Source organism: Nematolebias whitei, chromosome 22 (assembly GCF_014905685.2).
Source record: "Nematolebias whitei isolate Nwh7 chromosome 22, NemWhi1, whole genome shotgun sequence".
Classification (NCBI taxonomy): Eukaryota; Metazoa; Chordata; class Actinopteri; order Cyprinodontiformes; family Rivulidae; genus Nematolebias; species Nematolebias whitei.
The window spans coordinates 14,652,058-14,724,146 of record NC_056519.1 but is presented as its reverse complement, the minus strand read 5'-3'; the positions used below and the strand labels follow the sequence as shown (position 1 = coordinate 14,724,146).

At 39.2% G+C, this 72,089-nt stretch overlaps 2 protein-coding genes across 2 annotated transcripts; both read right to left on the bottom strand.

Annotated features, from left to right (window-relative positions):
* Positions 1-43,219: 43,219 nt before the first annotated feature.
* On the bottom strand, positions 43,220-49,144 carry fam3c (FAM3 metabolism regulating signaling molecule C). The gene is made up of 9 exons (XM_037696177.1): positions 49,132-49,144; positions 48,975-49,079; positions 48,474-48,500; positions 48,208-48,331; positions 46,888-46,946; positions 46,688-46,738; positions 46,533-46,617; positions 46,299-46,425; positions 43,220-43,743 (listed from the first exon to the last, which is right to left on the bottom strand). Exons 1-9 carry the CDS (start codon positions 49,142-49,144, stop codon positions 43,654-43,656), a joined length of 681 nt encoding a protein of 226 aa, XP_037552105.1. The 3' UTR covers positions 43,220-43,653.
* Positions 49,145-53,712: 4,568 nt separating this feature from the next.
* Positions 53,713-71,643, bottom strand: si:dkey-159a18.1 (sortilin). Its single transcript, XM_037696176.1, has 21 exons — positions 71,360-71,643; positions 69,475-69,537; positions 69,230-69,306; positions 69,048-69,144; positions 66,595-66,762; positions 66,434-66,507; positions 66,200-66,246; positions 63,153-63,289; positions 62,952-63,035; positions 61,417-61,477; positions 59,811-59,963; positions 58,988-59,085; positions 58,799-58,898; positions 58,536-58,710; positions 58,249-58,442; positions 57,980-58,169; positions 56,833-56,949; positions 56,601-56,745; positions 54,075-54,181; positions 53,889-54,006; positions 53,713-53,778 (listed from the first exon to the last, which is right to left on the bottom strand). The coding sequence occupies exons 1-21, from the start codon at positions 71,606-71,608 to the stop codon at positions 53,713-53,715; spliced, it is 2,520 nt and encodes an 839-aa protein (XP_037552104.1). The 5' UTR covers positions 71,609-71,643.
* Between the last annotated feature and the right edge of the window lie 446 nt (positions 71,644-72,089).

Here is a 72,089-nt window from a genome sequence, read left to right as displayed (position 1 = left end):
TACATTCTGAGTTTCATTAAAATCCACTGAGGAATTCATGAGACCTGTGATGGACTCATCTGTCCAGAGTGTCCCCCACCTCTCGCACTATGACTGATGGATATGAGCACCGATGACACACACAACCTAGAAAAGAAGTAGCGAGTTAAGATAATGGATGGATGGATTCATGAGAAGTTTTGCCAACAGATGAACAGAATGGACCCCAGTAGTTAATGATAAAGTTTTAAAAACAAATGCACAAACACACCAAATCTTAGCTCAATCAATTGAACAAGTTATAGCCACATATGTGGTTTAAGGGTCAGTTGACTGTGGCTCTTTTTAGGTTATGATGCATGTTTTTTTTTTATAATAAAATAGTTTACCTATAGACTAGTTGCGCTGCAATAAACATAACTGCACCTGCTTTGAGTTGGTTGTAATGTCCACCCTCATTTGGGCTGTGATCCAGCCTGCAGCAAGTGACTTTGATGAAACAAGTGCAAGTCATCATATTTCTTCACATCAAATTAGTTGCTGCTCTGGAAGGCCTCAGGTGTGTGTTCATCCTTGTACACCCTTCAACAACAAACCAAGTTAGTTGGAAGGTGACACTAATTGCTTCTTTTCTTGCAGCAGCAAACGGTTGATCAAATGTTGGCGTGATGCACGGTCTGGAAGGCGAGACTTATTTGAACCTTGGGAAGCTTTGCTGATTGGTTTCTGATGAAGTCAAACATTTGTATTAGGTGCTCAAAACAAACAGCGCAGTAAGTTTATTGGATTCCATATTGGTAGCATATACCTGTAATGTTAGCATTTCAAAGTCTACACCACCGGACACAAGCAGGAGTGAAATGCGATATAGGAAAAACAGCGGGCCTGAAGTTTTGCAATAATCTACAAGACATGAAACTGTAAGGCTTATTCCATTAAATGATTTGAAGGTCAGTGCAGCTTTGAAAACTTGTACCTGTGTTTAGTATTCTTCTTTATTTCATGTGTTACTTGTATTTAATTACAGTTTGCACTGTGTTGACTGTAATTTCACTCTATGGTCTCTTGAAACAGGTCTTTCTTGTGATCTTGTGTTTCAATGTGCTTACATGTACAAAGGGTGGGGAATAAACAAATAAAACACGGCAAAGCTCGCTGCATTCAACATGTTGTTTAAAACGCCAACACTTTTATTTCGCTCCACCGCAATGCATCAATCTAGAGTCATTTTGTTTACATGCCTAAGCACTGCAATGTGTCTGCGAACGTCTAGTTGCCGCTGAAAATGGAGAAATGATTCATAGTAAATGCAGCTTCCAGTAACTTAATTTGTTTGTGTGCTGCACAGAAGATTTTACATTTACGATATGACAAAAATAAGATAAAATGCAGCTTCCACAGCATCCAGGCTCTGCATGAGTCCAGATTAGGTCTGTCGTCACCTTACAAGAACAGAGTCCCGTGTTCCTGTCCTGTCAGAGCTGAACTCTTTCTGAGGGTTTTTCCATTTTATTTACCATGAGGTATCAAATAAGAGGAACAAGCTACTGAAGTGTAAAATGCCATCGTTATGTGTAACAGAGCTGCTCTTTGAAGTTTAGTTCTCTATTAGACTTGGACTGGATTTTGTCAGCAGCCCAAATAACATAACTGACCAAGACACTGGCACTCCTGTATCTCAACACTAAAAGCTTTTTGGTTGTTGCAAATTAGTTTAACATGTGAAAAGTGCTGAAATCATTTCACTTCAGATTTTTATTTTTTTTTGAACAGACATGCTGAGTAATGCATATAATTTGCAATTTTTTTATTTTTCTACGTCTAAAAAGATACCTTTACTGCGATGCACCGATCTAAAATTAGCTTATTTTTCATTTCTACAAGGAGAAGCATGCCCCAAAAAAATATAAAAACCCCTGGCACAGCTAATGTACAAGTTACTATAAAGCATTTCATTAAAATGTCATAGAAATTATAATGTGGTCAGAGTTTAACAGAGGATAATGCTGGAACAACATTCATTAACCTGTCATTCGGCAGCACAGTAGTCCCTCGTCGCGGTGGATCCGTAAACTGAAGCCCCGTGATAAGTGAAAAACCGCAAAGTAGGATGTAGAGTTGCACTCGGGTCCAAATAATCAGAACAGACCCGGCCCCAGCCTGCAGCCATCATCTCCAAACCCCAACCTATAAGACAAATTAACAGTAATTACAGGTCCGAACCAACCCCCCCCCCCCCCCCCCCCAACATTTTTAATTAAGCTTTGACTGCTTATACCACCAGCTATTATTAACGGTTGGCGGACGTGTGAGGCTGAGGGGGCAGAAGATTAGATCAGAGCTGAGGAGCCGTCAAAGCACATTAAATGCTCCCCCTGCTTCTGCCTGCATCCTGCTGACATGTCGGATATTTTGGGAACTCACCTGTTTGGATCGTCGGCCGTGCATATCCCTGACACAATAAAAATCCCAACATCGACCCAGCCCTCATATTAAGCACATTATTATGGCCCGGCCCGGTCTGAATCTGGGTCGGGCGGGGCCAGGCTCTAGGTTCGGGTTAGAAATGACAGCTCTAACAGGATGTCATGATTTCAGCTCTCTGCCTCAGCGGCACTCAGCCACCTGCAAGCGCTCTCGGCCACGCCCACTTTGCACGCTCTGCACGGAGAACAGCTGATCAGCTGCAGCAGGAAGTTTCTCCTGCAGTGTGGGCTGCACAAAGGTGCAGCAGATGCTAAATGCTTTAAAATAATTTATTTAAAATAAAAATTCCACGCTTATCGTGCAGCTCATCCATCAGTCGGTCATTATGTGTAATGTCCAGTTTTATTTTGAAAAACCGCGATAGAGCGAGTCCACGATAAAGGAACTGCTAAGTAGCGAGGGACTACTGTAATGAGGGTCCAGCTTTGATACTGCCCCAGAGGATCAACAGTCCAGACTTTTAAAATAATAAAGTTTTTGTGGAACGAATAAAAAGGGATAAATAAACATTTATTGGATCAATAGGAGTTTCTATAAAATGTTTCAAATCTTATTTTGGAGTATAAATGATAAAAATGACAGGCTCGTTTGTTTGATACCTGATCATTTAGGTATCATGTAACAGAGGGAGCATGATAATACCTATACATACACATCCCTCTACACACTACACACACAGCTATAAACATTTCATTAGTAGAAACCCTCAAAGGCTAGCCAAAGAAATCCAAGCGTATGATACAGTATGAGAAAGAAGTGAACAGCAGCATGTGTTTGTAAAAGATAAAGCTCAGCGCTGTAGTCCTGCTGCCGCCAGGAAACCTCAACCCTCAAAGAGAAAACTAACTAGAAGAATGTAACATTAATTTTTATAGCTTTATGGATGCCTGACAACTGCATAGTACTCTGAATGGGAATATATGTTAAACAATACAACACATTTTCTGAGCAGTATTTTCTTTAGAAAATAAATGGAATATAATGCATCACTCGTGCATTTAGACCACACGATATGACGGTATTTATGAAGGAGTAGAGCGTTGTGCGGACCCACGCAAAGGGGCTGATGTGCCCCACAGGGGTCTGTCTGTCAGCCAGCAGCTATTGCCATGGTTACAGGTACTTTGAAGCATGTCACCTTCATATGACTGCATTTTCCTTTTGTTCCTGGTAATTAAAATGGATTACCAGAGCCCTTTTTTATGCTTTTACATGCTCCTTTGTTTCTGCAGCGCTGACAAAAAACTTGGACTGGGAAAAAATGAGAGAACAAAGACAGAGATGCATAAATATTCTTTTTAACTGGGTCTTATGCCCCATTTACCCCTCATATATATGAGTGTTTTGAATTTTAATAATTCCCTATATAAATGCTGCAGTAGACTTAATATATTTGGCATCATCACAGCAACACAACAGATTTTATTGCCTTTGTGGAAAGATGATGGTGCTGACTAAATGTTGATTTACCCATAATGAAATAAATTACTGAGTGCATTAGATGGCACTGAATAAGCAGCTTAATGCATTCAGCAGGTTAGCTAATCATCTCACTAAACTGACCATAATGTGGAATAATATACATTTGATTAAGAAAAGACAATAACAGCTTTAGCCACATTCATAAAGCCATTGTTTCCCTGGAATGAACATATTGAAATCATAACTAAAACCACTAAATTTATAAACTCTGAATGGTCTCAAATTTGAGGAACTTCTACAACTGCTGAATAATATGTTAGAGGACCCCAACCCTTATCCAAAAAGCTTTAATGTCTATTCAAGTAATTTATTTTTGCTTTGATCTAACCAAAAGGTTGTTGCTAATTTAAAATCATCCATAAACTTCTTTCAAGGAAGTGGCTTTCAAACAACCTCTGAAAGAACCGGTTCGGTTTAAAAATTAAATCATTTTATCTCGTCTTGGGTTGTTGCCACACCTCTGGAGATTTTCTAAGACTTCTACGATCCTGCAAGGTAAAATCAAAAATTACGCAAAAAGTTAAAAAGGCATAATATGATCCTTTTGTCTTACTATGCAAACCATGGTTCAGCATCGTGCTCGGACTCCAGTGTCTTCGTTAAAAGCAGCGGTGATCAAACTTGGACCTTGAGGGCCACTCCTGCACCTTTTAGTTGTTTCTCTGCTCACACACACACACACACACACACACCATCACACACACACACACACACACACACACACACACACACACACACACACACCTGATTCAAAAGTTGGATTGCGTCACCAGAAAGTCCTTGAGGTCTTCAGAAACCAGGTGATTGCCTGTTCATTTAAATAAGGCATGTTGATACAGAGAGACATCTAAAACATGAAAATCGTGTATTTAAATCCACATATTTAAAGTACTCTCATTTGGGCTGCAACTCTTACAATTATTTATACCAATTCATCCTACTTGCACTGTTATATTCTACCATGCTGCTGTTTACTATATTATTTTGGACCTTGTAAATATATTTATTTTTTCACTTTTTGATACTTTATTTTGTACCCTTATTGCATGCTTTAATATTTCTTGGTTGTTGTTTTTTTAGCGAGTCGAATCGGTTCTCGTCATCCTGAACATTTCATTGCATTGTTGACCTTGTGTTCACCTGCATATGGCAAACGAACAACATAACGTAACTCCACCACACCCATTTCTAAAGTGTGCTTTCTCATTCCTCAGTCTACTTCTCTAAACTGAAATTATGCATTAGCATAATTAGCAACTAAAATGTAAAAACTGACCTTGAAATTAAATGCCATGGACGGCACCAACGAGTTGACGCATCAATGCCCAACACTGACGATAATGCGATTATCTACGTGTGATGTGTCATCTCAGATTAGACAAACCTACATTCCATCCCATTGTAAGATTTCAAGATAGGCCACTGTAAAGAAACATAATACTAAAACTAAATGATCTCAGTTTCAATGCTTTTAACATCCTTCAGAATTGCAGGGAGGCTTAATAGCCTAAGTGCTTGGACTGCTGTATAGGTGCTATCATAGATGTAGGCTGGGGTCAACCTTGATCTATAATTTCAGAAGCTCTGCAAAAGAGTGCAGTGACAGTGATGGATAACCCATGGAGCGGCTATAGAGGAGTCAGAAAAGGGAATAAAAGGGATGGTTTCAGGCACACGGGGAGAGAAAAGCAGACATCCAAGGGGATGAAAGCCACAAAGGGAAAGAAGAAATTAGCTTGAAGCAGACTGTGTGAAATCAAAGCTCCCGAGTCTCATCTGTAGCCATTTTCTTCCAACAGAAGTGCTGTAGATGGGGATTATGTAGCAAATGGAAAGTGAGAAACGGTGAGAATGGGACAACATGAGAAAGGAGAGAGGGTGCTGACCTAATTTGACTGGGAATTTTAATACAGCGTCTGAATCAGCAAAGGGGGGGATGAAAAGATGAATGAGATGAGGCCAGCGGTTCTAGCTAATTTGAAACTGGCAGTAATTTAACAACTGAGGACTTTGCTTTCTCAAAGCAGCTCTTTGAAGAAGTCATCTAATGCTTTTGAATGTAAAGAAACCAGTCGATCTATTAGAATGATTTATCAACATTAGAGCCTTAAAAAGAAAAAAACCTCACATAACAGCACGTCTTGTCTAAAAGTGAAATTCTCAGTTTTTACTTTTCATCTTTATTCCCGTCATTGTCAGCACAGACGTTCACAATCCATTAACTGTCATATTTTACAGGACAGGAGATTAATAAATGAGAAGGTAGAAAACGGAGGGCAGAGAACCAAATATTGACTGCAGGAATGTAACGGGACATATGGCCACTGGGAACAAGAGGACGGATTGTACGCCTTCGTTGTATTTGATGGATATGACACAGAGATGAATGGTCAGCTCATTTTAATCTTAGTATTCTGTACAAGTAAACACACACAAAGACAAGGACACAGGCTGCACATACAAAAGGGCAAAAACAAAGAAGTTGAAGTTTTTGGCATTTGTTTTTAATTTTTGTCACTATGATGAGGTTCAAATTAATCCCAGAGGCCCATGTGGGTATATATATATATAATCTACTGAGCCAACACATATGTAGCAGTAGCATGTAGACAGAGTTTTTGCATTCTTGTACTTTATTGTCTGTGTGGTTGGTGCATCCCAACACAAATGTCATATGACATATTTTTCAATTCTTTGTGGTGTATCAAAGCAGCAAAGTGAACAGGAATTATGCACATCTGTTTTATGGTGACACTAAGGCCCTGTTTACGGGAATGATTTCTGGAAACATCTGTTTTCTAATGGTTATTGGAAAAAATAATCAAGAAAGTAAAACACATTTACATGAAGCTGCAGTTTCCATGCTGGGTCCAGAAAGAAATAAGAAATAATGAAATGACCTGTCACTTCAAAATGTTGGCATTTTGACTCAAACTGTTATATGTGCATAGTGATGGTGCACTTTCTCAGAGGGAAGGGGTCGTAAGACTTGTGTGTTGCATTTGGTGAACGTGCACAAAAAAGAGGGGGCAAAAACAAACCAACAACAATTATGTTTGTCTGGCAACAATGATTCCAGGATCAGCTGCATGTATCGTGCATGCAGTGTCAGCATGATCAGTTTCTTCAAAACTGTTGAATATATGAACATTCTTTTGGACCGAGGATGTTGCTGGTTTGCTCCCACACTGAAAATAGTGAGTAATGAAAAAAAACACACTGCTCTTTGACATTTAGGTCCTATTTACATAAGAATGTCTTCTGGAAACAGTGTATTTTCAATGTTTGTTGGGACGAATAAACAAACAATAAAAAGAGCAGGCTTGCATGGAAATTATGTAGTTTCCATGCCAGGCAGGGTTACCATATAAGAAATGATGAACTGTCACTTTAAAATTATTGTATTTAGACAAACTGCCATGTGCTGAGTGAGGGTGTTGTGTTGTGTTCGGTGAGCATGTGCAAAGAAAAGGAATGGATAAAAAAAAACATGTTTATCTGGCAACCTCAGCTGCATGTATTGTGCATGCAGTGTCCGCATGATCACAGTTACTGTCAAGAATAGGGTTTTAGGATTCAAAACTCAGCCAGACAACAAGAATGGCAAAAACAAAGAAAACCGTTTTATTGGTTTTGTAGCTGCAGGAGGGCGTCGGAATCAAACTGCGAGAACACACGTCTTCACAGGCAGGTGAAGTGAGAGCCACCTTCTCTGACAGGAGAGGTGGGACCACCTGAAGGAGTTGGGCAAGACGTCACCATTACTGGGTGAAAAGCAGCTGTAGAGCAGAGGAGAGCATGGTCAAAAGGCGTAATCCAAAAGCAAGGTCCAGAAGCAGAGGCGGGATTCATACAGTGGTAGTCAGACGTCCAAAAAACAAGTCCAATGGGCAATTTGTAAATCCAAAATCCGTAAGGCAGAAAACGAAGATGTACCGCTGTCAGATGGGCTGAGCAGAATCAGAAAGGGAGCGGGGCAGCGAGGTAAATCCTAAAGACGAGGCGTGAGGTCGAAATCCAAAGAACAAGGCGTGAATCATAAGATGGCGGGATATCAGGAACCAAGAATGGTATGATAATCTGGCAGAGTTGAGTGGTGAGGGGAGTTCTTAAATAAGGCCAGAAACAGGTGCAGTGAAAAAGGGATGATGAGCTGAAAGTGCAGAGGGGACATGGCAGAGTGACAGAGCAGCAGAAACATGACATGGAGGCAGATGACAAAGAACCTAAGATCATGACAGTTACAACCAAACTGGTGAATACAGAAAGTCCCTTTGAACCTAGGATTTTATTGGTTTCACTCCTACATGCACAAAATAGGTGGGTAGCATAAAAAACAACAACTGCCATTTAGCAAGAATTTTGACTGCAACCGCCTGTAGTTGCGCATGTGTGATTTCACACACACACACACACACACACACGCACACACACACACACACACACACACACACACACACACGAGTATTTCACAACCATATGGAGTTCCCACAAAAATCTCCACTCAGATCTAAATTCAGAAACCTTTTGGTTTTAGAGAGAACAAGGGATGTTTTTGTGTACACGAATGTCCAAAACGTCATGAGAAAAGCTTTAGTTTCACTAACAAAATGCACTGCGTTAACAGGGCCTAAGTAATTGAGGGAAACTGTGAATTCTCAAGTATTTGATGAGGAGTAGACTTTCAAATTTGTGACTTTGCAGACCAATACTCATTCTCTAACACAACACTCATATTTGTGTTTTTCCTTCTAAAAAACTTTACCTTTTGTGAAATGTCATTTTATTTTATTTAGTTTTTTTTATTAAGGTATGTATTTGGTTTTTTACATTCCAGTCAGTTTCATGTCTTCCTGAGCCGATGGGATGTTTTATTAGAAGGTGTCTTGCTCCACACCTGTTTTGTGTTTATTGCCTTGTTGTTTTGTTCCTACCCGCCACAACTGGTTGTTATCAGTCATGATTCACTCTTTCTTGTTGCCAGATGATCTTTGTGCACAACAAGTGGCAAGTTTTTCATACGTTTATTTCCCATGTCTTCCTGTTGAGTTAATGAACCCCTGCCTTTTCCAACTTATTTAGTTCATCCCATGGAAACAATTTTGTTGTGAAGTTGTTTTCAGAACAGTCTGCAACTGGATCCCCCACTTTCACAGACTTTCTCTGCTGCTTCCTTGGTTCTGGTTTCACCTGGCCTTGCACAAGAGTAGTTTTTAAATGATTGTGAGCTTTTATCACATTATCTGTTGAGCAAATGTTGTTCCAAGGATGCCATGAAAAGTTGAGCAGTATTCAAGTTTTTGCACCCTTCAGTTATTTTGTATTTGCATCCATGGCGTATGTGCCTTTGTATCAGCCCCATTGCAGAAAATGAGGACGTTATTTGGCAAAAAATAGGAAATTTTCCTATTCCCAGGAGAGATTACAACAGAGGTCATAGTTTGCATAAGTTTCAATCAAAGTGACTTTTCTTATTGGTGATGTCATGTATAATAAGCCAAAAAAAAAAAAAAAAAACTTTATCTGATCCCAATACAGTGACTTAAAACCATCTTGAGCCACTTTCTGGTCAAGTCTGTGCAGAATGCAGGTGGTTAGACCCATTTTAGCAAAACATTTTGTTTTCTCCTGAGCTTGCAGACAAGATGAAGCAGAGGTGGACAGTACATGGTGTGCTCTCTCCTGGATGAGTCACCAAATGATGTTAACTCGCTCCCATTAAACACACGTATTAAATAACAAAGGAAGAAATGTCAGGATATTCTATTGTGAAGCCACAAGCAGTGGAATCTTGAATAAACTTATTTGTAGTACCAATATAGATGTTTTTCTGAAGCGCACCTTAATATTTTATGGCCATTTTACAAGTTTATTATTGAGATGTCATAAATTAAATGCTAGTTGTAAATGTTTTAAACCTTCACGCAGCCAGAAAATCTAGTGATGTTCCAAACAAGATTTTTATGCTCCCCACTCTGAGCCGAGCCATTTAAAAATGAGGACAAACCGATTCCGCGTCTCAATCTACATTTTATAACAAATCTCTGAAGATTTCCGATCACAAGAACATTAAAAGTTATAAATCACTGTTATACTGTGATTCACACTTTAGTAGACTTTTGCTGTGGTAAAAATAACGGGTTCATGTTATTCAAGTATTTATTTTTTTTTAATATCAGTGAGAAAAAGTCAGGTGCAAACTATTTTATTCATCTGGGGAATCCGTGTGTGGATTATGTTTTACAACCCAAACAGCACTGAGATCCTCCAGTCGGATGCTTTTAGTGCAGCCGAGGGCAAAATTAAAACACAGAGGGGATCGGGCTTTTGCTGTGGCAGCCCCCAGACTCTGGAACTCCCTGCCCATTGATTTTTGTCCTGCAGAGTCCGTACAGCCTTTTAAATTCAGCCTAAAAACGGTTTTGCACTGGCTTTTAACTCATTTGGTTTGAGTTTCCTTCAGAACCTTTTCGGTGTGTTATTTTCTTGTTAGGTTGTTTTAGCCCATTTTATTATAAACTTGTGTTTTTAACGTTTTACCTTTCATTTGTTTTATTGCTAGACTTCCTGTTTGTGAAGCACTTTGGTCAACATTGTTGCTTTTAAATGTGCTGTAATTGACACTGGCATGTTATGTCAGGAGTACAGAATGTACTGTGGCTCTAAAAGCTCCAAATCAGTGGTCCCCAACCATTTTTGCACCACGGACCAGTTTTATGTCGGATAATCTGACAATATTTTCACGGACCGGAGCAGGGGTGGTGTTGGGGGCAGGGGTCTGGAGGTCTTCCCCCATAGAATTTTGAATAAAGTAGATGCTGTTTCCTGCATTTTTGGTGTATTTTACAAAGGTTTATTCCAGTAGATTACCATGAAACAAAAGATGTAAACTTATTATTGAAATGACTGCAAAGCGTTCGTAATGCAAAACAGCAGCAGCTCTGCAGGTAAGGGGCGTTCACTTCAGGAAAAATTGAGGCCACTGATTGGTCAGTTGCTGATGCGCCTACTGGATTGATTGACAGGTGGGTCAAGAATCTGACTACTGCAAAAAATAAATAAAGATTTTACTGGCCCATTTTAAGACTGTCATCATTTATTCCTTTTTTTTTCTCTTTGCGACCCAGTACCAATTCACCCACTGACCGATACCAGTCCGTGGCCCGGTGGTTGAGGACCCCTGATCCAAACAACAACAAAAACGACTGGTCATTCAGAGGAATATATTCAATCCACTGTTTTGTCACTCCATTTAGCCTTGCTTGTTCCTTCTCTTTGCAGTTTCCTCTAAAACGTGGTGCTTAGTGGTTAAACTGGTGGTATTGATTGTCGCTCTGTCCGTGCTGCCATGAGAAATACCCAATGGCAAATGTTACATGTAGTTACTGAGCTGTGCTCATCTTGTGTTTTAAAACACTTTCATACCACAGACATGTTGGCACAGCACACCACAACAGCTGCCATATTACAGCAGTCACATTGTGGCTCTGCTGACGTAAACCCATCAACAGCGGGTCAACAAAGGTCGCAAGCTGAGTGTGGTCGATGGAGTCTGATCCCAGTCAAAGAAAACTGCTACGATCCAATACTTGCAATCCAATCAAGACATCGCTTAGAAAACTCAACAAACTTTTAAAACTGTAATTAGTGGAAAAACTATTAAATAATGTAATCCTACAGCGCACATATTGCAGAACTTTATATGGAACAAAAGTATTTATAAAATTTGATTTCTCACAATGCAGGGCTGAAAGTGGCTCGACGCACATATTCGTAAACGTATTTTCTTAAGCTCTCACGGTAAACACGAGTGAAGTTTTTTCCATATGCTTTTAGCTTTCTAATGCAATTGTCTCAAAGACCGTCCACCCTGCATCAAGCAGGCTAATGTGGAAACTTTAATGGTGGTGGGGGGGGGGGGGGGGGGGGGGGGGAGGGATTATAATAGTGCACATGCTCATCAGCTTGATTGTCTGAAAGAGAAAACGCAAGTCAGGTGAAAATGCAATAAAAACTTTTTTCATGAAAGAGGATCTCTCCATGAGCTAAAGATCCTTCTGCCCTACTTTGCTTCTGTCGAGCATAAAAGGGTCTGAGAGGAGAAGGGAATGATGTCATTCATATAATCGATGGAGACATGAGCCCACTTGATGTGATTTCTGCTAAATTTATTAGCGCCATACACCACAGGAGCCTTAGGGGTGAAACAGAGCAGGGGGTGGAGGGTGTATTTCATGACTGAGTCCCCTCGCCACACCCATGTACACCCTCATTTTTCTAACAAAAGACTGTTGGTCGTCAAAAGTTTTATATAATTATCTAATATTAAAGATTGGATAATCCAAATAATCTGTAAAAGACAAAAAAGTAGCTCTAGCTATCTTTTGTCACAGACCTACAAGGGTTAAGGGTCTTTGTGCCTCTGTGGCGATGACCTCAAATCTTATAAATAAGAGATAAACCCCTCAGTGCAGCCTGGGAGCTGTGGGAGGATTGAATCCACGTGAGCTCATTGTTTGTGTGATCCTTTATTCCCATGTGCTGTAAAATAAAACTGTGTGCGAGAATGGAAAAAAAAAGCAAGGGATGTTTGAGTATAAAGCTTTCCTTTAATGAGTCTCACATTTACTAGACTTAATGGACATTATACTTCATGTGTCTGGACAAATCATTAAAAACCAGAGATACTGTACCAGCGAAAGTCAGTCATTTCATAAAATTTGCATAATTTCTTTACACATTAACGTGTACTTAAGGTTAACAGATCTTGTACAGGTATTGAAGCTCCAAAATGCAGTTACACAAACAATAACGCTAAGAAATTGTTGCTAAAATGGACCTTTTTTGTTTATTTTGTGTTCTGGGTGTCAAAATCATATATTTTTTTCTTAACTATTCATTAACTTTTTACACCTTGTAACGATTGCAGCTATACCCAGATCCAAGGACCGAAGAGAACAGATACCAAGACTCAAATACGTTTACAGTGTTTACCATATTTTTTGGCCTATAAGTCGTGGTTGTTTGCAAATTTTACATGCCCTGCAACTTATAAGCCAAAGCGATGTATTTATGGATTTTTTTTCCCATATTTATAAACCAATTTTTGGCTGAGATATGACTGTTTTCATTCATGCTGACTGAAATATTGAACACTACCATTTTCAGCCACTAGATGGCAGCAGAGTAGTAGTATGACATGCCGTTGTATCATGTAATAGGTAAACGTGGCTATAATGACAAATTCAAAAAAGTTCAAAGAAAAAACAACTGGACTTTATTTATTATACTTTACTTTATACTTTATCGTTTTTGTCTTGAACTTTTTTGAATTTACCATGTCCTGGATGACTGAGCATCTTCACCAGCTATTAATGACATAGTCAGCTTGCCATATACCCACCTTCGTTCTGCTCGCTACTTGGAGCTCAGCTTCATTTTGCTGCACCGCTCTGGCGAAATACAGGTAATATGACCATTAAAGTGCATTTATTAAGTAAAATTTCAACTGAGACACACCTTTGCTATAATGTCGAGCAAACAAGTAATTGTTTTCTATGCTTTTCTTGTTAAATTTTGAAGAGAGGAAGAGCGTTCCTCCTTTTTTCTTCTCTGTCTGCGCGCTCCCGGAGGACCGAGGCAGTGAATACTTTTGAAAAACAACTGATTTGACCATTAAAGTCCTTTTTATTAAGCAAACGTTAGACTGAGACACACCTTTACCATAAAGTCGAGCAAACAAATAATTGTTTTTCGGTGTTTATCTTGTTAAATTTCGAAGAAATGAACAGTGACTTGTCCCTCTGCGCGTGAACGCTTATGCGAATCGGGTTTAAAATGTAGCTGATTTGACCATCGGAAAGCATTTATCATGTAAAAGTTAGACAGACACACTTTTACTGTAATTTCGAGCAAACAAATAATTGTTTTTAAGTGTTAAATTCTTGTTAAAGTCGTCCCGTGCACGCTCTTGTGGCCGCCATTTGGCAGCCCATCGATTTCTGGCACATGTAACAAACGCAACGCGTCAGCTGTGACAAATAATAGATGCGACGTATACAGCGAAGCAACATATTTATGGATTTTTCCACTTTTTTAAACATATATGGACTGATGCGACTTATAGGGCGGTGCAACAAGTACGGCGGAAATTATGGTATTTACAAAGGTGGAAAAATCGTTGATTGTATCTGGGAGGGAGCTGGAACCGGTAGAGTTGGAGTCAGTTATGGGGAGAGCTGACCCAATGGTTCCAGGGTGAAAAAGGTGCGTGTCAGAACAACAGGTCCAGGCAGGAGGCAGCAAGTGGTAGGAAGGCGTGGAGGCAGCTGAGGAGGCACAGAAGAGCTCAAGGTCCACAGAGGAGAATCCAGGCAACAGGAGGACATCAGGGAGTATACTCTGAAAGCACAGAGAAATATACAGTTTGTTACTATTTAGTTTAACTCACAAGTGAATGGCTAGAACAGAACTACCATTGGCAGGTAATGCTTCAGTGCTGGCTGAATGTCTTCTGTAGCCTTTTATGCTCCTCATGCTCATCAAGTCGATGATCCACAGTTGTTGCTGATTAGAGTCTGGCTGTGGGTGCAGGAGTTGGCAGAGCAGGACTCCCACACACCTAAACCTCAGCAGTTGTTGAAAGAGTTATTTTTAACCTTGGGCTGGTCAAAAAGACTAAAAACATTGACTAAAAAGACTCAAAGAAATTCAAATCAAATTCAACGTTTTGCAGTTGTGTCTGAGTGGGGACTTTTGTGTCATACAAGCTCAAATAGCTAGTGTTTTTTTTTTGTTTTGTTTTTTTCAATCAAGACAAAAGTCAAAACTTGTGACCAGTGGTGCCTCCTGCAATATTTTAATGAGGTGGCCACTAACCGTGGGGTGGCACCAGAACTAAAAGCCAGAACAGAATGTTAGGAGATTTATGTTATTGTCATTTCTATGTTAGTTGACATATACAGAAATACAAGGTCACCAATTTGTTCATGGGTGACCATTGTCCCATGACAATGTGACAAATTTTGCTTTCTGACCAAAGATTTTAAGAACATTAAGACTAAAAGATAAATGACACAACAAAAGGAAAGAGAAAGTAAAATAATCCATTTTACATGACCATTGCCTCCTTACAGACTCAACGCTGCTAAAATTCAAGGAGTATCCATAAAGTGTGTGTTTTTATAAGGAGAGTGTTTACATGTGTGGAAAAACTTACTTGTGTCACTTATGTAACACTGTGGAAGAGGATAAAGGTGAAACCATGGAGAGTTTGACACAAGCCTCCCTGGAGGCCAGCCAGATGGTAAAAAAAAAAAACAGAGATTACAGGGATACAAGGTCCGGTGGCATCCCAATGTCACCCAGAGTGCTTTAACCACAGGTATTGTTGGGTTCTGGTTCAGGGAATATGGGATTTGCACTGATAAAGCAAAGAGAAAAAGGCCATGACCTCTCAAGAAAGTCCAGCTGAGGATGAATGTCACTATGCTGTGTTCAAACACATGCCTTTGTGTGATGTTAGTCTCCATGCCAGAGGTCACTGGGTTTGTTGTTTCACTTCGGTCCATGTGACCCCTCACAGTGTCATGCAGAATGTGTCACACTTCATCAGGACTAATTACGTGCGGGGGAGCAGTTTAGCGGCAGGGACGACCTTCACAGTGAGTAACAAGTTCCAGCATCCTTGATCACAAACATGTGCGTATGTGCATGCACATGTGTACACACCTGATTTATGCATGCTGTACTGTACACAAGTGTCCACTATGTTACAGTTCATAAATCAGTTTATGCAAAACATCTTGATGATGTAAGTTGTTTGATGGGCTTTAAAGGCTTTTTGGGATAAATGTCCCTTTAGGCAAGGAACAAATAAAAAATGGGAAAAATACCAGCTATATAAATCATGTCCTATTATTTTGTATATCCAATTTTATGCTAAGGGTATATATTACAGCTGCTACATTTTAAAGGTCTAGCTTCCTTTATAGCTTCTCTAGAAAAGATTGCAGTAGATACACATCAGTAAAAATGTACTCAAATTATTAAAGAAATCTTTTTATGTGCAGAACTCAAATCCAAACAATAAGTTAAACGAACATTTGGTTCAAGACTGTTTTTTCTGCCAAGGTCTTTTCAACAATATGAAGGACTAGAAAAACTGGCTTTAACAACTAAAACTTGAATTCTGGTAGTGAATGTCAAAGTTTTTTTTAGTGCCTTTTCAAATCTTGCAATTCCCATTTCTGTTTTGTCACTACAACTGCTTAATATGAGGAAAACGATATAAAAAATTGTTTGAAATACATTATTTGACAATGCTTTAGACAGAAGTTACATGTTTGCAATTGCAAATGTACAAATTTTCACACCACTAACAAAATGATTTAAAAAATAGGATGCTTTAGAAATCTGTCCATGCACCATTTTTCCAAAGTGCATAACTACCTCTTCTGTGTTGCAGCAGCTAATTTATTCACCAAATGACCTGCTCTACCAGCTCATTAAGGGATAAAAATCACTTTAATGGTAATTCACAATTGTCTGCAGCAACACAGAGACAAATACAGTTTGCAGTATATCTTAATTCTTGATGCTGACCATGGAGGTCAATAACAGCGTAGTGTAGCCACAGAGTAAGACAATGAACACTGGTTTTCTTTCCTGGCTGCAGGGAGAGATCAGCGTAGTTGATTGTGCTACAGGGAATGGTGACATCATTCAGTCCCTCTGCACACATTTCTAACACTCACACGCAAACACAAAACTATTCTTGGTCGCCATTTCTGCATGTCCATAGCTCTAAGAGAAGTCTCTCACAAAGCAGAAGGTCAAAAAGTCTCATGACCGGGGGGCGAGTGGAGAACTCTGTTGACCTACAGCATAGAAATGGCTTTTTGACGAGTCTTCACAACATCTTCTGCACACAGACACAGGCCCACTTTCACATTCCAGTATACACGCCGCACCACAACCCGCATCTGTCACATATGCATAATAGTCGGCCTGTTATCAGGCATCTGTGCCAACCCCCGCAGAGGTGTCTGCTGGGGCCTCGCTGCTTCAATGGGCCTCTTATATGTGCAGGGAGAGACAGCCAGCGCCGAACAAGACTGGTACAGAATGGAAACAGCGTGGGCACGTGGGAAAAGCATGGGCAATCCGTGGCTCATCTCGTGCTGCAACACAATAAGTTTTAAACGGAGCATCTGGCTGGCAGAACAAAAAAACTGATGGAAGATTGAAGCTGTGACATGATGACCCCTTTATACTGGAAAATTAAGTTGGATGGAAGACTAAATAAAATTACTACTCGGAAAATGTATAGAGAATTTAAAATTATGCCCAAGGTCAATGTAAGAATGATTTTCTCCTCTACACAGTAGACGGTGTTTTAAAACATTCAATTTATTTAAGGGGCCCGTCTACACAAAGTCATTTTCAACCCAGTTTTTTTTATGGTTTCAGTCTTGCGTCTACACAGAAACAACATTTTAGGATCCACGAAACAGGATTTTATTTTTAAAGAGTTTCAGAGTGGGGAAAAAAAAATCTTGAAACACCAAATTAAATTTTTTGAGTAGACAGCTAAAACACAACCTATAATGATGATGATGTCATAGCCCCACCTCTAATCTAACCAACAACATGAGGGTGTCTTCTTCTTCCTCTTGTGTTTACATGTAGCACCCAGCATGCAAACTTTATGTGCATGCTCCATGTGGCTTACAGACGTGGCATAGTTACAGCTGTGCCAATGCTGCTGTACTGTTTTCATGTGGACAAGGCCTAAGACACTATAGTTTTGATCATGTAGTGCAAATAATTAGAATACAGCTACAGTATACGTACTGTAAATTATGTCACAAGAAAGTAAAGAGAACAAATCAGTTTGGCCAAGGCTGTAAGCCACACCGGTGTCATAGAATGGCCGAATGCTATGGGATGCAAATCACTGAGACTCACAAGGATCCAGAAAGCCCCTGCGCGTGATCTGCTGTGTTTGCATTTCCTGAAGGTTTGCTGTGGAGCAAAACAGCTGAGGGGCATCGGGTGATTTAGAAAAACACAGTTCACGCTATCACCAAGGATCTTCTTCTAAATCAACAAAGACCATCATAGACAGCAGACGATGTGTGCAGGCATCTTATCTGTCAAACTGCTCTCAGCGTACCATCACAAGTTTGTCTGATAATCGCTGCAGTCCTGGAGTATGTGTTTGGGAGTAAAGGATAAGAGTGTATATATGGGTGTATACAAAATGGATTGTGTATTTGCGCTTGTGCCTGATAAACCGTCTTCTCAAACTGTTGCGTTTGCCTACGCTGATTACATCTCTGCCTCCTCCAGCGCAATTAGTCCTGCCCAGCCTCACTGCGGTACAGGCTCGCACATGGCATGCACACTCGCAAACACATAAATTAAGCTTCCAAGCTGCCCGTGCACAGGCGTGCGATATGCAAACATTTTAAGTTTGTCAGAGCTGAAGCACTCCAAACTTCCCCTTTCAGCTGGAATGTCAACTAACGGGCCATTTTAGCCGTGCAAATCTAAAAGCCCAGATGCATATCACGGACATGATGAGCTCATGCTTTCCTGTGCTCCTGTGTGCTAATGAAAGGCTCTGTGTGAATGGGTTGTCAGGGGATTTATAATTACAGGAGTGCGGAGGAGGGCAGAGGAGCTGTAATGAGCCGTGCAGCCTGGTAGGTCCTCAGACTGGGAAGCTGAGGGGCTCAACACCTCCTGCAGAGCCTCATTCATCATATATGTGTTTACGAGGGAACTTGTGCAGCCCTTGAAGCCGTTCGCTGTGAAACACACACAAAGGTACACGCGAAAGGGCAAACCTGAAGGTTATCATGTCTGTTTACATTCTTGAACTGCTTAGTGTAGTTGTGTTGGTTGGTCCAAAAAAATAGCAAGCTATAGAAAACAAACTGGAGTTTGTGGGAGGGTTGTTTGGCAACACAAGTTTGAACCAAAAACTTAGCATTAGAAAAAAACTGTAACCGTAACTATAAATTAGTTTCTTCTATAATACGGCCATGAAAAGAAGGAGTGTAGATGGTGTTGCTGCACCGCCAATAGATGCCAGAGGACATGTACATCTAAATATATAATTAACCCGTTACCACCTAAGGAAAATTTATCACCAGAAGATGTGTTGTTGGTGACATGCTTGTAATTAAAAGGTTTAAAGAGCAATTCACTGCATGTCTTTGGTGTTATGATATTCTTATGATATTTTAGTGTAATACAAACATGCTCACAGCTATCGCGTTCAGATTAGTTTTAACACCAGAGAAGGTAAACTGACAGAGAGTCCAACACACAGGTGAAAAGGGTAAGTGTAATTTATTGTTAGAGTAGTGGTAGAAGATTATCTGAAAGGAAGAGTGACATAAGTATAAGGATCTGATCGGAAACGAGAGGCCTTCAATGATAACGTTTGTATCTTTTACTTACAAATCTTGAGGGTGGTGATACAGGTATATGGTTTTTAGGAGAGTGGCAAGATGTAAACCAGGATAACTTATCTAATGTCAAGGGGTATGGTTGATCACAGGTGTTATGTGCCTGAAGCACATTATTATTACTATTTTGGTTAACTAATTAACCTTTAATTGTTTTGAGCTGTGGCGTTTTTCCGCCTGCTTATGATAAGGCTGGCCTTCAGGAGCTCTCTCTGTCTCTTTTTGGGCTCAATTTGTTTTTGCTTGCTCCCTGGCCGCCTTAGTTTTTTGGGGGGACTCTGTTTCCTCTCGCTCATTCTGTCACAAGGATGAGCTTGGGCGATTGTCTTGATTTTGCTATTTCTTTTGCTATAGGTTTTTTTTTTAATAGGTTTTTTTCTAGCTTTAGTCTGGTACCAGCAGCGGCTTCGACAGCCCTGTACAGGGTTGGCCTGCTGCGGTACCTTTTTGTTCTGTTTGACCGGCTCACCAGGTCCATATTTAAGTTGTTATTTTGGATTGTTGTGTCTTTTTTTGTTGGACACAGCTGTAAATAAACTGAATATTTGAACCCTCATATCTGAGTCTCGTGTCCTCCTTAAAATATGTTGTGCCCTTGGTGGACGTAACGGGTTATTCTGGAGGCTCAGGAGGTGAGTGGTTCAGGTAGGGCTCTTCATAAGAGACAATCACAAGGAGACTTGAAGGAAGGTGAGTTGACAAAGAGTAAAATCCAAACAGGTCTGGACTCGAGAAAACACAAGGAATAAAACACAGGTTGGAAACTTGGTCACTTGCAGCAGTGGCTGTTCAAAAGCTTCCCAGAGGCTTCAATGATCCATCGTCAAACCTTTGTCCCACAGGAGTTTAAGAACAGCAGTCCTCATCAGAACTGGATTGGGAGCAGGTGTGAGATTGTCTCTGCCCTGACACTCAGGAGCTGCAGAAGCCAGGTAACAGCAAAAACCAGCACAATCTCCACAAAGCAGCCCCAGCAGTAAAACTATTTTTTAACTCAAAACACACTGGAGCTGTTTACTACTTTTTCCATGTGATTGAATACTTATTATGAAGTTGTGCCACTGAAATCTTGGGCTTTTGCTGGAAGACATGTCGTTCCAAGCAGGTTAGGTTACAACACGTTTATTGCTGCCTGGTTTTTAGGTCATAAATAAGAATATTAAAGCACTTTGGTCTCAAGTTGAAAACAAATTGCCCTTTTCATCTTTTCCATTTGTCTGCTGGATCAAAGCTGGCAGAAAGAACAGACGTAGCGCAGAAAAAGCACAGAGAAACTTACAGTGGCTTGTGAATTGGCCCTTTAACGTCTGCTGCAGACTAAATTACCTTTGTGCTGCAGTGAGAGGTGCAGAAAACTGCTGTCATAACTTACTGCACAACACGGGTTTCAAATAAGAAAGAGCTAAGGAAACAAAAAATGTGAACTCAAAATGAACAAAAAAAGTGGGTTTTCGTGTTTATATTTAGAGCTTTGTAATAGTTTTGGTGAAATAAAAAGTATATCTGTTGCTCTTTCTGTTTTGTCTGCTTCTCTTTTCTCTTCTCATAAAATGTCTGTCAAACTCCCCTTGTCTTTCTACGCAACAGACCCAAAGCTGGGACATTAAACAAAAGAAATCCCCACACTTTCCCAAAAGAGGAAACGCTTTTAGCCACACGCAGAGAAACCCATTTTATCCCAGGAATCATAACAACGAGGTCATGTCACATTTCTTTTTCTTTAAAATGTATAAGAAAATAAAACTGTGTTATTTCGATAAGTAAGATGCTTTCTCGTGCTTTAGATAGTTGTGCTTCAAAAAGCCTCTTAAAAACAGAAACACATGGTTTAGTGGAATTTGCCTCACAGCCAGTCACATGCACAGGGGTAGCCATTTGGTAAATAGGTCCTTCATTGGTTACAGCCTATCCGTCTGGCCACTCATTAGACAATGCCCGGGAGAAATAGGGTTAATGTTCAGGCTTGGGTAGAAGCAGTGGGGTGAAAGTGAAGAGGATTATAAGAACAGAATCATAAAGAGCTTACCGAACATGAATGCTTACATCTTCAGGGAACTTTAAACTACTGGCCCTGATTCTTTTCGCCTCACAACCTTTAAAATATCTGATCCGTTTATGTAACTCCCAGTACAGCACTCTTTTCTGTAAAGGCCCTGCTTTACCACTGAACAGAGTCTGAAGGTATACAGTATATATAAAAAAAAAAGACCACACAATTTTTCTGGTCATTTTATTAAAAAAAATATACATTAATAACTGGAATGGTTTGTGTTTATAGGCATTTTCTTTTGAATCTTGTCTTTAAATTTCTTTTAAGATTCACAAACGTTGGCCTCAGACTTCAGTTGCAGTTTGTGTAGGCCATAGTACATGTGACTCTACAGGAAATTACTGAACCGGAGAAATTCAACAGAAAGCCGTGCACCACCTTCTCACATGACAAGGAAGCAGGTGTCAACAACACAGACACTGTTGCACACCAGTATGCTTTAGTGCAGCTCTGGTTTTGCTTTGCAACACGGAAAACAAAAGGAGAAGGTCAAGCTGTGAATGAGGAAAGGGGTCACCATTAAGGGATGAACAGATTTAGATTTTAGTTGTTTTTAATCAAATATAGTTGGTAATATTGAGGTGGTCTTCTTGAGTCTAAATTCAATTTTGGAATTAATGTTTGGAACTGAAAACACTTCACTTTGCAGCATGAAAAACAATCATGGTTAAATTAAAGTTCTGCATTACTGGTAGTCATTGGTTTAATTTAATGATAATTTTGAATGCTTAAGTTTTAAAAATGGTAATTTAAAAAAAAAACAGAGTCTATAATATAAGATGTATGATATGATAATTGATATCAGAATCAGTGGAAGATGAGGATGGATGGATGGATGGATGGATAATTGACATAATAAGACTAACCTGTATAAATAAAGGTTGAATGAATTAATAAAACAGAAGTTCTGATTTATACTATATGATATATTATGATATATTGTGATAAATGATACAATAATTAATTACATTAAAAAAATCTTATTTGTGATGATGAATGTTTTAACTCATCTACCCTCTTGAATAAATAAACAGAAAATGTGATGAATTATAACACTAACTAAAATTCACCACGTGTGTCTGACACAGATTTGTTTGAACTTTCTGAACATTAAGTGGTTTTTGGTGAGATTGGTTTATGTCCGCATCATCTAATTGTGCTCCATGAAATTGCCTAAAATGAGAAAAAGAGGTGGCTCTTCATACCAAAATCATGTCACATGGATGCAGGAAATTGGATTGACGTGTCTGGAAATGGCTTAGCTAAGTCACATAACCCTTTCACACATATCCGAATCACACATGCAGATGGAGAAGTGAAAGCCTGCGTGTCAGTATAATCTGATTTTAGATTGTGGTCGAAAATGACATTTGAATCAATCTGCACTCCTCTTCGCTTGTGCTTGGTAATCAGCACAAGCTTCATGGCTGAACATCCCTCAAAGCTCAGTGATAACCTGACTTCATACATATCTTCACCTTGACGCAAGGACGCCCTGTATAAGAACCTGAAAGGCTTTACATACATTAGAATACAGAATGTGTTCTGAAGAAAGGAGTTTGCCGGTAAAGTGTATTATCTATGACTGGGTGTGTTGTGTCTTTTCTTTGACACACAATACAATATGGATTACATTTGCATTTGGCCTCTAGAGATTGGATTTCCAGCTTAAGAACAGGGTGGTGCTGGGATGGCAAACTCTAAAGGAAAAGCTTACGTCTACCCCAGATAGACATATTTTCATTGGTTTGTGATGCCGTTTCTTTTAAATGTTTGCATTCAGTTGAGTATGATTGAACTCCATTGCCGTTTACTAACCAGTAAATAAGAACAGTCTGTGCTGATTGTTGCCACAGCTAATGCGACCTCGTTACTGCAGGTAATTGGTTGAAACCACCAACGTACCATATTAGACTATACGGTTGTATTTGTGGAACCGGCGTCTGCGCATGAGGGTTGTGGAGCTTTACGTCCCACCTGAACACATCGTTACGTGACCGTTCTTGTAACCTTAAAATAACTACCGGTAATTACAACTAAACATATTAGAAGAAATTACACATGAAAACAAAGCAAGCCAACAGTCTACACCTGAAAAAATAATATATATATATTTTTTTAATTCATTAAGAAAACGGTTTCATACATTTGTGTGGAAAGGGTGGGAATCTGTAATGGGACTATCCTTTTGGGATGCTGTACCAGATGCAGCTTCAACTTCCACGTTCCTGTATGGTGTCCTGTATTCCCTTATATGTTGATAGAAAACCAGTTTGTCACTAAAAGATGGTTTGCAGCTTGTTGTCCTGGATTCTCATGTGATGGGATTTGTCTTAAATCTGGATCTGATAACAGTGATCAAATTCTCTTCCTCTTTAAAAAGTGAGTGAGCAAAAATAAACCATATTTTTCTCTGTACAAGTCGCACCTTTTTAACATAAATTTGCAAGTCCTGCGACTTATACACCAAAGTGACTAATATACTCCCCCCCCCCCCCCATATTTATAAACCTATTTTTGGCCAAGATCTGATGATTTCGTTCATTCTGATATGGAAAATATTGAACACTATCATTTTCAGCCGCTAGAGGACCCTCGAGCCAAATGTCTCATTAATGGGTAAAAGTGGCTATTAATGAGACACTTGGCTTGCCATACCAAGCCACCTTCGTCTCACTCTGGAACTCCTGGAGCAAACGTCAAATCAGCTCAAATCTGATTTGACTGTTAAAGTGCATTCGTTAAAGAAAAGTTAAACTGAGAAACACCTTTTGCTATAATGTCAAGCAAACAAATAATTGTTTTTAGGTTGTTATCTTGTTAAATTTTGAAGAAATGCACAGCGAGTCCTTCCTCTGCGCGTTCCTGCAGCCGCCAATCGATTTTTGAAATGCAGCTGATTTTGACCGTCAAAGTGCATTTATTAAGAAAAAGTTAAACTGTCACACACCTTTGCTAATTTTGAGCAAACAAATAATTGTTTTTAAGTGTTAATCTTGTTAAATTCTTGTTAAAGTCCTCCCGGTCACGCTCCCGCCATTTGGCAGCCAGTCGATTTTTGGCACAACACCGGCCCACGTTTCTGGGTGGTCAGTGGTGACGTATAATAGATGCGACTTATGCGGCGAAACAACTTATTTATGTTTTTTCCACTTTATTAGACATATTTGGACTGATGTAACTTATACAGAGGTGCGACGTGTATACGGCGGAAAGTATGTTAGATTTGTGCATGTGTTGGGTTTTGTTACCTTTCTAGGACCTTTTTTGGTACAATCACCTATTGTCAGGAACTTTAACAAGCTTAACAGGAATTGTGTGTGTGTTTTCAGAAACATAAAAATCTGTCAATAACATTAAAACCCTCTGAGCCAGATATTTTTCCAGAGACCATGTTTTGGCTGGGCCATGGTTAAGTTCTTGGACTTGTTTTTGGAGCACAGAGCTCCTTATGTACTGTTTACAATCAGTAGCAGTTGTTCTTGTTCACATCCATGCCAAATGAATTATCTGAGCCAAACTTCATAAAAACTGAAGCCAAAAACCCCAATTTAGAAGCCAAACAATGCAACACTTCTTCATTTCAAGTTGGAGTTTAGAAGCACTATTTGTAGCACAAATTCAGTGACTTTAGGAACTATTAATTATTAATGCAATTATTGGCTGGATGTATTAGAAGTTCAATTTTAGCAGAATATGCAGAATATTTTAGGACATAAAAACACATTTCACACTTCTCTACCTTCCATTTGCTCAAATCAAACGGTGAGAAAAAGCCATCTGGATTTCTTTTCCACATCTCACGCAAAACAAACATCCACTTTCCAGTAGGTCAGGCTATTTTAACCACCCCCAGGTTCATTAAACACACTGTTTGCTCTATCAGCATTGTCACTGGGAACCAGTCACACAGTTATGCTTCCTGTGAAGTGGAAAGGATGAGGAATTAGAAGCAAATATCCCTATTGCTTGAAAAGTATCCAACATAGATCATTAAGTTAATTAGTAAATGGCTTTTTGAGATGTGATGCAGACACACACAGCCATGACAGCTTTGAGGTTTTAAGTAATGTGTGTCGACTGTGCTAGAGGGAATTGGGTAATCTCTGTGTGTATGGCTCCAAAAATGGAAACACTAACAAACAAGCAGGATGTTTCTTGGTCCACCACATTTCATCATCATTTACGCTGACCCAAAGGTGACGGTCACTGGTGTGAGCGTCACACCTGCTCAACCAAGATCATTTTTTCCATGTATGCATCAGCTGTTTGTGCAGCTTTGCTCGGAGAGGGACACCTTCTTCAGCATGACTGTTAAATGAAATAAGTCGCTATTTTGTTTCCATGTTTATTTTGATAGAACTTACGGACGTTTCTGGGGTTTTTTTTAATTTCCAGGAAAGTCTCGATAGAGGTTGCGTTTTCTTTACCGTACACAGCACGTACACGGGTGCTGACATTTGCTGAATGAAGGAGAAAAGTCTAACAAAGTTAAGTCAGGTCAGATTCTTCTTGTTGAAACGTTTCGTCTTTTATCCAAAATACTTCTTCAGCCTGAGGAGCTGCAATAAACTCAGTCTTATAAGTAGCGCCTTCACATAGTGGATCGTAGTGGAGTTTATTGCAGCTTCTCAGACTGAAGAAGTCTTTAGGATAAAAGACGAAACGTTTCAACAAGAAGAATCTGACCTGACTTGACCTCGTTAGATTGTTCCACCTGGATTATTGAGCATGCATCTACTATTTTATGGCCATTTTTGCTGAATGGCAGCTTGAGTTTAAACAGTATGGTGTTCCAAAAGCCAAAAAGACTCACTGACTCCCAAAAGGTAAATGTTTTTATTTTTAAATGCGGAAGAGTATAATATGACGGGGCTTTAGGACCATGCAAAAAAAAAAAAAAATTTAATTAAAGCCATAAAATTACGAGAATAAAGTTGTGCGATACTTTTTTCTTGTTGCAGCTCTCGTTTATTTATTAGTTTTTTTTCCACCAGTCTGATCCACGACGCGACCTGTCAATCAATCCAGTAGGCATGTCAGCAAATCACCAATCCGAAGCTAAATGAGTCGTAATATTATCCGAACTCATACACGATACAGCAGGTTTATCTCATTTTAACTGTGGTAAAATGAAGAATGTTGAGCATCTTGTTAAGTTATACTTTGGTACTGGTTTTACAAATAAGGAGATAGTTAATCTGTTAGCACATCAGCCTCAGATTATTATCAGTATCAGGACTTTGAACCTGCTCACAGTAAGGTGGTGCGTGCTGATGGGCTGCAGCGCAGCTCTGCAGGTAAGGAGCATAATTTGCTGACATGCCTACTGCATTGACTGACAGGTTGCCTTGAGGATCCGACTCATGGAAAAATAAATAAACGAGATCTGCAAAAAAAAAAAAAGTCTTGTACGACTTTCTTCTCGTAATATTAAGACTTTATTCAACTTTATTCTCGTAATTTTATGGCTTTTAATTTTTTTTTTTTTTTTTTTTCTTATCGTGGCCCTAACGCTCTGTCGTAGTATAAGGACGGGAGAAATCTGCAAAGTGGGAGATAGGGTAAGTGACGGGTAATCAGTAAGAGATCTTTTTGTTCACAGGTAGAGGAAGGTTTTGCTTAATGTGTGAGATTTCTTTTCAGGCTCGGGGACTTCACCAGTAGCAGATCTCCAGGAGGTAAATACTGGTAGATGCTTCAAGGAGAGCGACAGCTGGAACCAGGAGTGGGTGACGAAGCCAGTCATGTCATGTCCAGTCTATCTTACAGGTTGAGAGAACGAGGTTGAGAAGCTCCGGTCTGTTCTCCAGACAGGAGAACCGAACTCACAAGAGGCAACTCGAGGGACATATAAGTTTCCACAGCACGTGGCGTAGGCGAACCAACTTTCAGCATCTGGCTTCCGCCTTTACGTGGGCCCGGCTCGTCAGGGCAGACACCGCTGTGGTTGATGACACACACCTGTCACTCATGAGCTGTGAAGAAGTGATTAGTGACAGGTAGAGGAAACCTAGGAACTACAAACTAGAATCCTCAGGATTTTGGGCTTTGGGAAAGGGAGAAAATAGTTTTTAAATTGTTCATATTTTCAATATTTTCCCACTTTAAATACAGTTTTGTAAATGACCCAAAACTTCTGAAAGTCTATGGCCTTAAAAGTATGTTCATTACACGTCTAGGATGGTTTCACTGCTTTTACTGTATATTTAGCCTTAGTCATGCACTTTTTTTGGGGGGGCTCATTTATTTGTTTATTATAAATATCCATTTGAAAGAAATGTCACCGCTGCCACTCAGCTCACCTGTTTTATTTCAAAATAGCGCACCTGTTTCCATTTACTGGATACAGCAAATACAAATTTCACAACACTGAGTTCATGTTTGGATCTACAGCTATCCAAAAAGTGCCTTACACATTTTACTTTGTTTACTAAGACTTAAACTAATTAAAAAAAAAAAACATAAAACTTCAAACATGTCTCAGGTGTTAGACCATCTTCTCATATTCTGCCCACAAACATTTGGACAAGCTTTATGTGGGTCTGAATGAGCTTTACTTTCATAAATAGGCCACTTATCTAAAATGTTCTATAAAATAAATATTGAGGCTTCTTTCCTTGCTGCTGTTAACAATGCCAACATCTCTTATGGCAGCTGGATGGATACCTTCAGGTCATTTCCATAAATTGGAAAACAAGCAGAGTAACAACATAAAACCTGTTAATCAGCTTGTCAGCAGTCTTTCTGAGGGTGTGTATATTTGGGTGCAGGCTAGACTCAAAGTTTCACTTACAAGGTGCTAAGGTTTGTGTTTTCCAAACCCCGAGCATGCGACAGTAAACTTTATTTTTCTATCTAAATCTAACCAAGTGAACTTGCACATTACATTTCACTGTCATTGTTTCTGTCTAAACCTAACAAAAGAGGGATTGCAAGTGAAATCTGTACAAACAGTTAAAGGATGTAAGAGTGACAGATTTGACTTTTTCTTGATATAAACTTCCTTTCTGTGGTGTTCCTGTGAATATTTCTGACACTCACTGAAGGTGTGCTCACTGACACCTGATAAACTCACCTCCTGGGGACCTGGAGGTGTTGATATGAGATCAATATGCAAACATCTTAAACTGAAGCATTCTGTATCTGTTCACTGTTCTTATCGTAAACTGAGCACCAGCTCGGACTCAAACACACACAACAACCTAAACGTGTATAGATCAAGTGTTGGTTGTAATTTATGACCACCGCTTGTTCATGTCCGTATAATGTCAACAGTAAAAGCTGTGAACTATTAAAGAGAGGAGCTGCTTTTACCACCACTCAGGTAAAAGTCTGCAGCAACAACAGACGTGAAAACAGCACACAGCTTTAGAAGCAGACAAAACATTCAGCGTTATGAAACGATAAAGATCTGGCGTTCCTCAAAATAATGTCCCCACTGCTTTTCATGCCGGTTTTTATCGTTTTAAGTTGAGAAATGCCAGCAACAACTTTATGCGTAATATCACACAATATGCAGCTCAGGTGATCTTCGACTTAGTGTTGTGGATGACTCTCAGCTACTACCACACCAAATTTTAGCTCTGTACCTTTAAAATCGTCAAATGTAAAGCCATTTTTGTGAAGTGTCGAGTTGACTAGCTGTGGTGGCCATCTTAAATTGGGTTGACTCCAAAAGGTGCCGTATTTTTCGCTCTATAAGTCACTTTTTTTTGCATAATTTGCACGCCCTGCCACTTATACACCAAAGCGACGTATTTATGGATTTTTTTCCCCCATATGTATAAACCAATTTTTGTCTGAAATATGACCATTTTCATTCATTCTGACTGAAAATATTGAACACTACCATTTTCAACTGCTAGATGGCAGTAGAGCAGTAAGGCATGCCGTTGTGTCAGGTAAAAGTGGCTATTAATGACATAATTGGCTTGCCAGAGCCTGCCACCATTGTCTACTTGGAGCAACCATTAAATCAGCTTCATTTCGCTGCACTGCCCAGGTACAATGCAGCTAATTTGACAGTTAAACATTTATTAAGTAAAAGTTCAACTGAGACACACCTTTGCTATAAAGTCGAGCAAACAAATAATTGTTTTTAGGTGGTTATCTTGTTAAGTTTCAAAGAGATGGACAGCGAGTCACCCTCTGCATGTTCATGTTTCCGCATACTGGCTTTGGAAAATACAGCTGATTTGACTGTCAAAGTGCTTTTATTAAGGATAAGTTAGACTGAGACACACCTTTACTATAATTTCGAACAAATAAACAATTGTTTTAAAGTGGTAATCTTGTTAAATTCTTGTTAAAGTCTTCCCGTGCACGCTCCCGCAGCTGCCATTTTGGCAGCCAATTGATTTTTGGCACAACACCGGCTCATATTTCTGGGTTCGGCTCACATTTCCGGGTTGTCAGCAGTGACGCATAATAGATGCAATGTATATGGTGAAGCAACATATTTATGGATTTTTCCACTTTATTAGACATATTTGGAGTGATGTGTACAGCGGAAAATAAGGTAATCAACTGTAGATCAACCTATGATTACTTTCTGAGTGTCGTTAAAATCTATTCATAGGCAAAAAAACATGATCAATCCTCCTTTGCTTTTAGCAGTAGGTGACAAAAATGAGTTATAAATGTTTATAAGTGAGGAAAAAGCCAATTATAAATCAAAAGGTTTCTGCAAAAGTGGCCGAGAGCAAAGCTGAAACTCAAACTGCTTAAGTGGAACAAACCAACACCTCACAAAAACTGGATCCTGTGCTTTGGTGTTCATTAACTCTGTTTACACGAATTACAGATATTTTCTGTTTGGGAATCAGGGATTTAGTGTCTTACTCAGTTGCATCTTAATATAGTTTCCCAAAGAGCAAAAGAGTCCTTACAAAAAATATCTCAACCATGATCTTTTAAAACTCTCATGCAAATGATGAAAGGAATGCTTTAAAGTCTCCTGCAAATGAACAACTGTGCATGTTTTCTTCTATATGGAGGAATCTATAAATATCTGAACGCTCAGAAGGGAAAATACACTAAAGCTAACCGCTTTTTGTACATCTTTCACTAAATCCGCTTTGCAGCGAAAGAAGATTTAAGGGTTTAAGATTTATACAACCCAGTATACAGAGAGGAGACGCTAAATTAATTAGTTTAATGTCATATTTGGTTAATTTCAGTGATTAAATGTAGTTATTGTGATGTCATGGAGACAGGTCAAAAATTTAATAATGTACAAAAGTTTGTTTCGGCTGTTCCCTTCTTCAGGGGTCACTACAGCGAGCGAACATGAAAAATTTGGCAATCAGTTTTACGCCAGATGCCCTTCCTGACGCAACCTGGACCCAAACACGCAACCTCAGGAGTGCAGCACTGACCACCAAGCTACCGCAGCCCCTCAAGAATTTCATAAAGTAAAAAATTACAATTTCACATAAGCTTCTCATATTGATGATTAATGTCCTTAAATTAATAAATTACATTTGTAAATGGTTGCTAACTACAGCATGCGTTTGTTTACTAGAAAATGGCTAAAGTGACTAAACTTGGATCAACAATGGCGATGTCCACAAAGAAGCCATTTTGGATCAAGTCTGACACAAGTCTGACACTGATGATGTGTCGGGGTTAAGTTTGTTGAGCAAAGTAATGTGCTATTGTTACAGACTGTGGACCTGCATTTCAGAACTTCATATCAGTACAGCAATTAGAGTAAACTTGTCATGTTTTCTGCCCTGTCATGATCTGATCTCAGGCCTTGCCTTCCAGCCACGCCTACTCTGCACCTCTGCCTAATCAAGCTCATGCCATGCACCTGTGCCCCGCTCTACTTAAGAGCTCTTGCCACCCTTACTCTCTGCCAGATTATTGAACCCACTGTGGAAGTAGATGTCCACCATTCAAGCCACAGGTCTCTCTGATCATCTTGTCTTGACCCCACACCTGTCTTTTGGATTACTGACCTGCCTGCTCCTTGCCTGTTACTATATCGCCCTTCTGATCACATCTGACCTGCCTTTCTGGATCTATGACTATGCCTCATGGATCTTCCTCTTGGATTTGTTATTGGACCTCTGATACCCTGTTAATGACCCTCTACTCCATGTCTGCCTCTGGATATTCCTCTGGATCACGTCTCTCTCAAACCTGCGCCTCAGCTGCAGTCCCGTCTGTGACTGTGACGTCTCCCTGCCCTGCTCCTTCAGGTGATGCTCCTCTCACCTGCATAAGAAGGTTAGTGGCTGCTTTGTTCCACAACCAGGACAAAAACCACACTGCTCCTCCTGAATCTGAGGTTCAACTATCCAACAGACCCTCCTCTCCAGAACCCCTGAATAGACCTTACCAGGGAGGCTTAAGAGCACGATCCCCCTGTAGTTGAAACACACTCTGCAGTCCCCCTTTTTGAATAGGCGGACCTTAAACTGCATCGTTTAGTTAAAATTAATAATTTTTGTGCTTTCTTTCATACTTTGCACTGAGTACTTTTGAAGTACCTTTCATACAAGTCTATGTAGTTATGGAGACACATTTCTTTGTTTCTTTTGTACACTTCCTGTCGTTCACACTCCTGTACTCCTGTGTGTCCCATTCAGCTCTGCGTCACTCTGCGAACACCATTTAAAGGATGCTAAGACCTCTGACATCAATGTAACGGGATCCAACCACTGAGAGCGATGGAAACAAAGTACAGGTACACGCACTCATGTGAGGGTTACGGATTCAAGAGATCCACAATCTCAGATATCTTAGGAAACCATTATCACTCCTCGTCTCTCCAGCACTTTTTTTTTTTGGGACATGTGTGAAAGCGAGAAAATGAATAGGACTGTATGAGTGACAAGGAGGGAAACAAATTAATGCATTCCTTGAAGGAATTGTCACTCCTACTGTGTATTGCGCAATGCATAGTGCTTGAAGTAGGTGTTGGAAGTGACTCTCACTTACTGCCACACCTAATTTTAGCTCATTATTTATAAAATGACAGTATGATGGCCATTTTTGCTTAGTTCCAGCCATTTTTCCATAAGACATTCAGCTGTAAATGTACTTCCATAATTACTTTCTGTGAGTTTCGGTGAGTGATAATTACGACAGCAGCTGAGGTGAAACTTGAAACAAGCAGCAGTAATCCTGTTAACCACATCCCCGAGCCAAAGTCACCCCCACAACTCTGCATTCGGCCTCCCGAAGGAGTCTCGAAGATTGAAGTCGCCTTGTTTTTCAAACCCGAGAGGCAGCACACGCAGCCGGCCACGTCGCTTCCAGTAAACTGTAATTATCACTAAGCGGATGCAGATTACCGGAGGAGGGAAAGAGAGAGTGAATGGAACAAACAATGGTGAGGATTTGGAACAATAGAGGAGAAAATGATAGGGTTGATATTGAGGTCATACAATAAAGGCAAATGAAGCCTAAATGAGTTGATTCTGTTGCACACAAAGCGTGTTCAGGCCGACGGAGACGGGGAGGGTGCACTGTCTTTGGCGGCTGTCAGCATTTTGCCCAAGATCGGGTGTTGTGTTCACTGTTTACAAAACTCTTGAATAGTTTGAACAGAGAAGAAAAACCAAGAAGCATAAAGCAACTTTGAAGGGATGACAATTGTCTGCTGCCTTTCATCACCGCGTTATAATTCAAGATGGCCTCCACAACCACACTTCACAAGATGTTACAGTTCAGAGTAAGAGCCATTGAAACTACCACCACACAAGCTCGTTATTTATTATTCTGACTAAGTTGTACACATTTGTGTGTTTGGCAAAGGTCAAATAGCTAAGGCAGCCATCTTGAACTCCAAATGCCAAACCACAGGACAGATTTTAGAAACTGTCAGGAGGTCATCATTGGCTGTGCATCTGCAACTTATGAGATTTTCTTTAAAAGTACAAACAAATTTATGCACAGAACATCTGTCTTACTTGAGCTTTCTGTTGAATTGGGACTTTTTTTGTGTGTGTCCTTTAGTATTTGGAAAGCTTGGAGCCAGATGGGTTTTGTTTCCACATAAGTCATGTGGCATGAGGAGGCCATTTGCTCTCTGAACGGCCTGGATGGGGGGAGATGTTGTGAAAACGCGTCTGAATCGGCTCTAAAATGAGACGTACATAACTCTGCGGTTCTGGATGTAAACACATGCAGTCATGCAGACACTAAAACAGACCTGCAGAGGCAGACCAAAGATGTAAACACACGCATCCAAAGTTTATGCAAAACATTTGGAACCGGTTCGATGTGCCAACGCCCCCCCCCCCCCCCCCCCGTCTTTCTTTGCCCAATAACTCATGTTTTTAAAGCGTGTTTATCTCAGCAGCTTTATCATTCTTGTTGAAAACACCTTATGGCACATACACACATACTACAGGGAGGAAAATAAACACCGCAGCCACTCCCCTTCTCTCCTATCACCAGGTATGTCATGATCCTCATTGGTCAACTAAAAGGAGAATGTGCAACACCTACCGAAAGTTCAGTGACCTTCGCTCTCTCTGAAGCGTCAACATGTAACAAAAGAATACGAGTGAAATCATCTGGGGCGACTGGATAAACGCCTATCTTTGTTACGAGGTAATAATCTGCACAGCGTGTCCTGGTTTCAAGCTATCTGCGTATTCTGCACGTCCTGCTTGGCTTCAGGCTCATAAACAAGTCTGTTTTTTTTGTTTTTTTTCATCATGTTTTTAGATTCAATGTTTAAAGAGTAATTTAGGCTTTTTAAGAAAAACATGGGATGCAAAACAGCAAGGTGTGATGCACATTTCACACCTCAGGGTCCTCACAGATCAGCCTTGAGTTATTTTTTTAGCTAGCAAAGCTGCACAGCTCCCATTGGATCTACATGCATGTGTGTTGAGGCACGCCACAAAAGTGAAGGTGCAGATGAAGCCCAAACACCTGCAGCCTTTTTATGGAAGCAAAAACACCCGGCTGACAGTTCTGCAGGGGAAACTGTGAGGCGCTACAGTTAGCTTGGCGAGATTTCAAAGCATACATGCACAGTGGGTAAAGCAACATACAGTAGATGCTATTAATGGACTCTGTGGACTGAGTCTGCTCTTGAATCTGATATTGTACCAAGAAAAACAGCATCTGTAAAACACTTTGATCTGCACTGAATGAAACTTTATGAATTTACCAAAAGAAAGACGTGAACAAGCTAAAGGGTTGTTGCATATTGCGTTTTTTTTGTTTGTTTTTTTTGCGTGTCAGAAAAGTGTGGCGTGAATTTTGTTTTCAGATTCCTTAAGTGAATTCTTTGTAAAACGGTCTGCCTCACGGGGAGCGTCCGTGAACAGCAGTTTGCAAGTCTTGCCCCAGATTCTCAGTTAGTTTGTGGCCGGGCCATTCCAACATGAGCTAAACTGTTCTGTTGTACCTCTGGCTGATGTTTTGGGTTGTACTTCTGCTGGAAGGTGAACTCCTGCCCGAGTCGTAAGTCTACTGGAGCCTCTATGGTTTTCTTCCAGGATTTCCCTGCATTTAGCTCCATCTATCCTCGCATCAGCTCTTCCAGCTCCACTGTCCCCCCTGAAGAAAAGCAACTCCACAGCATGATGCTGCCATGAGCATGTTTTATGGTGGGGGTGGTGTGTTCAGGATGATGTGCACTGTTACACATTACTTTCTTCTTGCCACCCTTTCCTGAAGGCTAGATTTGTGAGTGCATTGCTAACAGTTGTCCTGTCGACACCTGCGCTGTGGCTCCTTCAGAGTCAGAGTATCGTGGGCTTCTCGGATTGTTCGTTTAGGTGGACGGCCATGTCTTGGTTTGCTGTCCCGCTATAAGTTTTCATTTTTCAAATAATAAATTGAATAGTGCTCCTTAAGATGTTAAAATATTGCTTTATAACATAACCCTGCTTTAAACTTCACACCATCTTTATCCCTGACCTGTCCGTTGTGTTCCTTGGTCTTCATTATGCCGTTTGAACCTTAATGTTTTGTAAGAAACCTATGAGGCCTTCACAGAACAGCTGACTTTATAGTGAGATTAAATTACCAATTAAATGCAATGGATGATAGTTAAGGGTGTCGGAGTAAAGGGAACTGAATACAACTGTGCATCACACCTTTTAAAAATCTTTTATTTGGAAAAAATGTTTTTGAAATCCACAAATTATTTTATTCCACTTCATAACCATTTTTCTTGTGTATTGGACTGTTGCATAAAATCTAAGTAAAATTGGTTGTTTTTGCAACGTGACTAAAGGTAGAAAGGTTTAGGGGTGTGAATATTTTGTCAAACACCCCCCACTCCATTCACTGCACACAGGTATTGAGAGAACTTAATGTTGTTTTTTATTTTTATTTTTTTTACAGTTCAGATTAGGTGAAATAGTGAGTCACAAATTCTCACCATAACTTGGTGAAAGCGCATGACTAGAGACCGGTTTTCATTGTTGTCAGAAAGGAGGTACCAAGCTCAACTGTTTGCAATAAGAATGCAAACAAGATTTTTATCAAGGCATTGAAGTTTAACCTTGGGTCATAAAATAGGTGATTCCCAACCAATTACATATTGCTTTATTTCTATCAAAGGGGGGAGATAAGGGCAGAGTACAACATGAAAAAGTTAAAGATCTTAAGTCTATTTTTAATTGTTTCAGAACCACAAATCTAGAAAGGTAATTAGCTCATCATATTTAAATGCTTTGATTATAGAAAAAAGCCTCCACTGAAAAATACCTTATATGGGGGAAAAAGCATCAATGTGTGTGTGCTCTGTATTCAGCAAAACCCACGGCTTACAGTAAAACCACAAACCAGTCTCAGGCTCAAAAGCCCACCCATGTCTGGGGCCTCCCTTTTTTTTTTTTTTTTTCAAACCTACATTCAACCATGGTTTTGATTCCGAAGATGCAAGAAGTTTGTTAAGAAACAAAACCAGTGATTTGTGTTACAAGTAGGGTTTTATTTAGGATTTGGTGAGTCTATTATTGACTTATGTAATGCCCCATCTTAAAGGGGCAACAAAAATACAGTACATGAAACGACTGGGCATATGAGCATATTAGAGTTTTCAGAAGAAAAGATGGGCATAGGCACAGAATCTAAAATAGTGGAACAATTGCAGATTATTGGTCCTCAACAGAAAAGTGGGAATGATTTGAATATTTCACAATATACAGTTCATTACATCAAAAGATTTCAAGTATCTGTACGAATGTCTGTGTTTAAAGGTCAAGGCTAAAGGTTAATAAGATGTTTGATTATTGGGCCCACTACATTAAAACAAGTCTGATTCTGTTATGAACATCACTGGGCTCAGGATCACTTCCACAAATCATTGTCTGTGAACACACTACCATCCACAAATGCTAATTAAAGCTCTATCATACAAAGAAGAAGCCGTATGTGAACACCATCCAGAAACACCACAGTATCCTCTAGGCCAAAGCTCATTTAAGATGGACTGAAGCAAATGGACATAGACTGGTTACCACAGACATAATTTGTTCCCTTACTGAAGAGGAAAGGGGCCATCCAGAGCTGTTTTATTAGAAGACTGAAAAACTAAAAAAAATAAAAATAAACCATCAGCTCGAGAGAATTAAAAGTTGGGGGTTTCCAGAGGTGGGATTTGAATTGGTTAAGTTTCTTTTCCAGCAGTGATCTGATCCACCTAGACTTCCTGACCCCCCCCCCCCCCCCCCCCCCCCCCAGCCGGAGCCTGCAGAAAGTCAAGATGATGGTCCTGAATGAGATCTTTGTTTTCCACACAGGATCAAATACAGCGTGTGTAGTGTGCACTATGTTAGCTATAAATGTGAGTAGAACCATTTTGAAGCAAGCATATAAATGTGGTTTAGCTGTCTTTATGAAGTCTGTATTGATCCATATGATCAGCTATCGATCAACCTGTTTTCTGTGAAGTCTGTGCTGAGGTCAGCAGGAAGCTCCCACAGAGTGTAAACACAGCTGCCAGTCTGGGTGTGTATTTCAGAGGCAGTCATAAGACTTGGAGGTGGGGTAGAAAACCAGGGCAGTGAAGTTATTGTGGGGGCTGGGATGTATATATGTGCAGAAAGGGGGAGGGTCGGAAATCCTGAAAGAAGCGGTTGTAAGAAAAAGTTTGTGGGGGCGTAATGTGCAGTGTTGGAAATAAACAAGAGGACCAGGCTTTGTTTGGAGTTCAGTATCAGGAAGAGGGGGATACAGGAGATTTTAAAGGAACACCCAACTGATGGTGTTTATGTTCGGATGGTGCTGGCCTTCATCCGGGTTCCTTGTGTTGCATGTTACGGTCTGGAAAACATCAAAAGAAACTTAAATATCTTGACAAACGCTCATGAAAAGTAAGCTTCCTCTGGAAGTCTCTTAAAGACTGAATCAATAAGAGGGAGTAAAAAGTGGCAAAAAGATGCAGCTAAAGAAATGTTTAACCACGACCAAATGTGACCATGTGCTGTGGGAGTGCTGTTTTGTGTGCCTGTTAGCAAAATATATCATGAACACTTAATTTCATGAGGTGTCCTTGAAGAGCATGAAAATAGCAATAAGTCCTGAGCAGCTTGTTCCATCAAATTAACAGTTATGTAGAAATAGCACAATGAATGTGCGTTGATACACCAAAGAAAACTTTTTGAGTTTCTATGAAGAAAAAAAAAGATGAAGCATGTTGTCCAGTTTTAATCCAGTGACATGTTTGTACAGTTTTTTTTTTTCTATTCTAATATAAAGCTAGAACAAGATAATAGTCTAGTAAAAATATTACTAATGATCAACATTAAGGAAAAAAGGCAGAACATCTTTATAGAAATGTGTGTAACACTGCCCTCGTGTGCAGTAGGTAACTGATAAAATAACATTTTAAAGAGTGAAATATTTTGTCCAAAGATGCACAAAAAAAAATCTGTATTTCCTGATTTTGTTTCTACAACCATTAGATTTGTCTCTAAAACGTTATGATTGGTTGTGCACACGGTTGGTCATGGTAATAATCTGTTTTCACATTTTCAGTTTGATACTTTGGACCAGTCGGTTCGTCTTTATATAAGAGGGGAATGAAAAATGACAGAAAATTCACTTTCATTACCAGATCCTCAGTAAATGGAAAATATTCCTCAAAGTTTGCTGAGGTGGTCAAAGGGTGAGGGTCGGAGGTCACAAGAAGGCTGAGTGTTTTTAGAAGCCTTTTGTTTAATGGACAGATTTATACTGAGGGGGGGAAACTCCATTCTATTAAAAAAAAAAAAGGCATTCTTTGTGAGAGTGTGTTGCCCTTATAGGGTTCCTGCATGAATATTTTTCTGCCTTGAGGCTCCCAGAAGACTTCTTGAGGTTTATACGATGGAGATGAGCCGCATTCATCCATAATGCACCATATATGTTGCTTTATATAAGACGGGTTCGAGCTGATCCACTCCCACTCTTCATTCCCTGGAGCTCCGAGGACGCACACAGCCCACATTGGCTCCGATGAGAACGCTCTGTTGAGAGCGTTGTGCACACAGACATTTATAACTGTATGAATGTAAACAATGATTTATTGGTATAGCTCCTGAACGAGCCACAGTAGGAAGAATAAAAGTAAAGATACAAAAAAAAAGTGTAATTTGTAACCCTATAATAACACAGGGGAGTAGGTGTCGGCAGGGTAGGTGTTTTTTTGTTTTTACACTCAGGTTGTGCTGGGGGGAACTTGGAGGCCACTTCACTACTACGTATGAAAAATAAAATGTTTCCAAGTGATTGCATACAATCATGGGGTTAAAGCTTATTGTGTTACATTTACTGTGTGCATTACAACAATAAAGTCATGTCCTCAGCACAGGTCTGAAATCTTTCCATTTTGTTTTTAGGTGGAAGCATATTTAATATATTTTCCCTCCTGACTGTGCAATCAGTTGTTCCTTATTCTTAATGGAAAACAGTGTATTTTGTTTATTTCATTCATCTAGTGTGTTTACTCTGAAGTATAAACACAAAATGCAATAAACAGGACAAACGAACAATAAAAGTAGATTAAAAGTAATGAAATGGCGCCCCCTGCAGGATTGTTTCTGCCAACAGTGGAGGATTTGGCATCAGAAAATCAAAAGTCGCTTCATGGACTCATATCTTCTCATGCTAGAGATTTAGACTAAAATTATGAAAATCATCATCTATTTCGACAGTGTTGATTTTTGCAGGTACTGTAATGCCAAAGTTTTACACAAACAAGTGTCACGTCAGTGTATGAGTTAAGGATGATGTTCAACTACTATTGCACGAAATTTTAGCTAAATTTCCCCAAAATTCAGAGTTATAGACATTTTTTATGTGGTTATGCTACCAGCTGTGATTCCCTGCTGAGCTTTGTTTATACGTTTCCATGGCAACGCCGGAAGTCTGCGAATGTCCGGAAGGTGTGATGTAGGGGGTTTCCCCATAGATATTAATAAGTATTAATGTCTATGCCCCCCCCTTTAGACTGTATTTATTCAGAAAAAAAGGTTGTAAGCTCAATCATCAGATAACAACAAAAAAGGTTAAATCATGTAATCTGGACCAGTTCCAGATTATATGATTTAGATGAGCTAAATTGATGTATTCATTAATTTAGCTCTATCTGTGAAGTAAGCAGGGTTACGGCCTTTTTTGTGTTAAGTAAGCTGACGTTTCAAATACACATTGTGGGAAAGTGTATTCACAAAATATTCGTTGTCCTGCTTTAAAATATTTTTTTGGCAACCTGACAAATACTTACCTGCTGCGTTGTACCTACAAAAAAAAAAAAAAAAACGTATTGTTAGAAGATTATAAACATCACTATGGTATGTCATTGCGTGACTAAAAAATAAAGAAAAACTGTCTGACGGATGGCTGTCATCTTTTGAGAGCTGTTCAGACTCAGAGCAGGTTAGTCTTGTCGCTTCATCTTTGTTCTAGCTGCTGTCTAAAGAAAAATCTGATTCAACAACAGTTCCACCTTTTTTTAACAGATAACACCCAGTAGCAAGAAAACCAAACTCTTCTTTAAAGACACAAAACAAAAGAGGTTTTGTGCCAGTTTTAAATTTAAATCGCCTTATGATGATAAAGGAGTACTTGCATTTTGATTAAACTTAATAACTACTGAGTTATTTTTCTTTCAGCTGCTTCCCTTAATGAGCAAACTTGCACAAGATATTTGCCAAGTGTTTTACACAAGATGCTTTTTCTGATGCAACTGGGATTTGAACCTGCAGCCTCAGGATTACCAGACAACAGTACCGATCACCAAGCTATCACAGCCATAATGAGAATGTTAAATTCTTGTCAGAAACCACAGACGTCCTCCTTCTTAAAGAGGAGAGCGCATACAGTCTGCCTCTCTAATGCTATGGGGGTGCATTAGTGTCTATGGCATGAATAGCTTGTACATGTTGTTTACTTGTTTAAAATGGGAAAACATCCTACAGGAAAATGTGACTTGTTTTCAAGAAGAGACAGTGAAACATGTTTTATTATTCTGTCCCAAATATTCAGCTGAGAGAGGAACTGGCACGTAGACAACAAATTACAACTGAATATACAGGATCTTTTGGATAAACTTTCCACTTCAGTCATGATTTGGGGCGCAATGTCAAGTGCAGGTGTTGGTAAACTCTGCTTTCTTAAATCCAAGGTCACCGCAACAGTCTACCAGCATGTTTTAGATGACTTCCTTCTGCTGAGGATCTGTATGGAGATGCAGATTTCATCTTCTAGCAGGACCTGGCTCCTGCCCATGCCACCAGAAGCACCAAAACCTGGTTTGATGCCCATGCCACAATGCTTGACTGGCCAGCCAACCCACTGGACCAAAACCCCATTGAGAATCTATGGGTTATTCTCAAGAGGAAAATGAGGGGCGCCAGACCAACAACAAAGAAGAGCTGGCAGCAAGCATCAAGGAAATCTGGGCTCCCATAACTCCCAGACCCTTTTCAAAAAATTAGAACATCATGAAAAAGTTGTTTAACTTCTATAATTCCATTCAAAAAGGTGATCTTTAATAGATGATAGATTCAGGGCCCACAATTTAAACAATTACAAGTATTTGTTTATTTTTACATAATTTGGGCTTCCAGCTCATGAAAACTGCAAAAACAGGATTTCAAAAAATTAGAATACTGTGGAGAAATCAGCCCACACTACTCAGCTTTTGCAGAAAAAAAAAATTTGAAATTAGGATCACAACAAAACAATCAAAATATGGTACTTTCAAAACGATGTCAATCTTCAATACTTGTTTGGGAATCCCTTTGCCTTAATCACTGCCTCGATGCGACGTGGCATTGACTGGGAGTGGTGGTGCAGAGGCTAGAGAAGATGTGATGAGAGAATCATAGGTTCAACTCCTGGTACTGACATCGAAATGTGGGTGGGAAATGTGAAACACCCACACCTGAGACAACACCCTCATTTGCTCCACTCTGGGCCCTTGAGCAAGGCCCTTAACCCCCATCTGTTCCCCTGGGTGCTTAGTAGGCAGCTCTCTGCTCCACACAGAGGGCTGTGGTAGCTCGGTGGTTGTCAGGAAGGGCATCCGGTGTAAAAATAATTGCCAAGTCTTCATGTGTGATGACCCCTGAAGAAGGGAACAGCTGAGGGAAAAAAAAAAAAAGCAGGTTTTATAACATTTTCCTGTCCTAGTTGGGAGTTGATGGGACAGAGGGCAAGCCCTGGAGGTCATCTTATCACCAGCAAACTGTTTTCCACTCTGGTTGTTTGTGGGATTCAGTTTGGTTTGGTGGGCTCCTCAAACTGAAGAAGTCCTTTGGATGAAACGTCTCAGCAATAAAAGAAACCATCCAGATGACCTAACTGAACATTGTTGGATTTATACCTGGATTAATGAGCACGAACTTTGGTCTCCTGTCCTAGATTTTTTTTTTATTTCAATGAAGGTCTTGCCCATTTCAGCCAAATGATGCTTCATCCCGTACAATGGTCTACCTGAAGGTTTTGGGACAACATTGTTGCATTTCCCCCAGAAATGGTAAAATTTCTTGGTTTAAACATGTTTAGCACGTTCCATTGTGAATGAAATATAGCTTTGCATTTAGTCATGTTCATTTTAGTCCCAACTACTTGTAAGCTGCACTTTCTGAAAGTTTATCAGACTAGTTCATGAAATATTTTGCTAAGAGAGTGACTTTAATAGTTAATGGCAAAGTTTTAAAAACAATATTGTGAAATAAGTTGGCACTCGATTGAGTTAGCTACTACGCCAAATTTTAGCTCCAATTGTATGAGTCAATTGTTTTGGCAACGTGTTTTGTCATAATTGTGTAATTTTTCACACGGCTACATTTGTTGTTTTTTTTTTTATCAAAAGCAAGCAATCTTGTCATGATTGTCTGGTTCACTTTCAGTTTAGTAAGATTAAAGGAACCAGTTGTACTTGTTGTTCTTTTCTGCCCTTAATGCATCAGCTGTTTAACCAAATAGACTCGGAAGATTCCCGCAAAATAGCTAAAATGTCACAATCAGTGCGTTCATTACCTCTTTAACCGATATCTGCGAACAAATCGTCACTTTAATCTGCTTGTAGCTGGAAAAACAGACATCCCAAACAGTTACAATATTGTTTATTTAAAGAAATTATATTATTTCTATTACAATTTTTATTAAATTACACTTCTTTGAATCTGACTCCCCTCTAACAAAATATTTACAAAGTTCACAGTCAATTTGGTACATTTGGTTATTGCGAAGAAAAAAAAGAAAAAAAGCACGACAAAGCTTGTTAATTTTCTGAAAATAACCAAGATGAAAACAACAAACTTGGTTAAACAGGTACAAAAAGTGGATTTAAGGCAGGGTAAAAAAAAAAAAAAAAGTTTAGCCCTTCTTAAAAATGTGGGCAATGAAATTCTGTTTTTTTTTTTTAACTCAAATAAAGCAACAGTCTGCCAATGTGCAGTCTTTGGGGTGTAAAAAAAAAAAAGGTTGATAGAAAACTAATACTTAAAAGATTAATCTCTTCCACTCAGAGCTCCAGTTTGCACCGACGTAACTTTATCCAAACAAAAATACAACTGGTCCAATTCCCTGCTCTGAGTACCTGCAGTTTTTTTTAATTTTTTTATTTTCTTGAAAATGTCAAATCAAAATGCTTTTAGTTCAGCGGTTCTCAGCCAATAAAAAGAACCATTAAAAAATCCTAGTGTGAACAGAGATGCCAGGAAGACAGGGTGGACTGGAGAGACTGGACTTTGGCTGAGGTCAGATCTGCCTCTGGGGTATGCAGCCTTCCATCTCCAAGACTTCGGGCCAGCCCTCATATTTGTTGGTATCTGCGCTGTTCTTTATGTGCTGAGGAGAGAAACACAAAACGCAGTGTGAGGACTAAGGTGTACGCACCAATACTAGTCAAACAAGTGTATAAATAATTTGTGACGCCCACAGAAGAAAAGGCTGCAGAGATCTGATGAGTTCAGGTTCTCGGGAAATGACAACTGGTGCTAAACTGCACTTAAGGATCCTCGTTTCATACAATGATTTCATCCATAACATAAAGACGTGCGCATGGTAATGTAAATTAGTTTCAAACCAGTTTGAAGCGCAGCACACCAAACCAGTTAGGTAAACCTTTCGGCCTTTTCTACAACTCTTGGGTTAAGTTTCAGTACATCCTGAAAGACGCGCTGCTGCTGCTTCTGAACACTCGTTTTGTTTTACCCTGCTGTGCTGAATGTACACATTAATGTAAACTCGTGGGACAGGTTTTGTTGCTAAAAATAGACATTTACAGCAATGATGTCACTGTTCTCCCCCCTAAAAAAAAAAAAAACGGAACAAACAGTTTAGTGTTCTTTAAAGGAATGCATACGGTCTGCTGCCCTAAATGTTAGACTAAGATCACAAGGGATGGATTATAGCCATTTTGGTCAGACTATTTGTAATCCTGCATGAAATGGAGCAATCTCAAACGATCTGTTCTTGGAATATAAATTCAGAATCACTCTCAGCTGCTACACCAACTTTTTTTTTTAAACATAATTTTAGTAAAACTCAAGAGTTTTAGCCATTTTTGTGTTTTCTAAGATCAGTTGGACTTAGGTTCACCTCAACCTCCAAAGCTAATCAGTTGTAGAACTACATGCCTTGATTATAAGCTGGTGAAGATTATCAGTCGTCCAGGTCGTGATCAATCAAATAAAAAGTTAAACAAAAACAGGACTTTTATTCTGAAGCTGAAGACGTTTTGCTTCTCATTTAGGATTTATCAGTTCAAACACGTGTGTGGACTTCCAAGCTTCATACATCTGCATGAGGTCTGGTTTGTTCTTAGATCCAGCTGCAGATTAGACTGGAACTACTCGCCCCGCACAATGGAGGCTCGTTAAGTTTCTTTGTCTGCCTCGCTCAGAGATGTTTTGGTCACGTGTGATTAGAGAGGAGCCGACTAGGAATTAGGCCTAAAGCTGCATTGTAAGTTTTTTAAAAGTCCTCCTCCTCCTTTGTTTAAAGTAGTTTTTTCTTGTTTGACATAAATGGCTTCCTTCACCCCCTCCCAAACCATCTGTCTTCTCTGTCTAAAATATGAACACTGGTCCTCAGCAGTGTCCCTTATCCTTTAGATGTAGATGGACCGCAGAGTCTTGTCCTTGCTCTCCAGAGTTGAGCCATGCGTCTGTGGAGATGTTTAGTTTCTCCAATACAGAGGTCTGAACGTTCCTCACTGACCTGCAGACTCCACACTGCTGTGTGGTTCTGTTGGATGGACCAGCCTCTGTCTGAGGGTCCTGTTGGGTTCAAATGTACCGGGATGTTGATTGGAGAAAATTCTTCTGAGTTTTCCAGATACTCCAGCAACGTATGGGATGAGAATGTTTTTGCGTTTGTTCCGCCTCTATTCTGCAGCGTGGTGTTTTTTTTAAAAATCCAGTCCAGTTAGGACCTCCACAGGTTTGGAGCGCTTCCGTTTCTGTTCCTTTATCTGAACCAGTGGCTCGTGTTGATCCCTTCAAAGAGTCCAGGGCTCTCTGTTCCATTTCCTCCATGTAGAGATTGTCCACAGTCAACAACACTGGAGGTCCCACGGCAGAGCCACGTGCTTCTGTCTGTAAAAGCAGTCGTGGAAAGACAAACGGTCCAGCAGGGTACAGAGCTGGTCCAGGGTGAAACTGGTCCTGGTACTAAGGTCATAATCTTGTTGAAGATGTGCCTCTGACGTGGCTATACAGATGAAAAGTGAAGTGACATCAAAAGATAAGACAAGTTTCTCCTGGAACCATCTTCAAACTAACTTTTTAACTTTGTTTTGCAAAGTCCATGGAGTTCTCCATGTGATGTGATGTTTCCCACAAGAGGAGCTACAACACAAGCAAGACGTTTTGCAATATTCTGTCAGAGTTCATGCTGCTGGGTCTGAGTGGTGTTCCTAGTTTGTGGATTAAGGGAAGTCCATACAAGCATGGAATGGCTTCTCTTAAATATAATCTGTGGTAAAATGAACCTGATAACCTCGTCTTTTTCACGTTGGTGGAGATACTCTGATCTTTTGGTTGCGTGCCTCTTCAAGGTCTTATTTGTAGCGGTGTCACTCAGTACTGTGGATGTTGTTCTGGTAATCAGAAGTATTGACTGTGCATCTTCCGTTGTCAGCTGGCGAAATGGATTTGTTAAAACCACCCAGAGGGGAAGCGAAACGTCTTCAACTTCAGAATAAAAGTCCAGTTGCTTTTTTTTTTTGGGATACTACGATTACTTTAAGAGTTTTATTCAAATCTGTCAAGTTGTTTGTTATGCTAAAGGATTAAAAACGTGTGCGCACACAGGCAAAAACATTATAGCCCTGTTGTCTTTGGCAGCAGGTAAAAGGAGCAGATGAGAACACATTCCTTGTGGTGTTGGGATCATGTTACCTGCTCAAATGGACTCTTGGTCTTGATGCCTTTCCCTCCTACAAAAACCCAGTTGTCCCGGAAGCCCAAACTATTTACGGCCGTGCTGCCCAGATCAGCAATCAGTTTCTTGGCTTCCTCATTTAACCTAAAAACCAAAGAACATGAAATAACTTCTAGGTATAACGTGAAAAGTGGAAATGTTCATTTAAACTGAATATGGAATAAACTGCATAACGGAGCAGAGATTCTTACTTTGTTGCAGGATCATCAAATGATGCCATCATTACAATCGTCCCCTCTTCAATTTCATTCAGGAACTTAATTAAGGGTGCCACGTCTGCACAATGTTAAACGCAGTTAATACAAAGTGTGTTTAAATAGCTGAAAATAAAAGAAATAAGACGTACCTCCTGCCCACATGTCATAATAAGCCGTCTTGATAACTTCCCCTGTTTTTCCTGGAGAGAGACTTGAATTAATTAAAGAAAATAGTGTCTGCACAGAGTTCAAAATGAGGAAAGCAATTGATTAAATCACAGAAAAGCAGATTTTTGTTTTGAACGTATGCTTAGTTTGTCTTTAAAGGTGAGACTTCAGCTGCATTTACCATTAATCAGAGCGATGTTGATTCCTCTTCCAACATTGTTCTTCACTCCACTCATTAATCTGCAGCCAAGAGCAAAAAGTTCATCAGGCACAGGTTTACATACACTAGTTACTATTCTTTTAAACAATTATGCAAAGTGTCTCATTATTCAGACATTAAAGAATACTGAGAATTATAACTGACCTAAAACAGTAGTAGTAGTCTGATTTAATGTCAGGGGGAAAAAACGGTTTGTTATATACTGTATGTAAACATCTAGATTCAAATGCATGCTTGCTTTAAGAAGTTTTAACTGTGAAAAAAACACAAAATTAGATTTGAAGTTTTATTCTTCTACATCATCATCATCATCATCATCGAGACCGTGTGTGCTTTTCAATCTAACAAGGTTGACTCTGGTCCTCTGGGCGGGTTGAAATGTTTCGTCTTTTATCCAAAGACTGAGTTTGTTGCAGCTCCCCAGACTTGAGACGTCTTTAGATTAAAAAAACCCTAAATGCTTCAACATAGAAAAACTCATCCAGAGGAGCTGACTCAACCCATTTACCAGGATTTTTGAGCACGCATCAGGACATTTTGTACTTCTGTGTTTGAATGTAAACAAAATTATTCAAAATTGCAACAAAAAAACCTGACTGCTGTTTAACTCATTACAAATTAAGTGGTAGAGTTTTAGTAGATAGTGATACATATTTAGTGGTTATTTTTTTTAATCATAGTTATGAAATATTTAAACTAAAACATTGAACATTTGCATAATTTCACACCTATTATGGCTTAAAGGCGTGCCAAGGAAGTGAAACTCATATTGTACCAAGTAAATGTAATATTTACATTTACAAACATTAACTTCCTGAACTGTTGACAGCAATGTTTGTGAAGGTGGAGCTTTACTCCTGCAGCTGGAACAATCTGAACTGAGCATTAATATTTTTTTTTTCATTTAGCCGTTATTTATCCAGGTTAGTCTCATTGAGCCACGAGAACTCATTTTCAAGAGAGACCTGTTTTTTAGGGAGCACATGGTGGGGTTAAGGACCTTGCTCATGGGCCCAGAGTGGGGCGAATGAGGGTGGGGGCAAGTGTGGGTGTTTCATCTACCCCACCCACAATTTTTGATGTTGTCGGGGCCGGGGCGTGAACCGGCGATCTTCGGATCACAAGCCCACCTCTCTAACCTCTGCGCCACCACTCCCCAAGAGCAAGAGCTCCCTCATTCACGTTATTTAAAATGTGTTGCACTCATGCGATAAAGAAGCCACTTAATGCTAATCAGTCAGATAATCTAGCCCCAGTTAATCTGGATGTTTGCATTCTTACAGTTTGTCCTCCAGACAGATTCTGGGCCCGACCACGCTGGCTGCACCGCTCGTCATCTTGAAGGCAAAATGTCCAGGGGCACAAGCCTTGGACAGCCCACATTTATGTGCAGCAGGCTTTGTTGCTGTGAACACACACACACAAAAAAACTATTTACACATCGAACCATCAAACAGCACAGCCTGTTTACAATTATAGTGTGACTAACAAATATTTAACTCGCAATGTTGTTTGGTAAACTTAAAAGCATGCAAAAGGATACTTACGCCCTACGTTCACAGGCAAAGATTTAGCTGAAAAGCAGAAAAAAAAAAGTTCAGATTTACATTTTGTCTTCACTTGAGACTAATCTTGAGCTGTTATTCGTGCAACCAGAACAGAATTTGATCCAGCGAGTAAATGCCAGCTAGTTTCCACCTGCAGTGAGGGACCTTCCCCCCCAACCCTGTGGTCCTGCATGTTTTACGTTTCTCTGTCAGGTGTGTCTGAGCAGGGAAACGTATAACCCATTTTCTTAGACAAATCTTTTCTGTAGGGGTACACAATAAGTCAGCTGAAGGTGTGCCTCAATTGCAACACAAACCAAAACCCGCAGCAGGTGTGTTGTGAGTCCTAACAAAGCACCTTCCAAGTGCTAAATAAATAAATCCAACTTGTTTTTTTTATTATTTTTACTCCAGGTGTGTAGTATTTAGTTTACAGCAATTGTGTCCCCACTTCCTCCTTCTTGTGCTGCTTCCCAAAGAATGGTGTGGGAGGAAACTCACACACGAATCTGCCAAAGTTAAAATCCATGTTGATCTCCAAGAGTTGAAACGCCAGGAAGACAGCGAGGAGGAACGCTAGGATTAGCGCTGCTAACTTTATAAAGCCTGCAATCAGCACAGAAATAACCAATAATTAAGTGTTGTTAGTTGTAGCCACGAGTTATTAACATATGCTGAATGTCACGTACCTCCTGCTCTGAGCATCTTGACAAATCTTTGACCCCTTCGTAGGCGACAACCTTGAGGAAAAAAAAACATTGTAAAAACTTTAGCATTTATAAATTCGACGTCATGAAGGCGTTAACGGTCGGTGCGACATAAATTTGTTTCCCCCTCTCCTAAAATAAGCTATTTGACATTAATTGGTAAAATTGAGACAATTAAAGAACGACAGGGTAAGAAAAAATACTTGTCAAGTTAGTTCACTGACTATTCAAATGTACAACTGCTAACTAACTAGCTTCAACTGATAATGTTATCTTCCCTCTTCTCCATTTGTCAACTACATAACGTCGGTATTTTATTTATTTTGGGAGGGGATAATTTAATAGTTAATGCTAAAATAACTGAAGCGTAACAGTAGTAATGGTACCTTGTTTTAATTAGTTTTATTAAACTCTTACCTGTTCAAGAAGAGGCGACAAACTCCCAACTTGGCTTGGTCAACCTGAGCCGAGTTCTCCGGCTTCTTCCTGTTACGTCAGCTCAGCTGCAGAGATATGAGAATGTTCAGACGCCCCACTCTGACGGCAAAGACGAAATAGAAAGTCAGAGTCAGAGAGGTTTAATTGTCATTTCAGCTACGCACAAGTACATATTGAAACGAAACAGCGTTTCTCCAGGATCACGGTGCAACACAGAACATAAAGTGCAAAAACGATACAGTGCAGATACACAATAAATACAAACATCTAACCTAATCTAAACATTACAATCTAAACAGGTAATTAAGACACAAGACAGTGTTGATTAGTACATGTACAGGTGGTATGAGGTGGAAATATGTTCTGTGTTGTGCAATAACAATCCTACAATAGAACACAACATTCTGATTTGCGTTTAGCAGCGTAAAGTGCAAAAACGTGCAAGTAAAAGAAAAAAGTCACAAACAGTACAACAAAGTAGCTGTGTGTATTTAGGTTGTGTATGTGTTAGAGTCCATTATGGATGTGTGAGCCAGAGTCTTATTTTGTGTGTGTTTGTATGTTAGAGTCCATCTTGTTAAAAGTCCATGTTAATTCAGTTAAGCAGCAACTTTCAGTGTATATTAGTTATATTACACTTGGCAAGGACATACTGAAACCAGTGACTATAAATTTCTCTTCAAGAAAGTTGATTTTGTAAATTATTATCAAACAAACTAAAAATAATTGTTCAGTTAGTTTACAGATGGAAAAAAAACTGTTGAGAAATGAAAATGTTTGCTATCATAATCATGCACTGAATTATGGCGACGTGAGACATCTGTCAAACATTATCTTTGTTCATATACTTCCTGCTTTCTTCTTCACTGATTTAAAGGCAGGCTTGGACGTGGTGTAGCGCTCTTAATCTCCTCTAGTGGACAAAGTTAAAATCTGCACACTGTTGCGGATATAAGATATTATTATGAACATTAACTTAATTGCACTAGAGCATTTTATAGTGCAAGCGTTGTTGAACATGATGATTTATTGAAATATTAAATACAGACTCATCTGTATGTCAACTGTATATGAATGGTGTTCGGGGGCAGTCTGCATTTCCATCTACTTGAACAAGTGTAAAATTTAAAATAACCATGAAGTGGATTTTTTTTTCTGCAGTACCAGTGCATTTATTCTATTTATCGTCCTTCAGTGGTATTTTATTATATTTTAAACAATTCAAAATGTGACCTTTTTACTTTTTGTTTTTCTTCCCCATTCATATACGTTATAAATGAAAACATACCTGCGCTAAGGTGTTTATTTACACACCATTGTAATACTTGAAATTTCTACTTCCAGAAAAACGAGTGCTTATGTAGAACCACTTGTTAATTCAGTTTCGTCTTATGAAGTGGGTTGTTATTGACAACAGAGTCCAGTTTTGAGCGTATTCTCAATTCTGTCACCTGCTGAACTGTGTCCAGTGGAGCTCTGCATGTGAAGTTTGTCTTCCTCATTAGTTTATTTATCCTGATCGTGTCTGCTTTGTGGACTTCATCCCAAAGAACAGGCCACTGATCACCACAAATTGCACAGAGCTCTGCTGCAGATGTTAAAGAATCTCGACCACAAGAAGATGACTTTGTACGTCACCTTTATCAGAGTCAGAGAGGTTTTATTGTCATACTGAAGTACATGCTGAAATAAAACAGGGTTTCTCCAGGATTACAGTGCAACTTAAAACATAAAGTGCAAAACAATAACAGCACGCTGTGCAAATGCACAACAGTATAGTGTGACTATGTGAGTAGTCCAGTCCCTGCACCCAGGTACATGTGGCTTGAGACGATCTCCGTGTCTCCCTGACTAGTCACAGGTTCTGGTTTGGACCTCCTCCTTCTCAAGTCCACAACAATCTCCCACAACTATCTCCTTGGCCTTGGTGGTGATACGTTGCAGATGTTTGTGGCTGCACTAGTCCATGAAGTCACTGATGGTGTTTCTGTGCACATATTCCCTCCTCACAACCAACAATCACTGACTCATCAGAGAATGTCTGAAGGAAACAGTTTTATGTGTGGAGGTCTGATGTGTGGAGGGTGAGCAGGAATATGGGGACAGGACTGGGAGCCCTACCAGGTCCCACAGAACTGTAGGACCCTGTAGGGTCCCTGTGACATTGAAAATTGTCCTATACAGTTCTGCACACAGATGTGCTGTAGTCTGTGTGTCAAGTGATCCAAGACCCAGGAGACTAGGCCTCAATCCAGCTCCATGGCACTCATCTTCTCCCTAAGCAGCCCAGGCTGGGTGCTGTTGAAGGTACTTGAGACGATGAAGTACTCGCATCATCCTCACAGGTGCTCTGTAGGTGTGTGTGCACCCTCTGGAGCATGAAAACTGCAAAGTGTATAAGAATCTATGTAGATACTTACCACTGATCTGATGAGTCAGGACTTTCTGGGGTCTTCGTGATGTATGTTTGTAGATCACAAGGTGGTAAAGAAGTTTGGATCCAGCATCTTGACTAGACGTTTACTCCAGGAGGGCCAAAAACACGGGACTTTTCATGTGACTTCTCCTCATCCCTGGGGTGTATGTATCTGAACAAGGACTTCAGACGCTTCCTTGATAAAATTACTATGCTATTAATCTAAGTACTATTTTTTATGAATAAAGTGTATAATTTTAAGGAAACTGGTAAAGATGCTGAATGAACAATGGCTGCTAATCCAATAAGATACTATAATCACAAGGAAATGCAACGTTCTTAAGATATACTAAATCTGCTCATGCAAATTTTGCAAAACACTCATTTTATTTTAGCCAACAAACGCACTGTTGCTTTTTATTTCACCTTAAAATATTATTTAAAGTGGCGATGTGAACCCTTTTAATATAGTTTTTCAAATAGTGTGGGGTGTTCTTGATTTGTTGTGATTAACATTTTAATAATTCTACATAATTGTATTTCAAAATTCATATTAAGAGATCACTAAAGACATTGAAAGTAGTATTTCTTTGAGTTATTTGTAGTAATATTTTTGTTCACAGCATTCTAAGTTAAGTATCTATTTGAACACTGTTGGAGAAAGGATCATTATTAGGAAAATTCTTTCTGGAATTTCATTTTATAACAATAGAAGTTGATCAAACTAATGATCCTTTATCACATGAAAGAAAGAGCTTTCCTTATGGGGTGCCGTTTGTAAAGTTACACAGTCAAAAATAAACAGCAATATTTTGGTTTATTTAGCCTTTAATAAGAAAAAAAAAATTAAGTCTTGTTTTCACCATGTTATTCATACATTTATAAATGTCATAGTTCCAAACTAAATATTTAATTTACAAGCTAAATATTTAGTTAGTAATCTAAATACAAAGTATTTAGCTTGTAAATTAAATATTTATTTAGGAACTATGACATTTATAAATGTATGAATAACATGGTGAAAATATGACTTTGAAAAAAAAAAAGTATTTTTTTCTTATTAAAGGCTAAATAAACCAAACTATTGCTGTTAATTTTTGACTGTGTAACTTTACAAACAGCACCCCATATTTCCTTAGATGATTTTTGCTATCATAATTATTCACCTATAAGCTGCAATGTGTGAAACATTAAGCAAAATCTTTGTTTCAACAATCTTCCTATATTATTCTTTGCTTTTTTTTTTGGGGGGGGGGGGGGGGGGGGGGGGGAGATTAGATGTGTTGCAGAGCGGTTGCTGCCCCCTGGTGGACAGAATTAAGTAGTGTGATTACAGGTCAAATATAAAATAAAGATAACCATAACTTGTTTGTATTAGGACATTTTCAGTGCGTTTTATTGAGCATATGAACTTATCTGTGTGGACAGACTATAAACACAAACTATTAGGATATTTTCTTTCCGGTACAGTAGTCCAACAGACATGTGATACAATACCAAACCATAAAGAACTTTATGTTTAGGACGAGCACGTTTTCCGAATTGATTCAGGTTTGATTTTACATTTACAATAAAAATGGCAAATAAAAAAAATCTACAATTTAAAAGTAAAGCAAAACAAGAGTTAATAAGTTACTTTTTTTTTTTTTTTCATTCATAGCCACAACAATCTTTTTTTTTAACACCCTTGGCCTGTAGTGTTAGCAATTCCTTGAAAATTTGTCGAATGGTAATGAAGAAGATCCTGGAAAAAAGAGCACACACAAGCATTAGCATACATATGGAAATCAACAAGTTTTGAAATAGAAAATGAACAAAAGAAGTCCCCAAGCAACCATTATACATCACTCTTACTTCATCTGAATCCTGATGGCAGGCTGTACCGTTACTGCTGGCGATACTTTCAAACTCAGCTGTGATGCCGTTAGTGTCTTCCTGAAGGCGCAGGTTGGAGAAACTATATGCAGGGGTCCTGAAATGTGCACAGAGATCAGCTCGCAGTGATATAAGGTTTGCGTTCTACACTAGTCTTTACCTCACCTGGTTCTGTCAGCCACTCTCCTGACTGCAAGAACTGCAGAGACGATGACTAGCAGGATGATAAGTGCTGCACCTGCACACACGAGGATCAGGACCAGCCTTTCTGTCTGAAAAACAGAATCTGATTTAGTCTGGGAAATACTTGGAAGGATGATCAAGCAGATAAATAGCAAGCCAGTTCTGTATTAATTTAATCTGCTTAAAAACAATGAAAACAAGCATCCATTTTCCTAAAATGGCAAGACAGTTCTGTATTTATTTAATATCCTTGATAACAGCACAATTTCCCTATATGGCAAGACAGTTCTGTATTTATTTAATATGCTTGAAAACAACAGAAACAAGCAGAAATTTTCTATATGTATGGCAAGCCAGTTTTGTATTTATTTAATATCCTTGAAAATGAGCATATTTTCCACAATATGGCAAACCAGTTCTGTATTTTTTTAATGTCCTTGAAAACAAACATCATTTTCCCCTAACTGGTTCTTGACTACACTGCATGAGTTGCAAACTGGGTCACACTAGTTTAACAAAGACTCCTACCAGTAAAACTTTTGTCAACTGGTGGCACTTTTGCTAAACTAGTTAGAGCACTAGTCAGAAATGTTGCCACACTAGTTGTCTAAAAGTCCCAACTAGTTGTTTTTTTGATGCACTAGTGGACCACTGAACAAAAGTAAACTACTGTGTCATGCAAGTTAACTAAAGTGTCAAAAATTCTTACATAGTTTATATGGCAAGCCCTTTGTGTATTTATTTAATATCACTGAAATCAAACAAGATTTTTGACACTAGGTTGCAACTACACTACACAAGTTACACATTTATTCACACTAGCTCAACAAACTAACTAGTTACACTTTTTTGCCAATAAGTGACACTTTTGCCCAACTAGTTGTAGCAGAAGGTCTACTAGTCAACACTTTTGTTGCACTAGTCCATAAAAGCCCCAACTAATTAGCCCACTAGTTGTAAACGAGTTGACTGTGTCATCCAAGTTCATTAGCAGGCGTCCGGAAACCTTACATGTTCACACGACACAAATAATCTTACTAATCGATATGAGCACTAGTGAATAGTGTAACTTAAATATTCAAATAGTCGACTAATAAACTCTAAAATGTTCACTAATCGACTACGTTGACATGTTTTTGTCCTTACTAGTTAACTAGTGTGCCAAAGGATGTCAAAAAGTCAACTAATGCAACTTAATTTGATCTTCGTTTTTACTTAGTCAACATTTTAGATGCAAGTGAGCATTTTTTGGCACACTAGTTAACGGGTAAGGGTCAAAAACCTGTTGACTATTAAACATCAGTGAACTACTGAAATTTTTTAGTTGCATTAATCGACTAGTGCACAAATTGACAAATATTAGTCAACTAGTAGTAATTTGTACTGACTGCTTAAAATGTACAGACTTTTAGCTCTTACAAGTTAACTTGTGCAACACCATTATCAACTAGTTTAATCCAGTGGTCAGTTAGTGTGTTAAAAAGCCAACTAGTTTTTCAGCTAATAGTGGAGCCCAATGGTTGCCTAGTGGGACTTCTGCTCCAAAAAGTTGGACAAAAGAGCCACCAGTTGACAAAAAGTGTTATTAGCAAGAATGTTTGTTGAACTAGTGCTGGGGTCTGCAACCTGCGGCTCTGGAGCCACATGTGGCTCTTCGGTCCCTCTGCAACGGCCCCAAGTTTTGACCAAAACTAACACAAAACAGAAGTTTATTGGTTGTTGTACCAACAACAAGAAATTAGTTTAAGCAGTTTTTCACTCATTTCTTTTGCCAACATGTGAATGAAAGTACTAACACAAGGAGTAAAACTTGTTTACATCTTGCTAGTAGTTTGTTAGCCACTTCTGTTAGCTCACTTCCAGTCTTACGGTGCGATCTTTTTCTCAAATCCACAAAATATTTTTGGGGGGGATTACATTTTAAGGCAAGTTGCTGAGAAGAAAGATGTTGAGTCAGCTTGATAATAAAAACTAAAGAATAAAACCAAGTCAAAGTAAATGGAATTGTTTATTTTCATTTAAAATGTATATTATGTATCCAACAAACTGGTCTAATTTTTAACTTTATGTATTTATTACTTCATAATAGGATACTTTATGAATTGTTTCCACAATTAAAAAGAACACTCGCATATGCCTGCATACTTAAACGTTTGAATTTTTATAAAATTGGTAAAAAAAAAAAAAAAATTCTTCTATACATAAACCCAGTCTTTTCTTTTGCCATAAAATATAAAAGTATAAATAAATGTTTATAATAATTTTGTATTTTTGTTTCATAATATCACACCTACTGGCCGGGAAAGCCCCCTCCAAAGGCTTGAAGTGGCCCATGGGCCACCAGTTGATAATCACAGTTTGAGCAGGTTTTGTGGCTCCATAGACATTTTATTTAGTGCGCGAAGGTTAAGATGGCTCTTTTGATCATAAAGGTTGCAGACCCCTGGGTGTTAAAATTGACACTTGATATCAAAAAAAGAACCACAGCAGAGTGGTAAATCCACTCACCAGTGTGTCAAAGTGTGTGACTGAAGATGTTGTCTTGCCAGGAGGTTCAGAGCTGGGTTTAACCCCACACGGTTGAATAACTGTCGGGACTTGGAGATGAGGTGTGAACCCCCCCTCACACCTGTCACTTGGAACCTTTCGGTACCTGCAAACACATTGAGAATGGAGCCGGGTGTGAGCGAGCATTACGCAAAAAAACAGGACTTTAATGTTAGAAAGTTGACATGGTCACCCTGCAGTCAGAAGCTCATCCTCCTCTCCATTCAGACAGGCGTCAAGGGTTTTATTTGCAGCGACCGGTTGTCTCACGCACTCCGAGGTGTTCACATGACGATAGTAACCATAGTCACTATTTCCAACGAGAAGGGCAGGTTATATAGTTTAAGTCTGCCTTTATAGTGAGGCTACATTTTCCATTTTAGAGCTTAATGATGAGATAATGTCCATGACATAGGGATGCACGATATTATCGGCATGGTATCGGTATCGGCCGATATTAGCGATAAAGTTAAATATCGGACACTGGCCATTCCATCAAAATAACTCACCGACATAAAAGGCGATGTCTACCTACTCTGATCACGGCGGGAGAGGAAGAAGTGAAAACGTCAGCGGTGTGGAAGTTTTTTAAAGTGTCAGAAACTGATAGCAGAACTGCTTTTTGCAATGACTGCCCAGCGTCAGTGATGCGAGGTAGAGCGAAAACGAAGTCCTACAACACTTCAAACCTAAATAACCGTCTCAAGAACCACCATTCTGACCACTATGATGAATTCATTGTGGCCAGAAACGAAAGCAAGAGAGCGTTCAACCACGAAGAAACAAAACCTCACCAGCAGTCCATTCTACAAGCTTTGGACAAAGCAAAAAAATACAGCCGCGACCACCCGAGGGCAAAAGGCATCACTCAGAAACCGATGTAGTGTATTGCTCTGGATAACCAACCGTTTTCATTCGTTGAGGATATCGTATTCCGAAGATTTTTGGACTATGTTGAGCCTCGCTACATCGTCCCTAGTCCGAGATACTTTTCTGACGTAGCCTTATCTGAGTTGCAAGCCGTCATTTCCGACGTCATTGAGAACTAACTAACCGATAGCACTTGGGTGAGTTTTACCACAGACGTTTGGACATTAGGTGTTAGCCGTGTTAGCATGATTAGTCTTACGGCACAATGGATAGACAAAAAGTTTGAACTTAAAAAGGCTGCCCAGAGCAGAAAAAGTTGTGTAGTCTCTGTAAGTAGGTCTAGGGAAAAATATCGATATTGATATTGGTTATCAGCCAAATAAGTTTTAACATATTGGCACATCGGATATTAGCCAAAAATCCAATATCGTGCATCCCTACCATGACATATTAGAAACATTCTGGTGTACCATATGTAGTCCTCCCTGGTGCATGAGCAGGGGCTCTGCTTCTTGCTCACTGCAAAGTTCCTGCCATTTCTGCAGAAGGACTGCTTCTTTAGCCTCCTGTAAGTCTCCTTCAATCCAAGGACGCAGCCGTTTCTCTCCGAATCTCCTCCTGTGGAATGAGCTAGCCACTCTTCATAGTCTCGAGCATTACCTGGAAAAGTAAACGGCCTTTTATGAACAAACGTCCTGCTTGCAACTGGAACCGGTGCAGCCAACGTGCTGTCGTTTACACTGTCTGGTAATGAGGCTCTGGAAGTCGATGGTGACGGCCACCCACATGGGCTGTCCGTCTTCCTCTGGACGGAAGCCCCACACGCTGACGCTCATGGCCTTGGTGCCAGGCTCAGACGCCAGGCCGGCGAAGAAGAACGACTGCTCGGTGAAGTTATACAACTTCCAGCACTGGCCTTCATCAGTGGAGAACCTGAAAACATCGAAACAATTCGAACCCAAATTATTATTGAGCTTGTATTTATATTCTTTAATTGGGCTTGAAGTAAAGAATATTTTTAAGTACTTGATGGTCTTGACTTGTCCTTTATGGTGGGCCTCCACAGCCACAAGGAGACCCCCAGAGTCCAATAGGCTGTAGTGGTGAGGGCCCCTTAATGTCCCCCTCCAGTTATACCCCCCATCAGAGGAAACGAACACATCTGGGTGTTGAGATGAGGACAAAGAATCTCCTACAGTGCCTGGTAAAAACAGGAGTTAAGAAAATGACTAGTAATTACAAACTGACTTGTTTGGAGGAAAAACGTGGGTAAATTTTAATTAACTTACCGTGAGCGATAACAAGACCAATGGCAGTTGGTTCAGACAGAGCCAGCATAGGTACTATCCTGTTATTACGACTGTGTTCTCCGTGAATATGAAGGTTGCACTTGGAATAAAAATAAACAGATGTTTAGGGAATGTGACCGAATTTTTGAGGACTTAATTAGATTTTTTTTTTTTTTTGACCGAACACACCTTCTTGACATGGTCTCCACAGTTTACATTGTCAGGTTTGTTGAGTTGCCTCCATGTTCCTCCTCTATTAAAGGAAATGACAGATCGTACATGGCCATCTGTAACAAAACGGAGAAATTAAAAGTGAAAAACAAAGAGAGGAATCCTGTTCTAACAATAACTGTCATGACAGGGAAATACTCCTTAATGTGAGGTCAAAAATGTAACGAGCTGTCCTAAAATCGCATCAGCGTTTAAGGCAGACATGGGCAATGTAAGGCCCGAGGGCCAAAAGTGGCCCTTGGACAATCTCCATCAGGCCCCCAATGTCCTTAGTTCAAAAGAAAACCACCTTTTTTTTAAATACAGTAGTCCCTTGCTACTTGGCGGTTTGACTTTCTCGGACTCAATCTATCGCGGTTTTTCAAAGTAAGCATGGACATGACACGCAATTGATGGATGGATGAGCCGCACGATCAGCATGGAATTTTTATTTCAAATAAATTATTTTAAATTATTTAGCACCTGCTGCACGTGTGTGCAGCTCACAGCTGCAGGAGAAGCTTCCTCCTGCAGCATGTCAGGATCTCTGCTCTGCAGTGGAGAAGTGGGCGTGGCCACTAATATTCTAAACATTGTTTAGAATCTCTCTCTCTCGCTCTCTCTCAGGCATTTTGTATTTAATATGCCAGTATTTAACCTAAACGCACCACTATTTAATATACCAGAGGGGCTCAGGTTTGCAAAGTTGCATGTGAACAAACCACAAGACTTCTGGAACAAGTTGGTTGAATAGACAAAAATGTTCACCAACTTCTCTGTCTATAGAAAAGGAAAAACTCACCAACGTCCAGTTTGTTGGTGAGATAGACACCTCTCAGTGATGTGATGTTGGTGAAGTCACTCTTCCTCTGTCCATCAAACAGGTGGCGCTCCAGTGACTTGGAGAACAAGATGCCTCGGTCGTCTGAAGTGTACATGGTCCCAAAGTAGGTGTCTGGCAAAACAGATAGTTTAGTAGGTTGTGTCATCTTAGAAGAGTCTTAAAGAACATAAAATGAGATACTCAGTCTTAAGTTATGAGTTTAAAACTGGAGGAGCGCAGTTTAGAAACTAATATAAAAAAAAGTCCAGTTTCTGTGAAAATGCAGTGAAGACAAGGAGCTAATCGGAGTTGTTAAAGTTAAAAGAAACAAAACACAAGCTAAAAGCTAAAGGAGCAGAACACTAGTTAAATGCTAATAGGTGTTTAAAAAAATAGCTGAAAGAAGCAAAAGGCCAGCTCAACGTAATGACAAGCAAAAGGCTGACTAATAGTAGCAAAAGGTAGCTAAAAGCTAAATGTAACATAATGATGGCTAAAACTTAAAAGTAGCAAAAGGCTAAAAGCTAAAAAGTAAAACAGGTTAGCTAGAATATCAAACTAGCAAAAAGTGTGTAGCTTAATCCTAGCTAAATGCTTAAAGTAGCAAAAAAGTGAGCTAAATGTTGCAAAAGGTTTGCTGAAAACCAAAAGTAGCAGCAGCAAAGGTCTATCTAAAAGTTGTAAAGTGCTAGCTTAAAGTAGCTGAATGATGGCTAAAATTAGCAGAATGGTAGCTAAGAGTAGCAAAAGCTAGCTAAAAATATCCTAAGGAGACAAAAATAGAGCGAGTATGCTGAAATAGATTTCAAAATGTTATCATTTTCAGGGAATTGAAGCGATGTCTGTTTTCTATAGGGGAAAAATAATAAAGTTAAATGTTTAAAAATATATAAAAGTTACAAAAAAACAAAAGCCATAGCATCCACCTCTTGAATTAGTGGAACATTGAAGTTTATGAATGGCTAAAATAGCAAAAATTACTCAGAAGTAATTTGATTGTAAATAAGGTGTGAAAAAGAAAATCAGGAAAACAATACTTTTACAGATGCATTATGGGGAATGTAGGATTCAGTGTTTTTGCACCTAGATTAATGATTAGCAGCTGCTGACACAAACTTTTTGACATGACCATCATCAGCATCAAGTCCATCATCAACCGTTGTATGCGTGAAGCTCACACACACACACACGTCAGCTAAAAGCATGAAGGTCGAGCCCAGTTAAGGGAGCATGCACGTTCTCGTGTCACGCCCAGATCCACTCCTCCCCTACAGCTAAGAATGATAAAGCCCATCTGCCCTCAGATCTCCTCTGTGTACACCTGCAGTTCAAAGGCGCCGTTTTGACCAGAGCAGCGCAGCCATGGGGGTGAGGGTGGGGGGTGAGACATGAAAGTGAGACAGAAGGATACAATGAATGAGAAGATCAGAGAAAGAAGCTGGAGCTGAATACACAGATGATTTGTCAGCATCATGGAACTTGTGGAACCAGTTGGGCCTTTCCTGTCAAGCTTTTCTGTTCCTTTAAAAAAAAAAAAAAAAAAAAACAGCTGAAAGAGCCATAAACTGTCGTATTTGTCCCACACCTCCTGGGTTGTCCACATGCATGAAGAGCATGTCCTCATCCCCGTCCAGGATGGAGTAAAACTGCAAACACAAACATCAACAGAAAGTGAGCACAGAAGCAAACTAAGAACCGCAGATTGTATGGGTGTTTTTTTTTAATATTTTATTTTTATGTCTTATTTTGATCTCTTACACAATCAGGGTTTAATAATGGTGTGTTTGCGGTGTCAACACAGCGTGTGTGCGGAAGTTTCATCAGAGCAAGTGTTGATAAATAGAAAATGAGAAACGTTGACATTTATTTAAAGAACACATATTTAGGTTTAAATAAGCAGAAATGAGCACAGAAATCATGAAATTAGCAAAAATGGCTGAAAAGTAGCTGAAAAGGCAGAAGATTAAATTGCCAGAATGAGGTGAAATGAGCTTAAAAAGGGTGGAATTAGCTGAAAAAAAACAACCTAAAATAGCAAAAAAACAGCTAAATAGTAGCTGAAATTGTAGAAAAAGCTGAAAGGACCATAGCAAGCTGAAATTACCATAAAAAAGTTAATTAGGCTGAAAGTAACAGAAGTTACCAAAAAAAAAGTAATTTATTTGAAAACGGCTGAAATTAGCTAAAAAGGTAGCTGAAAAGCAGCTTAAATTAGCAAAAGAAAGCAGAAAGAACATGTTTGCCCAATTGGGCTTAAAGAAGCAGAAATGAGCATAAAAAAGTGAAAATTATCTGAAAAAAGCTGAAATTAGCACACAAAACAACCCAGCTGCAAAGTAGCTAAAATGGCAGAAAAAAGCTTAAATTGCCATAAGGAAGTGGAGAGAGCACATTTTGGCTGAATTAGGCTGAAAAACATTGAAATGAGTGCAACAAATATAGAATTAGCCCCCCAAAAGCTAAAATTAGCCTAAAAACAGCTAAATAGTAGTTGAAATTGCAGAAAAAGCTGAACCGCAGAAATAAGCTGAAGGAGCATAATAAGCTGAAATTAGTAGAAATAAGTTAGAAGCACAAAAATGTTCTAGTTAGCAGGAAGGATCTGAAAGGAGCCCAAAACAGCTGGAAAAAAAAAACCCAGCAGAAATTAACTGTTTTTTTTTTTTAATTTGCACAAAGCAGCTGAAAGAAGCTGAACCAGAACAAAAAGTGAAAGGAGCAGCAAAAGGTTGTAAACAGATCTAAAGATTTGAAGGATGTCAAATGAGCTCAATCCATTTTCTTTGGAGAAAAAAAAAATGGCTGAAAAGGCTAAACATTACAAAAAGCTAAAGTTGCAACAAAACCAAAAGTACCTGAGCTGAACGTTTTGATAAATGATTTGTTGAAATAGCTTAAAAACTGTGGAACAAGAAAGATGCTGAAAACGCATACGCAAGAAAAATGGATGGCAATAGTGAATGCTTCATAAACATTCACAAAAATAAAAGTATTTGCACATCAAACACTGAAGCCTTTTATTCTGTAATGTAAGAAAACATAAATCTTTACTGTAATTATGGGACAGTTCTTTGCTTTCACTGCAAAAACGGAACAGAAGGAGCTGATGGCTGATCTCACCTGCTCAGTGGAAGCAGAAGGCAGGAGGGCTTGACTGAACGAATCTCCCTGGTCTGATGAGAAGTACATGACACGAGGAGACCTCTAGCAGGAAAACAGTTTGTCATCAGAGACTAAATCTCTATTCATGATTCAATCAGAGCTGCTTCTTGGGGACAATCTAACGAGACGTGCAGGAACGTGTTTCTGGACAGTTCTTACCGAGTCCTCCATCACAGAGAAGAAGAGAAAAGCTCCGATGTAGCCAAAACTGTAGATGTCCTCATGGATGATGGTGAAGGTTCTACCCAGATCCTTTGTCCTCTTCAGCAGTAAATCTCCTCGCTCTTCTGCCTCAACTACAGTCGACAATTGTGCTCAGTCGTGAAGCTGTACGACGTTTAAACTCACGACGACAGCAGTGTTTTATTCCTTGTATGTAACCTGATGCAACTAAAAGTTTAAAATAATTTGATGCTTTATGCTTAAATTAACACTTTTTTAATTTCTCGCTGCTGCAAGGCAAAGACGGCTGGATTATGTGTTTATGTGTCTGTCTGTTAGCAAAATATCTCATGAAGCACAGGACAGAATTTAATAAAATTTACAGAAATGAATGACTGGATGGACATCTACAAATGATGAACCTTTGGAGTCTACACAATTCAAGTTAATCATCAAAGCCTATTAATATTAGAAAACGCTAAAATAACTAACTCGGCCAGTTTTACTGATGCTGAGCTAAAATTTGGCGTGGTAGTAGCTGAACGTTGTCTCCAACACATATTTTTAATGCAATACTTTGTGCAACATCTTTACATAATCTTTACATTGTTAGAGTGAGAAATATGCATTCCTTTAAATATTGCTAGGCCTTTGATTTTAGTTTTTATTTTATTCTTTGCTTTATTACTTTTTAGTCTGTTTTTAATGTTTTTTTCCAAACACATATAACAAATTGTTAAAAAAGGGAATACATTTGATAAAACTTTAATGTTCACATAAAACAAAAACATTCGGTCAGTCGCTTTTAATTTATTTTTTCGTTTACCAGTAGTTTTAGTTCTTGTGTGCTTTGCAGACTTTTTACATTCTATTAAAACCCTTGTTCCTTTTCTGTTTTGCGTGCAGAACTGACTGCCTCTCTATAATCGCTTCAGCTTAACTAAAAGAAAAGAAAAATCTGGTTTTGGACCATTTACTTTAATTTCCTGCATCGTATTAACCATATCAATGTGAACGATGCTGAAGTAGAGTGGATCCATTATTTATAAATTATTTATAAAGAAAATAAGTTGCAGAAGCTGACAATCACAGCAGAGGTTTTAAAAATCTAAATGATCCATTTTAGTCTGCTGTAAAACTAATAAACATTTTTCTGGATTGCATTAATAACTAGACAAATTGCATTTCCCATGAAAATGTAGCATGCGAATGCCTATTGTTTTCACATTTATTTATTATTACAGTTTCCTTAAAGTTTCTGTACGTTTTTTTTTTTTTTTTGCATCTTACTACTCCCATAGTTTTTGTGATATTTCAACAAATCAAAACATTCAGCTCTTTGAGATATTTAACCTTTTCTGCCATTTTCTTCCCCATTGAAAATTAATGTAGCTTTTTGAAACTTATTTCTGTTAATTCCATCTTGCTATGCTCCTTTCAACTTATTGCTGCTAAATTCAGCCATTTCTGGTATTTCAGCTACCATTTAGCTGTTTTTATGCTAATTTCAGCTTTTTCAGCTAATTCTACATTTTTTGCAAACAATTCAATTCTTTACAGCTAATTCAGCAAAATCATGTTCTACGCACTTCCTTCAGTTAAATTAAGCTTCTTTCTGCTTGTTTTAGCTACTATTCAGCTGTTTGTGGCAAATTGCAGCTTTTCTCAGATAATTTCAACTTTATTGTGCTAAGGTCTGCCGCTTTCAGCCTTAGTGGGCACATTTAAGCTCAGTTCACTTCCTTTTGGATATTTAAGCTTATTTTGAGCTTTCTTTAGCTACTATTCAGCTGTTTTTGGCTAATTTAAACTTTTTTCCAGATTATTTCAACTTTATTGTGCTAATTTCTACTTTTGTCAAGATTAGTGGGCACAATTAAGCTCAATTCACTTCCTTGTGGAAATTTAAGCTACTTTCTACATTTTTTTAGCTACTATTCAGCTGTGTTTGGGAAATTTCAGTTTTTTTAAGATAATTTCCACCTCTGCTTTCCTCTGGTAACTTAGGCTTGTTCGTCCTTTTCAGGTACATTTCAGCATGTTATTTTTAGCTCATTTCAGCAGGTTCTTCAGCAAGAAGCATTCACACTGCATTTTTGTAGGAAATGCAAATTCTTTAGTTGCTGAATGATTTAGCTGAAAGCTGCTAAAGAAGCTGAAGCCAGGCTGAAAAGTCTCAAAGCTAAATTGTTAATGCAAGCTGAATTTAAACAGATAACATTTACTGAAAGCAGGAAAATAAAAGTGGACAGCAGTAAAAAAACAGCAGAAATGTTTAGAAAATGCTGAAAGTAGCAGAAATATAGCAAATATAAACTGATATATGCAGAGAGAGGCAAAGTAAAGTTAAACATTTTGAAAAATAGTATAAAATAAACTGAAATGAGCAGAAAAAATTAAATTAGCACACAAAAAATGTAAACTGAGATTAACAGAAAGAGGCTGAAAGGAGCTTAAAAAGTGATTTGAAAGAATCACAAAGGACAGATATTAGCCATAAAAATAGCATGAAAAAAAGCTAAAATTAGCAGAAAATTATCTAAAAAGAAGCTGAAAAAACTGAATTTAAGAAATGGAAGCTGAAAGAAGCAAAAAAAAAAAAAGCTTAAATTAGCAGAAAGAAGCTGGATAACAAACAAACAAAAAATAATCTGAAATCAGCAGAAAAAGCTAAAAAGAAGCTGAAATTAGCACAAAAAGCTGAAGCAGAACAAAAGCTGGAATGAGCTGTAAAAGGTTTGAAGGAGAGCTCCATTCATTTTCAATGAGAAAAACATGGCAGAAAAAGCTAAATATTTCTAAAAGTACAAAATGCACAAATATCAAATGTCATAGCAGGATTATCTTGAATGAGCTGAACGTTTTGATACATGAGTTGTTGAAATAGCACAAAACCTGCAGAATGAGTTACATGCTAAAAAACATAATGAAGAAAAATGGATTTCAGTAGTGTGAATGCTTTATAAGCATTTACACCATAAATATATTTGCATATAAACATTGTTTATTTGGTCCCTTTTTTTTAAGTGGCTGTTGTTTCTTACCTGCATCTACTTGGCTGCAACTGAAGAACAAATTTATGCCTGCACCCCTGTAATGAAACAGGAAGTTCCAAACATCACATACTCGTTCGTTTCCAAATGTTGTTGCAAATAGTTTTTCCTGCCCGTTTCTTTTCTGCAATACATCGTACTCTGCACAGCAACACAGCCTGACGTTTCCTTGGTGTAATTAGTGCTCCTATCACTGATTGGATTCTGGTTCCTGTTTATTCTCACCATGAGAAAGAATGCACTCCATCATGAACTTTTGTCCACTTGGCACCAAAGTCCAGAGAGAGCCAAAGACCGCCCTGCAACACAGGAAACAGTGCTTGCTTTGACTCTAGTGTTCTTTATGTGTGAGGTAAGCGTGCGTGGCTGAGTGCTCAGAGACTCACGTCAATGCTGAGGGCCACCAGATAGTCGGGGTTGAGGAAGTGGTACGTGATCGGCTGAGCCAGGTGGAAGGGCAGCTGTATGAATCTGAACGTTGCCCCGGCATCTGTGGAGGTGAAGATGATCCCACCTGGATTGCCAAAAACAGGCGTGTCTGCAGTCAGTATCACCTGCAAAACAAAACCAAAAAAGAAAGAAAAATGATAATGATGACAGCAAGTTAACAAGAACTAACAATCTAGATTAAAATGTTTTTTGTAATTTTTTTTAGAAAGATCCTGTAGATTCTTTGGTGATTTTTTTTTTTTTGTTTCCATACAATGTTTTTATGAGTGCTGAATTACTCTTTGAGGATGTGCTTGTTTTCAGTTTTTGTTTCATTATAGTGGATGGTGTAACATGCTCTCATTAAGGAAAGTGGGCTCCAAATACCATCATGGTTATTTTTTTTTAATTTTATGAACTATGCCAAAATGCCATGATTTGATTAAATATTAAACTATTTTTTCCCTCTTTCGGCTGCTCCCTTCTTCAGGGGTCACCACAGCGAACTAACCCACAGGAAGACTTGGCAATTGTTTTAAAGCCCTTCCTGACGCAACCACAGACCACCGAGCTACCACAGCCCTTTGTGGAGCAGAGAGCTGCTATCCAGGGTACCCAGCGGAACAGATCATGGGGGTTAAGAGCCTTGCTCAAGGGCCCAGAGTGGGGCAAATAAGGGTTGAGACAGGTGTGAATGCTTCATCTTTCCAACACATCTTGATGTTGTCGGTCCGGGGAATCGAACCAGTGACATTCCGATCACAGGTCCACCTTCTCTAAAATCTGCACCACTTTGAGGGTCTTATATATTCCAACCTAAATATAATCACCTTCCATGATACGTTTATTGTTGATAAAATCAGCATAAAGAGATGCATATTACCAGTTGTATGATCTTGAGAGCATCCTGTGCTCCTACGTACCACAGTCTTAATGTGTGTACTCCATTCTGTCCAATTTATAGTTTAGAAAATGCAGCAACACTCTTAAAACTACAAGGCAGCAATTACAGATGTTCACCCGAGTCGGACTGAACCAACTCAAGCTGATGGATGGGGGCGTAGGACGTAGCAGTTTATAATAATAAATTCTTACTTTGTAACTAAACAAGTAAAATTAGAATCAGTGCTTTTGTCTTGTTTTTGTGAGCAATAACAGGTTTTAAGTCAAAAAATGAAGGAGAAGCTGCCTCACTCACTCCATTGAGGGAGCGAGCGAGCAGGCTGTATGCATGTACATGTGTATATATGTGTACAGTATGTGTGTGCGAAAGAGCGATCATGGATGCTGCTGAATTTACTCTAAAGTTAAATCAAATTTGTCATAGTCTGTTTTGAACACTAATATTCATGCCATAATACTTTAAACTATGTTGTAATGCTTACTTGTCAGGTGTCTTACTACTAATGAAATCTTGAAACCCATAGGTTCTACAATAGGGCCTACAAATTTCATAACAAACATCCCAGCTGGAGTAATCACTGTACAGCTCTTTCTTCTTCAAACGCTCTAACTTTTCAAAATGATGTTCTACACAGCAGTATTTAATTGTGTTTTCAGGTTTTCCTTGGTGTCAGTAATGTAGCTTTTTCTACTTTGATGCCTAAAACCCATTATGGACATGGCCACTCGACTAGGTCTGCTACAAACAGACACTTGCCACTACCAGCCTTTAAAATCTGTTATAGCCAGAGGTCATTTTTCACTTTATACTAAAGCATGGAATGACATTCATATAAAGTCCATCTCAACATTGGCGTTTTTTAAAAAGACTTGTGCGCGTCATCTGTTGGACACCTTCTTTTGCAATCACCGTTAGGTGTCTCCCGTGTATATGCTGCTATTCTTGTACTTTGCAATGTGGTATGTCTGTGTGTGTGTGTGATGTGATGCTGGATATCTGTGTGTTTTTTTTATGTTCTGCAGAACGGGAACCTGCTGTAAAACAGTAATTATGCTGAGCCAGGCCCGATGTCTTTTAATCTTTTCCTTTTTTTTTTAATTAATCATCTGTTTTGAATTTTATATTTCAGATGTGCCACAGTGAAATTCTGCCTATTATATTCCATCCCCTTAGGTCTGCAAGATTTCCCTTATGTATGAATTATGTTAAATATTTTATACACTGTAAAATTCTGAGAAAAATATTTCAGCCATGACACTTAGAGGATGAGGGGTGTGATGACGAGGACATGGTTGGAGTTGATTAGACGACACAAAGCTGTATTTTTAGTATAGAAGCACCATATGAGGGACCTCAAACAGCACTTGAACCATGAACCCATTTTCTGATTTGACCTACTTCAGAACCCTAAAGCAGTTCTCAGGTTTCTCGCAGTTATTTTCAAAGATGCCAGCACAGAAGCTCCTACCCATGCAATGCAAAATGTTAACTATAGCATTAACTCACTGAGCTTCCTGGTCCAACACTGACTCCAAACTCCTCTTTGATGAAGGTGTGGTTGATGCTCTGGGAGATGTCATGAAAGGACTTGCCGTAATCGGTACTGAAGGGGAAAACAAAAAGAAAAGCGTTTCGACAAAGTTCCACACAAAGAGCTGGATAAACCTGCAGGTCACATGGTGGCCCACCTCCTGTAAAGTCGTGACGAGCCTCCTTCGAGAAAAGAATCAAGCGGAGAGCTGATTGTTGACAACACCAGAATCACCTAAGAAATCCAACGAGTGTATGACAGGGATAAACAAAATGTTTTGTTCGCTCTTTCTGTTTTGCCATATGTTTCAGTGAAAGGAGCTTTAGGGGTCATTTGTCTTTGAAAACAATGGAGTGGAGGTGAAATGTTCATGTTTCAGAATAAGAGACACATGATACTCACTCCTGTGCCGTCGCCCACCCATGTGAGAATCACGTAGGAGCCATCATCGCCATTAAACCCTGTCTAGGAGGGAAAAACAGGCCAGAGAGGCTCAAACATGGAAACTTAGGCAATAATACTAAATCAGTTCTGTTAAATCCCTTTTGTTAACGCAACTTTCACTCCAGGGACCACCAAATAACTATTGTTGATGTACAACTTCATTTCCAAAAAACATTAGGACGGTGTGTAAAATGTATAGGAAAACAGATTTCAATTATTTGCATATCTCAAAAAAATAAATAAATCACATTTTAATCACAGGGAAACAAAGTATACATGATTACATTTAACCTAAGAAACTGTACCATTTCTTTGGGGATGAATTTTAAGCGTTATGACAATAACACCTTTCAAAAAAGTTGGGACAGGAATGTCAAAATAAAGTAAAAGTACATTTTATAAATAAGAAACTACTAGAGGAGTATTTTGCATCATATTAGGTTAACAGCAGTGGTGTAATCTACGTGATACTGGGGTACACATACCCACTAGAAAAACTTAAGAATTTCAGTATACCCACTTTAAAGTACCCAGTGATACATGACATGTCATTAGTTATGTGTTACTGATACATTAAATGGCAGTTAAACCCTTCTGTAACAATCTTATCGGTAAGCAGCGCTTTGCTTTGATACAGTTTTATAAATTCTATAACATGTTTTTAATACAAATAAAACTGTTGTACAAAGTTTGTTGTTTATTTATTCAAATATAAGTATCAGAGAAAATTGGAAATGTTCAATATGCTTAAAAATCTAAATAAATTGACAATTACATTGTACTAACCAGTGTACTTTGGTTTATACCCACTACAAAAATGTACAGTAGACTATACCACTGGCTAACAGCAACAGGTCAGTAAAACGAGCATTTTAGAGAGGCTGAATCTTAAGGACAGGCAGAAAATTGACAGTCTGCGAAAAACTGCAACTATATGAAATAAAAAAAATAATGTTCCTCATTGGGAAAATTGGAAAGACTTAGAATATTCTATCATCTTCAGGTCATAAAATCATCAAAAGATTTCAAGAATCTGTAAAAATCTCCAAGTTAAAAAAATGAAGACGTAAAGTCAGCATAGTGTCCTTTGGGTCCTTTGCATTTAAAACAAGTCTGTTCAGGACATGGCTGCATGGGCTCAGGAACAGCCACTGAAGAAGACTTCATTGTGACATCCACAAATCCTGGTTATGCCTCTCTCGTCCAAAGCAAAAGCCATAAACGCCACCATTTTCTCTAGGCCAAAATTAAAATGGACTGAGGCAAAACAAAAAACTGTTCTGTTGTCGGACAAATCTAAATTTGAAATTTGTTTTGATCCCACAAACATCACATTAATGGGATTATCTGGTTTGTTATTAGCACATAGTTCAAAATCCTGCCTCTATGATGGTATAGGGGTGCATTAATCTCTATGGCACGGACAGCTTATACATAAAGACATTATCAAAGCAGTAAAGCACATGCATGTTTTAAAACAAGACATGCTCCTTTCCAGCAGTTAAACAGCTAAAATATCAGAAAATGAGACACTTCCCCAAGTGGTCTCTTCAGTTCTTAGACATTTACAGACAAGGAAAGGATATAGTTTCTTATTTTAAACACGTGTGTTTATGCATCATCATGAAATGTGGGAAACAATTATTTTTGCACAACCTTTGTCGGAATTGGGATTTTAATTGTCTGGCTAATATGTAGCTGATAAATAAATAGTACATTTCCGCCTAATAGTCAGTAATCCCACAGGTTTTGATGTAATATTATATTGCTCAGACTCAAATAGTTGGATTACTCATTAACAGGATGACGCTTGAGATATCACAAGGAGTCAAACCCATCTTACCTCATGTGTGTTGTCATCCAGAACCTCGTGTTCGGCCGGGGTGAGTGGGATGCGACAGGAGGTGAAAGCATGACCCTGAGAAGAGTTCCCAGTGTTGGATGAGCTGCTGGTTTCCCTTTCGGGGCGGTTTTTGCCCCGAGTCCGATGGAAAGTCACCGATTTCCCCCACCGGCCGCTGCTCTCCGCGCCCAGAAGACAGAAAGGGAGCAGAACGCACCCCACAATAAGGACCCCAGTTTTCCAGAACATATCTAAACACCCCCCCAATGGGAACTATGCCTTCCAGCGACAGATGTGCCGGAGTCCGTTAAAGGTGTTGCGCCCTGAAGGCAGGAGTGGGGGGTTGGGAGGCGCTCGGACCCGTCATTAACATAAAAAAGTGCTGCGTTAAGTGGCGCCTCCACCGTCAGCAGGTGCTTTGGCCCGCATCCATGTGACCTGCAGGGAGGATTAACACTTCAGCAAGAGATGTGAAACCACATTTTAAGAAAAGGAAGAAAAAAAAGAGAAATGGGGGATTTTTAGAGACTTAAACATGCGCTTGATGATGCGTCGTGCGCAAATTTACACAGAAATTACAAAAATAAGTGCTCCAAAGTTCTTGACACTCTTCCGAATTTTCCATATTAGAATGATAGATGTAGCATAACAGGATCGATTTTTCAAGGGAGTGAGATTAACGTGTTTTCACGTCTGCTGCCTCCACCCGGCTGTGCCAAAGTGCCGCAGG

Bases quoted from the DNA above. Each gene is read 5' to 3' on its own strand.
- fam3c (XM_037696177.1), bottom strand. The intron at 48,332-48,473 runs GTAAGTATCCTT...GTGTGTTCACAG, and splicing joins TTTGCCTGTGAACGTAGGGC to CAACAAAGCCTGCTGCACAT. The intron at 46,426-46,532 runs GTAAGAATCTCT...TTTGGTTTTTAG, and splicing joins TTTGATGATCCTGCAACAAA to GTTAAATGAGGAAGCCAAGA.
- si:dkey-159a18.1 (XM_037696176.1), bottom strand. From the start codon at position 71,608: ATGTTCTGGAAAACTGGGGTCCTTATTGTGGGGTGCGTTCTGCTCCCT. The intron at 66,247-66,433 runs GTGAGAATAAAC...GTTTCATTACAG, and splicing joins GGAGTGCATTCTTTCTCATG to GGGTGCAGGCATAAATTTGT. The intron at 63,036-63,152 runs GTAAGAACTGTC...TTTTCCTGCTAG, and splicing joins TCTCTGTGATGGAGGACTCG to AGGTCTCCTCGTGTCATGTA.